General features: G+C 39.8%; 1 protein-coding gene, 1 non-coding gene and 1 pseudogene across 2 annotated transcripts; 2 read left to right on the plus strand and 1 right to left on the minus strand.

Annotated features, from left to right (window-relative positions):
- The first annotated feature begins 5,031 nt into the window (after nucleotides 1-5,031).
- On the plus strand, nucleotides 5,032-5,103 carry trnaa-ugc (transfer RNA alanine (anticodon UGC)). The gene has a single exon. It is a non-coding gene; the product is annotated as a tRNA-Ala (tRNA).
- Nucleotides 5,104-13,297: 8,194 nt separating this feature from the next.
- Nucleotides 13,298-37,846, plus strand: LOC148825722 (antigen WC1.1-like). The gene is made up of 16 exons (XM_088926336.1): nucleotides 13,298-13,355; nucleotides 19,054-19,368; nucleotides 22,928-23,040; nucleotides 25,654-25,705; nucleotides 25,938-26,186; nucleotides 27,088-27,315; nucleotides 27,760-27,874; nucleotides 29,830-30,128; nucleotides 31,557-31,859; nucleotides 32,304-32,615; nucleotides 33,383-33,526; nucleotides 33,885-33,983; nucleotides 35,017-35,103; nucleotides 35,465-35,551; nucleotides 35,730-35,801; nucleotides 37,671-37,846. Exons 1-16 carry the CDS (start codon nucleotides 13,298-13,300, stop codon nucleotides 37,844-37,846), a joined length of 2,709 nt encoding a protein of 902 aa, XP_088782462.1.
- A 13,047-nt stretch (nucleotides 37,847-50,893) lies between these two features.
- Nucleotides 50,894-56,487, minus strand: LOC148825723 (uncharacterized; annotated as a pseudogene).
- Nucleotides 56,488-60,948: the final 4,461 nt, after the last annotated feature.

Here is a 60,948-nt window from a genome sequence, read left to right on the forward strand (position 1 = left end):
AGAGGCACAATTCTTACAACCAGTTTTCACACCTGTCACACTGAAACTAGACAAAGCAAAATAAGTAATGATATTTCAATGAGTTGTGTTTAGGGAGATTCAAGTACTTGTAGCATACAGATGCAGCCATTCAAAATGCGTGGGCGATACCGCATTATTTTGCGGTGCGCTTTACGCAGTCTACCGCGAATTACCTTAAATTCTCCTATAATACCGCAAGTAAAATAATAGTATCCGGAATTTCCGCAAGGTGGAGCTAATAAAGCTCAACCTCTCATGTTTGAGCTGTCACCATCAAAGTCTGTAACGAAGATATTACTAATAGTATTAATAATGAATGACCTTGGACAAGCTGTAAACAAAGTATTGCCCTGGTCCACATTCTTTTTTTCATTGACCGTCTTTGTAAAAGTAACACCACAGCATTTCGCAATCACGCATTTGTTTCCAATCATGCAAAGTACAGTAATTTTTGAAAATCGATTCACCATGCCTTTCACATGCTCATAAAAGAGATTGATTTAGGAACATAAACATATTACCGTATGCAAACTGTACTGTATACAGTATGTATATGTATATTTAATGTCTTAACTGTGCCTGTTTAAGTATTGAATATTTATATGGAATTTTACCACTGAAGGGAAATCTTAGTGCCTGAGCATAAAAAGAATAGGAACATACTGTAACGCGTGTGAAGGCCATAAACGATATTAATTTTGGAACATAAACATACAGTATATGGCTGGTCTCGGTACTTTAAAGAAAAAATACACACCAGTATTCCATTTCTCCCTAAACATTTTAAGCATCGAAGTCTTTAACTAACGTGATACCGGAGTCAGCAAGCATATTTTTAGAATTTGATTAAAAGGGAATATAATATGGAATCGCGTATCTCAAGAAATTAATAACGATATGATTATATTCGTGTACTGCGACAGGGCTGTGTAGGGCTGTTTCGCCTCCCTCTTCATGTGACTTCCCTTGTAGCCCACCGATCTATGTGCCCGGTTACCGACTCACAGGTTGTGTGTTCAAATCCAGCTGGTGCTGGACTTTTCTTTTAACAAACATTTCTTCGAAAAAATAGAATAGCAATATTATGGACAATCAATTGACTTTTATATTTCAAAATATCACAACATGATCGATTCTAAGTCATTTTTGATAACAATGAATAGTCACCTTCTTCCCTTCTGACAACGGTCCCTGCTTCTGCTTCCTGCTTCTATTGTGTGTGTGTGTGTGTGTAATAGAGTAAATTTTTATAGAGAAATGGAGGCTGGACAGTATGCGTTACAATATAAACATTTATATTGATTTAAATTGTGTTTTGATTTAAATCGCAAGCGCATGTTTAATTATATGTGTTTTTTTAATCATAATCAGACTAATGCAACATAAATTGATACAGTATCTTTGTCTTCTAAGTATCTTAATAAACTTTCAGCGTTTAGATTTATTTTTCTTGTGATTTTGGGATCAAACGTGGAAGGATTAGATTGTAATCGTTTTTATTTTTCAAATACGTTTTAGAAAAGTGTAATCTATACCTGCCCAGACTGTACGCCTTCCTAAACCCCGCCCTGACCACTTTCACTCCTGTCCTGCTCTTCCCCGCGCACCCCAGCCGGGCGCTCTTCGGCCTCTGCCCGGTACGAATGTATATTTTGATATTTACACCCGGCGCGGCACTGAGGGAGCATCTGCATTTATAACTTAGTTTTTAAAATTAGTCAAGCAATATAAAGCATCTCCTTTTACTTTTAAGTCCCTTAAATACATTGAGCACAGCTTTCTCACCACTTAAGATTACTTTTTGATACCATCCTTACACAAAGCAGAAACTTTCCGATGACATACAGTACAAGTGGAAAGATTTCAGATTTTAATCGTCTTTAATTTTGTTACGTTATACGTTTTAGGAACGTTTCATCTAAACAAACACCACAAAACTATTCTCGATTGTATTTCTGAATGTTATGTTACACCTACAGTAGTTCACTGCTTTAAATACATCGAATTAAGAAAGTTAGGTGTAGCACTTTAGATCTTTTTTTCTGAACCAGGGAAAATCTGATCATGTTTCTCTATAACAATAATAAAAAACTTTATTTTACATATCACCTTTAAAAGTGGCATCTCAAAGCAATACAGTAGATGGAAAAACAGTTAAAAGGGACCAAAGTAAATACCAGACAAACGCAAACGCGTTTTTAATAAAATGCTTTTATTCATTCAGCAGAGAGTGAGAGGGACATCCAGCAGAGAGAGACACACACACCGGTTTCCATTGACAAAAGTAATTGTTTTTTTTTCAATTCCTCTTGTCTAACAGGAATGTTTTGTTTGTGGACAGACTGTTAGACTAGAGGAAAAGAGCGCCTCCTTCTACGAAGCATTTCGTTGATCTGATCACAAATTCTTTTCCAGTCGCACGAAGTAAGGGTTGAGAATCTCCGATTCACCATGCTACTAATGGTTTCCCGGAGATTGCAAGGCAAGGCACTTTTGCCTCTGGACCCTCTGGATTTATGCTATATTCACATGTACGGCTAGAATGTTCATTGTCTTCCAATGAAAGGCAGGTGCCTTTTGCCGAAGTCGGGAGACATTAGAGGCTTGCCACACCCGGACTGTTAAACCAACGCATTAGCACGTCAAAGCCCATTGAGGACCCGGGTGCAATAGTTGTTTTGTCCCTTGATTTACTGATCTGCATTAATTATGGAAATCGAGTTCCTGCTCTTTGCAGACGACCTGGTCCCACTGTCGCTCACAGAACAGAGGCTGCACCAGAACCTGGCACTGCTGGAGCAGCACTGTCAGACCTGGGCGCCGACAGTCAATCTGGACAAGACCAGAGTTATGGTTTTCCAGAAAAAAAGCCAGACCTCAGGGAAACAGGTACAAATTCACACTTAACAACACATTAACACTTAACAACAGGGACAAATTCAATCACAGACCATGTGACATGGGAGTCAAGAACCTAACCCACAGCGCCACCAGCACGGTCACATGCTGAGAGCTGAAAAAGCACTACAGAAACATTATCGACAGACAATGTACAGATTTGATAAAGCTATAAAATAATGTAATTAGGCACAGAACAAGTTTACAGCACAGTACAATAATAAATGCTGACCATGACTTTAGAAGCATAAATTACCTTACACTCAATTTAAACACAAGCTGTCTTTAGCCCTCTAAGCTGGTTCATACAGAAATGTAGAGAACCAGGCTCAGAACACACAGCTTCATTAGCGAATACATATGCAGGACAACTAGAGAAGACGTTTTACAGAGGATGGATTTTTAGAAACATCCCATCAGTGACATCACTGAAGTCAACTCCTAGGTACCTGTTGTGTGGATAGTTTCACAAGAATCAGACAAAGGTTTAAGCATCGCTTGTTCTAGATAAAACTGCAAAAAAAAACAACAACCCATAATGTACTTCTTTGCAGCTCTGTTTGCCCAAATCATATATTCACAACGTGAAATTAGAAAATAATATTACGTAACCAAAATCCGCAATATGGAAACAGAACCTGTGTAATTGTTGACAGATGATGTACTCGTAACATTTTTACAAGACGAACTACAACATTTAAAAAATGACTTGTATGTACTTGATATCTCTAATCAATCCACTGCACTGAATTAAAACAAAACGAAAACTAAAATGCCCTGGGCATACAGTTTCGCGCTTCTTATCAGTTGCTCAAAAGTAATTTGACTGTATGAAATGCATAATATAAACCTAGAAACATATACGTGAGCAGTATTTATGTAGTATCGGTGTCAAGACATACCTCTCAAATACTGTAGATCAAGTTAAAAATATCTCAAGACCGATTCTGGTCATAATGAAACCATGTTTCGTGTATGTTTTCTTTAAAGTACCGAGACCAGCCATATACTGTATGTTTATGTTCCAAAATTAATATCGTTTATGGCCTTCACACGCGTTGCAATATGCTCCTATTCTTTTTATGCTCAACTACTAAGATTTCCCTTCAGTGGTAAAATTCCATATGAATATTCAATACTACAACGGGCACAGTAAAGACGTTTACTGTAAATCTTTCTACGACAGACCAACGGACCACGAGTGCCCCTGTCGGTCAACCAATCACATACCGCGGTACCCCGCGTCATCTTGCGTCACGATGCGCGACGCCGTAGCCAATTACCTCCGGTTCGTGTCTGTACCGCGCACTTTGAATCGCTGCATCTGTACTTTATACACAGAGCAATTGTATATACAAAGCAATTGTTTTATAAAAACGCTACAGGCGTGCCAAAACCGTTTTCGAACTTCAAGCTAACTTTACCCCGGTCAAAGTGATGAAGACACAGACATTCAATGAAAACGAATTTGATTCACTCAAGGCTCCGCTCTTTTGTTGTGATGTCATTTTAATTAATGTTAGCTGTGATTAGGTGTCGTTTTTGTCTCTTTTAACTTAAGAGTTAAAGAGTTTAAGAGTCTGCTCCTTTCTTCCTAGTATAGAAATAACATGTTCCATGTTTACAACCACCACTATAAATTATTTGTTCAGCTCTAATGCCTGTCTGCGTTGACAAGGCATCTCAAAATGACATATTTAAATAAGACCACGATCCTTCCTGTTACCATTCCTGTGGTTGGAGCATTGTTTCGCCCTTTTTCGTTCTTCTACAATATTTACAGACAGGGCTTTATCACTGGAGTTGTACAGAAGAAGTGTGCATCGGTCCATGAAAATCATCAGTACTGCTGTTGTTCTATGCGTAGTTTAACCGAGAGCACTTAAAAGATGCAAAAAGCTTTCAAAGAAAACAGAATTGAAAGACAGTAGAGTAAGGAGGTAAAAAAGCACTCCCCCGTCGAGGAATTAACCACCGTCGCCCGTGTGACTGGATATAAAAATAACTGATTCGTTTTTGCCCAGTCTCTGGAAGCTTCAATGCGATTATTTTTCCTTCCTTATTTCTTCATTCCCATGAATTTACAGGCATTCTCCATGAGCACACACCATTGGGGATGTAGCTCAGTGGTAGAGTGCATGCTTTGCATGTATGAGGTCCCGGGTTCAATCCCTGGCATCTCCACGTGCTTTATATAATTGTGCTCACATCGCAATCTTCTGTTGAGTGAGAACTCTTTGTCGGTGTTCATAGAGAGCCAGGTTTACACAATTAAGTTCAGTCACACACGAAGTGCTACAGTGTTGCTCTGCTGTTTTAAATATACCTCCAAAGCATTTAGTTCTGTTAACTACAACAAATGATTTGAACTAATTTAACGTCATATTCAGGAAATCCAGAGAACGTCTCCACACTTGTCGTGGCTGTTGAAGAAATCACCTGTTAAATCTCACCCGGGATTTCTTGAGAGATCATTCAGCGAGTGAGTCCTCCCTCTGGGCTCCGCACTAAACTGAAAGCTGCGCGAATTCCTCACTCCGTGTCCTGTACTGTTACAGGTGCTCTCGTGTAGATGTGGAGCACAGCCATAAGGAGACTTTGATCTTTTTCCGTATGTGAATGAAAATGCAAAAGAGCATGAAAAGTATTAATCGTATAAAATTTCCATGGTACAACTCGAGAAAGTACTGAAGGACTAAACAACAACTTTTGATGATAACAAGAGATTCAAGAAACACAACCATCCGCACACGGGCTTGGATCCCGAATGCTTAAGTTAAAAGAAAAAGCGAAGGATATGACCTGTAAACTCTCTTCATGTTTTATAGTTTATGAAATAAAATAATGTTCTACTTTCTTAATAATTTCTTATTGTTGATAGGTGATTTATTGAATTTGAACAAAATCATAATTACAAACATTTTGGGTTAAACTGTTATTCACACACTCTAACGAAGATAAACGTTAGTGTCTTCCGGTGTGTGAGCCCATTTCTAATAAGAATAAAAAATAAGTTATATGAATTGAATTGTTCTACTTTTTATACTTACATAGTCTTATTAATATTTCAGTTAAATATTTTTTTCTGTAGTAATACTAGTCTCAATTTACAATTTTTGGACATGGTGCATCTTAAATAATTGTATTAGTTTTGGTTTTGGAAAATCGCGCCCAAAAGCTACCAAAACTGGTAATGTTCACAAGATATGTAATGCAATAGCAGCCTTCTGGGTGGAAAACAAAAAGTATTTCTTGGTATGAATCCTAACTCTTTTATAGGTGGCATTCTAGGACTTCTCGGTTCAGAAAAGCTGTCAATGCATCGTACGTTTCTACTCCATCAATATCAGCAGTGTTATCACTACCAAACGCTAAGAATAGATCCTGGCAATCCTTCGTGAGATCTTTGTTGGAAAATTGTTTATTTTCTTTTTCAAAAATATTTTTAATACCATCCAAAAAGTCGAAAGTTTCAATTGCATGCAACTGATGAGATCTCTCTTCGATGGAAGTTATAAGTACACCCAAAACACGTTTCTTGTGGATCCAGAATTATGAGGCTCAAAACATGCCTGTCTCTTCTTTTTTTGAGGACGAATTGATTATTGAGGTGTAATCATTGGTTCAAAACCCAAATCATCTGGTATTGCTGTTGTTTCTTTGATAGTTTCTTCAAATCCTTCAATTGATCTTCGATATCGAGGGATAATATCAATAAGTTGTGGTTTTCTTTTGATCACCAATTTTATTAAAATGTCACTTTCTTTTACAGATGTCTTGCATGTATCACAAGATATAACAGTCCCCTTGCATCCTCAGGTAAAATGTTTTAAAAAGTACAACAAAAGTACAATATACTTAACAGCATTTATGGTTACATGTATATTAAAATGAAGGTACATATACCAAGATATTAAAATACAATTGTACAGTCCAAACCTAATAATGCTTGCGAAGTTCTCCACCAAATCTGCACTGTAATTCTGAAGTATTATAGCTGAGAATGCAAGATGAGTATGAAATTCAAATTAATTTCTTGGAAGCTGCTGATGTTGGTCATTATTGAGCATTCCAGATCATATTCACTTAAGAACTAAATTGATTACTTCTTGTAGCTTTAAACGTGCACAATATTTGCATTTCTTGCAAATATCAAGATGTTTTAAGTGTCACTGAGAACAATAATCGAGTTTGAGCAGATATTATGCTTACATGGGAATCACAAGACGTGCTCCTCTAGGTGGGCTTGAACTACCAATCTTCCGCTTAAGAGAAAGAGTAACAAGAACCAATGTTTTGCCAAGTAATTTGAAGACTTAGATAAAGAAATGTGGTGTAGAATGAAGAAGCACAGACAGGGTTTGAACCCTCATAGCCCAAAAGTCCACCTACTATACAATGTTAATGGAGGCATACATGTTTCCATGGGATATTTACTCCTGCTCCCAAACCAATATGCTGCAGCGATATCTGATGATGATACTGTCACTGGTTGTGAGCCATGTGTTTCAGCTGTCAGCCTACTATACCATGTTCAACCAACGCTAGTAATATTACTGTTGTAGTAGAGGAGCAAGAGAGGTGCAGTCGGTAGAGCTGGTGACCCTTAAGTTCAGAATTGTGGATTCAAGGTTTGTTTGTGTCCTTTCTGATCCCTCTATTCTTTTAGTAGGACAGTGCAAGCAAGACGTGATAGCGTACAGTGACAACCCAATGTCTTATGTGCTTTGTGTAATTCAGCTTTCTTACCACTTTGGGGCTCGATTCAGATATCGTTGTTAAAGCAAGGGGCGAGCAAAGGCTTTCCTAAATCAAGGTTGGTCTGCTCACAAGTAAATAGAAACACTTGAGCGTTTACTGTTTGAAGACCGCACTTTGTCAAAATACTGCTGTTTCTTAATTTCACATAATGGTATTTAGACGGGGCAAAGTAGTGTAGCCCTTGTGCAACTTTGATTAGCGTTTGTTATTCGGTTTTGAGGTTTGAGGAGCGTGATGGAAATCGAGCTTGCGAATAGAAAATGAAACAGGAATCATTTCTTGGGCTAAGAAATCCAAGAAGCATGGAAACCCGTGGATTTTAACAGTACAGAACACTCACAAATCACAGTGTTGCTGCTTTTATATTTCGGTCTTTGACTTTTGAATGCATACCTTACCGGAAATCTTTCTTCACTTACAGACAGCTCAAAAAGTTCTTAAGGCAGAAATCGGAGCCCATCTAAAAGTTCCTTTCTGCTAATCACATTTAAGTATTGACGAAGCATTTTCCTGCCCATCATGTTCTTGAAAAGCGGTTTCTCTGTTTTCCTCCTATTGTCATTGTCATCACAATAAGACAGGAACAATGCACAAAAAATAAAAAAAGTAGCTGTCAGAGTGGGATTTAATCCCCTGTTTCCATTCAGAGACCAGAACACCCAACCAAGATGGAAGACATCAGTTCTCAAGTCTGACACCTTAGACCACTCAGCCAACCTGACAAGCAATGACAAAAGCTGTGCTGAATTCACCAGTAGTTCACTAAACTGAGTTTCTTCCTTGAACATATTTGCTTGTCTACAGCGTAAATTGCAAAGTCCAGGTGTGCAAAGCTCATGGAGACTTATTCACAAACACTTACTGCTGTAATAAATGCAAAAGGATCTTCCACAAAGTATTGGTTGGGGGGGTTCACCAGGGTGTTGTAGGTTTATTAGTTTCAATTATTTTTCCAAAATTTTTCTCTTGAATTTTGTTGGTTGCAAGGTCACATTAAGGATGGAAAGACATCTGACATGATTTATCTTGATTTCTGGGTTAACATCACAAAAACCTGCAATTTCAATAAAGGTGTGTAGACTTTTTATATCCACTGTACAGTCACTTCCTTTGTTAAGCGCCATGGGGCAACCTAGTTATTGTGAAAGGCTATATAAAAATTAATTTAATTTAATTTAATTAATCCAGAGCATCAAGGCACTTTACAAAACATGCATAGGAAAGTAGAGTATAAATATGTAAAACCGTAGTTTCTGAAGTAACTGCTTGGATAATCCAACTGCCACTGTTGTTACTGCTTCTGCTGCTAATACTACTACTGTTACTACTACTACCACCATGACTTCAGATTCTTATACTAATTCTGATACTAATACTCCTGCTACTACTACTGCTGTCATTACTAGTAATAGTGATAAAAACAGGGCACTCACAGATCTGTGGATGTGGGTCTGGACTCTAGAAAGTGGTTCCATTCGCAAACAGCTCTGGACCTCAACACCTGTTGATGGATCACTTCTGTCAGACACACCAGTGGAGCCCAAGTCCACCTACACACACACTCACACACACTGACAGACACACATCCAAACACTCACACACCGACACTACACAGACTCACAGACACACACATAGACACTACGAATACTTAAAGACACACATCCACACACTCACAAACACAAATTCACACACTGACAGACACCACACACTCCTCACAAACACCACACACTCACAAACACATACGCTCATAACTACAAATACACTATAAATAAAACTAATACAAATACCAATTATATCGCAACAGTAACACTATCACTAAGACTTACACTATCATCATCACCAACACTGACACAAAATACTACTACACTTATAATACTAATAATAACAGTAATGCTATCAATAAAACTAACATGACAACTAGTGTAAATAATCTAACCTTATCTATATAATTATCACTAATATTAACAGGAATACTAGCATTAAAACAATCAGTAGCACTATCATCATTAATACTCACATGAACACTAGCATTAATGTTAAAACTACTGATTGTACTCACACTAATATTAACATGAAGACAATATTAGTATTAGTTGCTATCCGTGACGTCACACCGCTCTTTGTGACGAAGGCGAGACACCTAGCAGTGCACAGTGACTTGGCGCCTGTCGCCGTGGTTACCATTCTTATGATTTGTAAACAGTGGAAAAATACATTTAAGCTTTACTTACACAAATTTATCAACTTGGAATATAGTTTTTAAGAATTTATCAACTTGGAATATAATTTTTAAGCTCTAGCATACAATTCCTAAACAATCATTTGAATAATAATTATTTAATTTCGGATTGAACATTATTAACACTAAAGGCGCTATTGTAATTGATCGATACAGGCTGTATTGACTGTTTTCTAGATATTTAAAACAGGGTCAAAACGGGAAAAGAATTAGTACTCACCAATCAGTGAAGTTAATCGATTATTCTACGGTTCTTCAGTTGAATTAAGTGGTTGTCGATAGATAAGTGATCAATAAGTCTCCTTCGTGCGCTCCGCGCGCCTCCCGCGGTCTCGCTCTCTGATCCCGGTGCTCTGGCTGGTGTCTGTGACGTCACAGCGCTCTTTCTGACAGAGCAGAGCGCGTCTCCGCTGGAGGAGACTCCTGTCCGGAGCCCGGGGGGCTTTTCATACACATATAACATCTCCAAAAATAAAGGCGATTCATAACAGCTGGAAATGGAAAGCGACAAACCGAGGAATAACATTTATGAAACAAAAAAAATAGTTTACTTCGCAGACTAATGCGTTGTATAGCATACTCCCGTAGAGCAGAAGAGAAAGGGCACAAGTCCCTGTAATAAGCGTTTTTAAGCGTTTTACACGAATCTCCACAGAACAGAAGCCAGGAGGATCAGACTCCTGATCCTGGAGGTTGAAGAGCATTTGGTTTTATTTCCACTCGAGCTCTCAGTTCCTCAGCCAGTTTGATGATTTAATTAACTGTATAACTGTTATCAGACTCTGTTTAACTGTATATTTATAGGACTCTCCGTGAGAGACCTGTGGGAGACGCTGTATCCCAGGGCTGGTTTGGAATAACACACATACAGGTCTTCTGTGTGATCTGAGTCCCACTGCTCAGAGCTACAGACTGGTCAACTGGTCACTATTGTAGACAAGACCATCAGTCTGCTGCTGCTGCTGCTGCTAATCATATTACATTTATAAGAGTAGCAATACTGCTGTTCATTAAATCAGTAAATAATAATAATAATAGATAAAGACATATTGCTCAATTTTCAGTAAAACACTTCTGACACTAAGAGGCTGTGAGGAAGGAGAAATGGGGGAGATGTGACCTGAGTCCAGGCTGTTCTGTCTGATATTATTCATGGAGCAGCACTGATTATCTGAATGTCCTCTGGTTCTGAATTGTCGGGATAAAGAGAAGGATGGAGATGAGCTTCTGTCTGTTCAGGAAGGAGGAGTTTGGGTCAAGTACTGAGGGACTCAGAGCTCTGTGTGTGAGTCTGAGCTGTGAATCTGACTGAGAGGAGAAAATATTTTTGTTTTATTCTGCCTCTGAGAAGTCTTTTCCTTTGCCAAGCAATGTAACATCCCCTTCAGATACTCTGCACAGACTGTCAGAGTGAGAGAAGAGGAGAGAGAGATGGACAGATAAGAGCACACACAGCGAGAGAGACAGGATGGGGGAGAGAGAGGAGAAAGAGCAGGAAGACAGTGCAGGTGTTCAACCACACTGTGACCACAGGAGACAGGAGGCTTTTCTCAGCTGCTGAGGAGCTCAGTGCTCATGGCCACTCAGGGTGAGAGGCTTTGGCAGCAGTCAGGTCTGGGAGCTTCTCCTCATACTGACTCTGGAGCTCTGAGAGTCAGCCTCCATTCTGACAGGAACAGCCCCTCCTGTTCAGCCCTGAGAGACACACTGAGAGAGCTGTGTGGGGAGAGGACCTGTCACCCTGTAGAGCTCTGAACACTGGACTCTCCTGTGTCTCCCTGTGCAGCACTGGTGCTCTGAACACTGGGCTTCCTGTGTGTCTCTCTGTACAGCTCAGCTCTCAGCTGCCTCATCACACTGACACCCACAGCCTCACAGTACAGCCTGGCTTCCTGTGCTGGAAGAGCTCGGAGGAGCACAAACCACAGTCTCACTGCAGGGTCTGACCTGAGGCTCCAGTACAGCTCTGCCTTAAATCACTGCTATATTAACAATTAACAAAAATTATGATTTTTTTTTATTTCATAATTTTGTTGCTTTTTCAAATTTGAAACTGACTCCTGCTCTGTGGCTCCTGCTGCTGCAGCTATTATGGTGAAGCTGTAACACAAGAACTCTGCTATATTGAACAGGAGAGTTTAAATACAGCCTAACTGCTAATACTACTACTGCTATCACAACTGCTGCTGCCACTGATACTACTGCTACTACTAATATTTTACTGCTGCTCCTACTGCTGCTCCTACTACCTATAATAATAAAGAAGAGGATGTGAGCTGTGCCTTCACACTGTTCATACTGGGGGTGTATCAGTGTATCAGTATCAGTTCAGCTCCACTGTGCTGTTAGAGAGTCTCAGTCATGCAGTCGGCTCCACACAGAGAGACACTGGGGCCACAGCTGGAGGGGTTGGAACATCTCTGTGGACTGGAGCTGCGCAGAGACAGACACAGGGTCTGAGGGACTCAACTGGAAGAGCTGCTGTCCACCAGGCTCAGTACAGAGGGGACAATCATTGCTGAGCTTTTCTTTCTTTTTCATTTAAATTATTGATCACAGTCACAGGACAGCCAGTTCTTTTTCAGTCCACCTTGTCTCTGTATTCCTGTGCTGACCTGAGTGACCTCACTGCCACCTTGAGCACAGGCTCTCCTCACACTGCCCTTGACCATGACCAGAAGACATTACTGTCTGGAGACACAACAACTCTGTGAGTCACTGCAGGACACCAGTCATTGGACACTGCCTGACACAGACAGCAAGACAGGACCATATTCAGGACACCAGTCACTGGACAATGCCTGACACAGACAGCAAGACAGGACCATATTCAGGACACCAGTCACTGGACACTGCCTTACACAGACAGAAAGACAGGACCACGTTCTAGACACTTCCTGCTACAGACAGCAAGAATTACAGGACCATATATACATAATTGATTATCTTGATACTGATTTTCAATTATAATACTTGTCTAGAACTGCAAAGATTTTTTTTTGTTTAATATCTGATCTCTTCCTGCCCCTGTAGCACCTGCGGCCCTGCTGTCTGTATCTGTATCTGTGTTTCCTCCAGTGAGACAGGAGAGCTGCTCCTGTCTCTCCTCTCCTCCGCGCTGCTGGGAGTGTCTTCAGGGAGAGGAAACAGTGATGTGTCTCTGATATATATGGAGAAGACTGAAAGGGCCCTGTGTGATTGGCGTCCTGCCTGTGTGAGAGGTTCCTGCTGTCAGTCTAAAAAGGCAGTGCTGTGTGTGATTGGCGGGGCAGGGGGCTGTGTTGTTACTGGGGGTCTGGGGTGCGGAGCAGCAGTTCAGTTGCCCTGTGGGCTCAGGGGTGAAGACAGGGGTCTCAGCTGCGCTCTGTCCTGATGACAATGGAGAGCTGCCTGTCCATCTTCTCTCTCGCTGTCCTGGTGCTGCACAGCTCAGCCAGTAAGTGACCAGTCTTCTCCTGTCCAGACAGACAGACAACAACTGGAATTAAATTAAGTAAAGTTTTGATGGAAATGGAGCAATAAGTGGGTTGAACAATTTTTAAATGTTTAATTTACATTCAGCTTTGTGGTTATTCATAAAAAATATTATAACTGTATTTTATCTTGGTCTGTAAGTAAGGAAATATAATTAGATGTGTCTAAATATAATTAGTTGCTTTTAATTTTTATTGGATTTTTTAAAAATATTCTTAAGATTTCTAAATATTATATAATAATAATGTTATAGATGGATACAGCAGAAGCTGGCCATTATCACCCTCTATTGATAATTTGTGAAAACATGGAGTGTATAAAATCTTTAAAAAGTTATTTAACTTACTCATTACTGTAATAATCAACTTTATATATAAGTGATAATTTGAGTGATATGCTGTGACATGTGAAAAAGTCTTCATTTACTCGAAAACAAAAAAAGTGTGAGCAATAAAAAATGTTTCTAGAATAATATCATATTGTACAGGATGATTCAGAAATACCCTGGGTTGTTTATTGTTTTATTGTGTTCAATTCTGACTCCTCAGTATTGTATTATTACAGACTGGTGCATTAATAGAGATACACACAATTTTAAATAGTGGATTATTACTGAGACTGATATTAAATTATTACAGACTGATGTATTAATAGATATACAGTAAATGTGTTATTACCACCTAAAGTGTTTATGCTAGAGAATTAAGACTGGAGTTTTAATGCTGCCATTATATCTTTGGTGTATTCAGACAGTCCAGGTTTCTATCAGTAAGCTGTGTGATATTCAGTTGCTGTGAAAACAAGTAGTACCTCTAGGTGTTATAAGAATATGTGTTCCAATATGATAGGAAGTTATGAATGTGAATTCTTCATTTTAAAGACATACAATTACATTTTGAAAATGTATTTTCAGTCATAGGACAATTACCTCTTGTATTTTTATAGTGTGAAAATAAAATGTGTAGACTGTATGTATTTGTATTTGTATACCTTGTTCATAAAGACCAGGCTTGCTTGTTTTCACATTGAAAAGCACAGGCTGATAAAAGTTACATTCATTATTGGTTTATAAGCTATAAAATGAAAAATATTAACAAAATTGTGGAAATTCTTAGTATTGTAGGTGTATTATTATTAACTGGGGTCTCATCAGAAACTGAGGTGTAACATTAATAACATGAACAACTACAAGACATTGTGGCATTACAGGAAGAATTAAAAAATGGTAGTTGTGTTTTGTGTTTATACAGGATTTGCTATTATTTAACAGCTAAATAATTTTATTTTTTGTTTTTAGGTTAGTTATCTAATGACAGGTTTTTTTTGTAAATTGTGAAGTTTTAATAAGAATGCTTTAATGTTTTTGACTACATTCGGAATCTGAAATTATTATCAAATGCAATTATATAAGTATAAGTAATACAAATTAAATATTTAATTACATGTTATCATACAAATTAAATATTTAAAAATTAATTCGTAATCACAGGACTCAAGTTTAGATTTTTGAGCAGTTGCTCAGGACAACATCACAATAAATGTATCTGTGCCTATATGTTAAACCTGTTGAATTCAATTAAATTCAACTGTATTGTCATTAAACTTACAGGTGCATAGTATAATGAAAAGTGTTTCTCATTAGTCACTCAGGTGCATTATATAAATAGGACAGAACATAAGACAATAGACAGTAACACAATAGCAAAAACAGTAACATGTAATAACATAACATAAATAACATGTAATCAAGTAATCAAAACTGTGCAAAATTCCGCAAACAGAGAAAATATAACAGGACAAAAACAGTGCAAGGTAATTCTTGGAAAAGTGCAAAAATAGTATGGTTAAAAATAGTATGGTTAATTAATAAATATTAAATATTATTACGACCGGTACAGTTTTACTGGGCTGTCTGGTATTTTTGAAAAATGTTGTTCTTTAATATAATTTAATCTGATGATCATGTGTTAAGTTTAGATGTTGGCAGGTAAAGCCTAGAAAATCATTGTCAACAATTCACATACAGACAATGGGAATATACACCTCACACACATTTCAGCACAACATGTGAAGTACCTGTCAGCCTCTGACCACTGTTGTGACTGCAGGTCCCAGTAACACAGAAACACTGGTCCCAGGACTTGGAAGCCACAGAGTTAGTACAGTGTCCAGTATAGTGACCACAGTCTCCTGGAACCCAGGACCAGCCATCTGAGGTTCTACAGTCATTACAGCCACTGCCCGCCGTAGTGACCACAGCATGCAGAAGCGCTTTTCTGTTTAATTTAAAACTCAGCTTTATGGATATTCCTTAAAATTATAATTGATTTTATTCTGGTGCTATAAATAAGGAAAAATAATAAACAATTTGCAGTATTAACAAGAATTTTACCTCTACAATTAATCATAATATTAATTCAGCTTATATCAGCTTATAGAACTATTTTCTATTAATGCTGTATTAATAGTTTTATATGCAGTTATACACTATTACACACAACACAGACTAAGGATAATGTTTTTTAAGTACTAACATATAATTATTATAACTATTAATATAGTAGATATTTATCAACTTTATCAAAAATGTTGTACAACTTGACAATCCCTTATCTATTACCATAATAATAAAAAACAAAATATTGGTTGTAATTTGGGTCATGTGCTAGGACTTGTGGAAATTTTCCCATTTGCAAAAAAAAAGGAATACAAATGTTTTAACAATAATACAACGTCTTCAAAATATTTACCAGGGGTTGTTTATTTCATTGTGCTCAATTCTGCCCTCTCTAACAGGTATAATAACAGACTAGTGTATTAACGGAGATCAGTTGTTTTTAAACACTGTTGTATTGATTGGACTGATATCTTATTTTACACACTGATGAATTAATATGTGTTATTAAAGACTGGAGTATTTTTAGACTAATATTTTAAATGAGATAAGTGTGTTATTTAATACGAGAGTATTATTGAGACTCCAGTATTATTACCATTGACACATTTTGTATTTACTGTATTATTAAAGTAACATTAATAATAATAACATTATAACATTATCGAAATGTTATTAAAAAATAGAGTATTTTGAAAGAAGGTGACAATTTTAGTGCAAAGAACTATTACAGACAGGTGATCAGAGATAAAAGTATATTTAAGGCACGTTTCCGATTAACAAATAATATTAGTAACTATTGCAGGTGAATGTGCTAATACAAATAAGAGTACTGAAGGTAAATGTATTAAAATATTTTTGATCCATGGTTATTTTTGAGAATGATTACAGTAGTTTTAGATACTATGGTAATTATATTACAGAAGGATCTAACATTGTAACATGATTGAGGACAAGACATATAGTTGTGTTTATTTGTTATAACAGTCACATTCAGGTGGTAGGTATTTGTATTGCAGTGTGTTGTAGTTTTCTGACCTGAATCCATACTGGGTGCTTTTAGACAACAATGTCCAGTTTCAGAGTCCTGAGGCAAATCTTGTAGTTTTTTCAACTTTAAACAAAAGTTTGGGATCTGTTCAGACTAGGGTTTTATTTGAGAAATGTGTCTATTTTGTTGGAAGAAATGTGTATTTGACCCGGAAGTCCTTCATTTTGAAGAGATAAAGGTTTAATTATTTTTTCCATGTTTATTCTGCATTTGACTGATACTTCACAGCTAAATGAATTGTTGTTTGTAAGTCTTAGATAACTAATGATAGGGATAATTTTTCTTACATTATGGAATTAAAAAAAAAGATTAATAAAAACAACCTGTGCACTGTGATTCTAGAATATATTATTAAGTGCAACTATAATTCAATCTGTGAATTATGTACTAAGAGGTAAAAGCTAAAACACATTGTTCACATATTTATCATGTAAGCATAGCAAAAAATATATGAATTAAAAATAGTGAATTGTAGCATATAGTGTGTAATGGAAAAAAATATTTCACACTCCAAACTGAAGGTGATTGAAAATGTAATCAAAAAGAACAAATCTACAGTAGTTACTGTAAATGTGCCCTGGACAGTAAGTATACACACTTCACGTACAGTCTGGGCTGGGACTGACTCGCGTCAACAGCAACATTCCCTCGAGCGCTCACCCTGTCATTCAGACTGGGTCAGGACGTCTTTCAATTAAACCTTCAGTCTTTCATTCAGGCTCCCAGTCACACTAATCACCTCTTTATTTGAAACTGTTCAGAATACCGAATCTCCATCATTAGAGCTAAACCTTGTGAACCTAGCGATCACATTCCTCTCATAGTCAAGTTTATCACTCGGTTATTTTAATTTCTCACTACTCCTGCTCTTCGATCCTGAAATATTTTCTGTGTTTTAATTCTTTCCTTTTCCTCGCTGACTCTCCAGCCTTTCTTTTCTTTATTTCAGCTGGGAGACAGGTGTCCCTCTTTATTTTTTCTTTCATTCAGCCCAGCAGCCTGCATTCGATCTGTTACTCCCTGATCATTCAAACTCTGAAAGAGCTCAAAGTCCTGTGCCTGGGTTTCAATTATATCTCCTGCTGCAGATTTTCCATCTTTCTGCAGCATTACACTTCACATATTTCAGCACAAGTTGTGAAGCATCCATCTATTAAGAAAATATTTTTATTGATTCTGTTTTGGATTTTATAACTTATTTTCAAAGTAGACCATTAAAAAGACTTATCAGTGTTTAAATCTCTTACTTGATACAGACATGCAGGGAGTGTGCACTGTTAAGTACATGTGGGGCCTGAGACCCAGATACACCAGATACACCAAACCTGGTTTCAGTCATTCAGCCTTCTGACACCACAGCCACTGTCCACTGTACTGACCACAGCTTCCAGAAACCCAGAACACCGTCAGTACAGTCAATGTCCACTATACTGACCACAGCTCCCAGAAACACAGGAACATTGTCATTACAGCTACTGACCACTATACTGACCACAGCTTCCAGAAACACAGGAACACACTCATTACACCCACTGTCCACTGTACTGACCACAGCTTCTAGAAACACAGCAACACAGTCATTGCAACCACTGACCACTTTACTGACCACAGCTTCTAGAAATTCAGGAAGACCGTTATTAAAGCCACTGACCACTGTACTGACCACAGCTCCCAGAAACCAAGGAACACAGTCATTACAGCCACTGTCCACTGTACTGACCACAGCTTCCAGAAACACAGGAAGACCATCATTACAGCCACTGACCACTATACAGACCACATTTTCTAGAAACACAGGAACACAGTCATTACAACCACTGTCCACTCTACTGACCACAGCTCCCAGAAACACAGGAACACCGTCATTACAGCCACTGTCCACTATACTGACCACAGCTTTTAGAAACACATGAGCACAGTCTTTACAGCCACTGTCCACTGTAGTAACCACAGCAGAACAGCCCTCTGCAGTCACACAGTGATATGGACAGAGAGATATATAACAGGATCTGGGCACAGGTGTGTGGAGGGAGAGGTAAGATGGCTGCTGGTGGACTTCCTGTCACTCCACTGTCTCTTGTTCCCCATGGGAGAGACTAGCAATCCAATCAAACAGGTAAAACAAAATACAAATTCCAGATGTGCTTCTAAAATGTCTTAGTATGAAAATATCCTGTAGACATGGTGATAGGGATTGTTTCTCTCTCTCTGCAGGCAGTGCTGATGTGAGGCTGGTGAATGGTGCCAGTCCCTGTGAGGGGACAGTGGAGGTGTATCATGGTGGAGAGTGGGGGACAGTTTATGACAATGGCTGGGATCTGGATGATGCTACAGTGGTGTGCAGACAGCTGGGCTGTGGATCTGCTGTATCAGCACCAGGAGGAGCTCACTTCGGACCAGGGTCTGGATCAGTCCTGCTGAGTTGGGTTTCCTGCAGGGGGTCAGAGGCTGCGCTGAGGGACTGTGGAAAAGATGGAGTGAAACAGTATAGCATTCCTCATGTCTATGATGCTGGAGTGAGGTGTTCAGGTAAGAGACAGAGACTCTCTCCAGTCTCCAGCTTGAGGACAATGAAAACTCTTCCACTGATCTAGAGTCCATCATCATGATCAATTAAATTAAATTAAATTAATTAAAATCTAGTATTGATAATATGATGATAATAATAATAATATAATAATAATAATTCAAAGCAATATACGTTATAAACATAATATATTTAATTTGATTGGTGTGTCTTGTTTCTGTGTTTCCTCTGTGTTTATGCAGTCTCACTGAGCCTGTAGCTCATCCTCTGTCTCCAGGCACTTCAGTGTTGTTCAGTTTAAACAGGCAGGCTGTGCTCAGTGAGTCTGTATCTACTTCACTGCGCCTTTACTGTTTTAGCACTAGTGAAGTGACAATCTGCTGTGGTTCCACTGTGCTGTTGGGTGAAATGCCTTTTCATTTTCAGGTGTTTTAAAGGTATTTTGGTGTCAGTGTCAGTGGATCTGGTCAGTCTCAAGTGTGTTTTAATGGTATTTTGGTGTCAGTGTCAGTGGATCTGGTCAGTCTCAGCTGTGTTTTAATAGTATTTTGGTGTCAGTGTCAGTGGATCTGGTCAGTTTCAGGTGTGTTTAAATGGTATGTTGGTGTCAGTGTCAGTGGATCTGGTCAGTTTCAGGTGTGTTTAAATGGTATGTTGGTGTCAGTGTCAGTGGATCTGGTCAGTTTCAGGTGTGTTTAAATGGTATGTTGGTGTCAGTGTCAGTGGATCTGGTCAGTTTCAGGTGTATTTAAATGGTATGTTGGTGTCAGTGTCAGTGGATCTGGTCAGTCTCAGGTGTGTTTAAATGGTATGTCGGTCTCAGTGTCAGTGGATCTGGTCAGTCTCAGGTGTGTTTAAATGGTATGTCGGTGTCAGTGTCAGTGGATCTGGTCAGTTTCAGGTGTGTTGTAATGGTATGTTGGTGTCAGTGTCAGTGGATCTGGTCAGTTTCAGGTGTGTTTTAATGGTACATTGGTGTCAGTGTCAGTGGATCTGGTCAGTCTCAGGTGTGTTTTAATGGTATGTTGGTGTCAGTGTCAGTGGATCTGGTCAGTCTCAGGTGTGTTTAAATGGTATGTTGGTGTCAGTGTCAGTGGATCTGGTCAGTCTCAGGTGTGTTTTAATGGTATGTTGGTGTCAGTGTCAGTGGATCTGGTCAGTCTCAGGTGTGTTTAAATGGTATGTTGGTGTCAGTGTCAGTGGATCTGGTCAGTCTCAGGTGTGTTTTAATGGTATGTTGGTGTCAGTGTCAGTGGATCTGGTCAGTCTCAAGTGTGTTTTAATGGTATTTTGGTGTCAGTGTCAGTGGATGTGGTCAGTTTCAGGTGTGTTTTAATGGTATGTTGGTGTCAGTGTCAGTGGATCTGGTCAGTCTCAGGTGTGTTTTAATGGTATGTTGGTGTCAGTGTCAGTGGATCTGGACAGTCTCAGGTGTGTTTTAATGGTATGTTGGTGTCAGTGTCAGTGGATCTGGTCAGTTTCAGGTGTGTTTTAATGGTCTTGTGGGGCTCAGTGCTGTAGTGGAGTTCAGCTGCACTACCAGCTGTCCAAAGGGCTGATCCTTGGTGGTGGAGTGACTGTCGGTCTGATTCTGATGAGCCCAGAATTTAAGAATCCAAGAAACCAATGCAGCTTTGGATATAAATAGAGAAGAAACAGTTCTGTTGGCTCATTTATGTAAATTAATGATTTCAGGTTTGATATTTCAGACTAGACCCCTAACATCTAAACTGCTCTGCCATATTTTGACTTCTTTAAGGCACTGGTGGTCATGTATTTTCTTGTGATGCACTGTAGCCTGTTATGATCCCTGCCTCCTGGCAACGGAGGAGGCAGAAGAAGGCGTAGCCTTACTTCATCAGTCTACCTATCAGTTTACTTATTCACCACCACACCCCCGTCTCATCCTGTACTTAAACACCTGTCTTTCCCTACCTCCTTGCTCAGTATTGGTTTTCCTTTCGAGCTTCCTGGTTGCGCTACTCCTTCTTCTGCTTTGTGTCTTTCTTGGTTTTCGGATTACGCTTTTTCCCCCTTTGACGGCGGTTTTTCGGATCATGGCTTGGGTTCGGTACTCACTCTCTGTTTTGAATCTTTGGCTTCCCCTGGACTCCCGGATTGCTCTATTGTCTACGGTTTCGGATCACGGTTTGGCTTCGCTAACTCGTTCCCTGTTTGGATCTCTGGCTTCCCCTGGACTATCGGCTCGTTCCTTCGACTACGGCTTTCTTCGGATCACGGCTAGGCTTTATCAGCTCCTGCAAGTGGGTTCATTCACTGGTTTCGGTTTCTCTTACCGAATCCCTAACATAGCCAGGAGCTGACTGCTAGACCCAGCTGTGTGTACGTGGAGCTGAACTCCATGAGAGTGTGTCATTCTCTGAGATCTGCTTTCATGTGGAGAAGCACAACCCTGGATCTGTCCAGAGCGTCTGTCAGTGCCCAGGTCAGACAGTCCTGCTCCAGCAGTGCCAGGCTGTGACAGTCCTGGTCTTCTCCAGACTGTCTGTCAGTGCCCAGGTCAGACAGTCCTGCTCCAGCAGTGCCAGGCTGTGACAGTCCTGGTCTTGTCCAGAGTGTGTGTCAGTGCCCAGGTCAGACAGTCCTGTTTCAGCAGTGCTAGGCAAGGGGGAATCTTTTCTTTGAGTATATGACATGCCATTCTGCTTCTGTGAGTTTGGTGATATGGATCAGTTGTTTTTTCTTCTGTATTTATTAAGTCTACATCACTAGCTACACTGGGAATCATGAATTGTAAGAAGCAGTTCGAAAATGGATGGATGGATTTGTGATCAGTTTCTATTTTTACTTATTCTACAGTCGAATGTGTTCCACAGGTGGCACTGTGGTTATTGCTATGAACATGTGCAACAGCTGGAATGATGGTGATAGTTTGATTTGTGGTATTACACAAACTGATTAATTTAGTGTCTCTGATTTTATCTTGTATTTGCCCCAGCGTACAGGTAATGATGCACTGAACACCTTCTTTAGAGGCACATGTTAGAGCACAGAGGTGGAGATTGATGATTTAGAGTCTTTGATCTTAACAGAGTTTAACATTCATCTACAATTATTAGATGTACATGTATCTACATTATTTCTGGAGGAAAACAATCAATTTTGCATTCAGTAAAAACATTCAGCCCTAAAAGATTTTTTGGTTTAACTTTCTGACGTTGACCTTCTGACTCTCCTCTCTTTCATTTCATTTTTATTTATATCCTATTATCTACTTTTTTGTCTATATCTATTCTATTATCTATATTCTTATTGAAAGCACTCTGCATTATTGTACAATTGATTGTAATAGTGTATGTATTTCTAAAATGTAATTTTCTACGCCAAATTGTAGGTGTAAATCTGTTTATGAATGGAACAATAAGAAGTCAAGATTTAAATTGAGAGTCTATGATATTTATTTTTTCACATGAAGTTGGTTTATTTTCATAGGGTAGTAAGTTTCATTCTCACAGGCACCAGGTTCAGTGACAGTGAGCAATGAGCTGCACTGTGAGAGATTACCTGCTCAGACTGACAGCCTGTAGTTCTCTATTACAGGTTTTGTGAGGCTGTTGAATGGACACAGTCTCTGCTCTGGGAGAGTGGAGGTGAATCTCAAGAACACCTGGACCTCAGTGTGCGACTCTGACTTTGACTGGCAGGATGCAGAGGTTGTCTGTCGGGAGCTGGACTAAGGGGCTCCTTCAGTGATACACAGAGGCGCTCATTTCGGACAGGGCCAGGATCCAGTTGGGTCAGAGCAGTTCCAGTGTACAGGACAAGAGTCCAAGCTACAGCACTGCCCCACTGTAGCCAGGCCAGAGCAGAGCTGTGGGTCTGACTTGCACAGGTAAGATAAAATCACTTGACTAAAGGAGAGGTCGTTGTCATTTGTGACACAACCCAGGGTATTGCAGAGGCGATGTATAAGAGTTGTGTAGGACTAGTGTAGCACTGATGTTGAACAGTCCTTACAGATGCAGCCATTCAAAGTGAGCGGTACAGACACGTACCGCAGGTAAGATGACACGGGGTACCGCGGTGCGTGATTGGTTGACCGACAGGGGCACTCGTGGTCCGTTGGTCTGTTGTAGAAAGACTTACTGTAAACATCTTTACTGTGCCCATTGTAGATATTGAATTTTACCACTGAAGGGAAATCTTAGTAGCTGAGCATAAAAAGAATAGGAGCATACTGTAATGCGTGTGAAGGCCATAAACGATATTAATTTTGGAACATAAACATACAGTATATAGCTGGTCTTGGTACTTTAAAGAAAAAAATACACACCAGTATTCCATTTCTCCCTAAACATTGTAAGCATCGAAGTCTTTAACTAACGTGATACCGGAGTCAACAAGCATACTTTTAGAATTTGATTAAAAGGGAAGATAATATGGAATCGCGTATCTAAAGAATTTAATAATGGTATGATTATATCCGTGTACTGCACAGGGCTGTGTAGGGCTGTTTCGCCTGCCTGTTCATGCGAGCTTTCTTGTAGCCTGCTGGTCTAGGTGCGTGACTACCAACTAGCAGGTTGTGTGTTTGAATCCAGCTGGTGCTGGACTTTTCTTTTAACAAACATTTCTTCGAAAAAATAGGTAAGCGATATTATGGACAATCAATTGACTTTTATATTTCAAAATATCGCAACATGATCGATATTTGCGATATTTTGAACATATCTTCCCTTCTGACAGCGGTTCCTGCTTCTAGTGTGTGTGTGTGTGCAACAGAGTACATTTTTATAGAGAAATGGAGGCTGGACAGTATGCGTTACAATATAAACATTTATATTGATTTAAATCGTGTTCTGATTTAAATCGCAAACGCGTGTTTAATTATGTGTTTTTTAATCATAATCAGGCTAATGCATTTCTACATTTTCTGTATGAACCAGCTTAGAGGTTCATACAGAAAGACAGCTTGTGTTTAAATTGAGTGTAAGGTAATTTATGCTTCTAAAGTCATGGTCAGCATTTATTGTACTGTGCTGTAAACTTTTTCTGTGCCTAGTCACATTATTTTATAGCGTTTTTATAGCGTTATTTAATCCGGTGGTGCTGTGTGTTAGTTTCCTAACTCCCATTATTTAAACTGCGACACTGATCATTCATCTCTAAATAAACTTTATTTTATATAGCGTTTTAAGCGAATAGGTAATTAGATTGCTCATAAACCTAATCGCTTTTTCTACATAAACACAGCGTGATTGCTCTCTGAAAATGCTTTTCCTTAAAGCGATTCTATTGAGGGAGTAGCCCAGCTACCACTTAACACTGTACTTCCTACTTTGAATACCTGTGAGACCGGTTTAATTCATCACAGCCAGCACTCCGGGAGTTCATATTGCTTGACTAATTTTAAAAACTAAGTTATAAATGCAAACGCTTCCTCGGTGCGCTGCTCTGGTACGCCGGGTCTTACACAGTGCCTGTCGGCAGTAAGCGTTACAATATACATACCCAACACTGCTTGTACCCATCTGTCATGTAAATAAAACACCTTGAATTGAATTGAATTGAGGGAGAGAGGGGGGTAGTGGGACAGATATACTGTAGACAGACTCAAGGCAAATAAGATACTTATGGGTACGCAGGCATTCACGACAGCAACATACGAAACGTTTGCACGTACTGTATAGTTAAGTTATTACTTGGTTTTCAAAATGCAACGAAATACAATATTGTTGTTGCTGCTGTTCTGGTTGTTTTTATCCCGTAAAGCGTTTTGAGAAGTCACCTTTAAAGGCGATATATACTGTAAAACCGCTGATTCTTATGGAATGTGTTCCGCAGGAGATTCAAATTTTTAGTTATTTATTTTTTAATCGCGTATCTTAGGAAATTATTTATTGTCTTCATATTTGGCCAGGGCTTTAAAGAGAAGGCACGCCAAAAAATGTCGGTGCAGTCGTCTCCGCTTTAAAGGTACCCCCGTGCTGGAAGAATTTGACCTCAGAACGTTTGTCCAGCGTAGTTATAGTGGACATAAAAACAAGAGTTCGCTGGCATTATATCCTAGAAGACACAGACCGGCACAAGTGCTGTTTGTTTTTGTTTTTTTTTGCGGCTCATTGTTAGCCACAACGGGCACACCTGCACACTCTCTAAGTTTTGGGAAGGCTAGGTGGGAGCATAACACAACGCTCTTCTTCAGGTCTAAGGCTGGGGTTGTAGTGATGAAAAATAAAAGTGAAAGCCTTCAGCCTGGAGGCTGATGATCGGGCAGTATTTGGTCTGTGTCTTCTTCTCCTGGTTGTCCTTCCTGGTTTCATCAGGCCTGGAGCAGGGAGCACATTGTCTCCTGTGAGCTTCACATCACTATCTTAGGTACTGGGAAAGCTTGGCAAAAATAAAGGAGTCCCTGGGAAAAGTAACACGTCTTGAAGAAGCCTTAACATGGCATCACAATATATGTTCTTAGTCAAAGCTTTCTGTTGGTCTCTCAGTCACTGAGAGCTGGATGTTACAGTTTTTTCATCTTATTGATTTTTTTTTTTATTGTTGTATTTCATGTGCCCTGTTATGGTGTCATGCTGATGAAGTTCTCTCCTATCTGCAGGATACACAGGGTTCAGGCTGGCGAACGGCTCGGACTCCTGCTCTGGACGAGTGGAGCTGCAGTACGACAGTAAATGGGGGACTGTGTGTGACCAATACTGGGACCTGAGAGATGCCAGTGTTCTCTGCCAGCAGCTGGGCTGTGGGGAGGCTGTAGCAGCTCCAGGACAGGCCTGGTTTGGACAGGGCAGTGGACCAGTAAGGGCTGATGTGTTTGAGTGCCGGGGCAATGAGAGCCGTCTCTCACACTGTGCTGTCTCTACATGGGGGAGAGCAGTGTGATTTTGACACATTGCTGGTGCTCCACTTCCATCAATCTGTTGGATCCTAGTGAAAAATTGTCTTTTAAATTGAAATTCCAACCGTTTTCTAACAGCTTCATCCAATTTAGGGTCATGGGGGAGTTGGAGCCTACCCAAGCAAACAACAGGAGAAAGTGATACCAGTCCGTCACAGTGCACACACAGACACAAACACACACCGATACCTGGGGCAGTTATCCCAAAATCTAAATAACCTGTCAGAATGTTTCTGGACTGTGGTAGGAAATCCACGTGAACATGGGAAGAACATGCAGGTCATTAGTGCTGTGAGGCAGCAATGTTAACTACTGCACCACAATGCCATCCAATAAATGAAACATGATGTCCAAACATTTTGTTGAAAAACTGTTAATAACTAACATTGGGTGGAGTGGTGGCTCTGTGCCTATGGCTGAAAGGTTGCTGGTTCAAATCCTGTGACTGGCAGAGGAATCCTACTCTGTTGGGCTCCTGAGCAAGGCCTGTAACCCCAACTGCTCCAGGGGTGCTGTACAATGGCAGACCCTGTGCTCTGACCCCATGCTCTCTCCCTGTCTGTGTGTGTTTCATGGAGAGCAAGCTGGGATATGTGAAAAGATAATTCCTAATGCAAGAAATTGTATAGGGTTAATAAAGTGATATTATTATTATTTAAAAACAATGCTTCTTGAGGTTGAACACATGGATGTGTCATGTTAATTTTACCAAAAGATAACGGTGAAATCAGTCAGGTATGAACAAATTTTCCATCCTTTCACCTGGACAAAACAAATTCTCCATCTCCGTGGGCTGCTTTTATGGTACTGATATCTGACTGACAATAAAACGTGATGTTCATTTATTTTTTAGATTCATCCTTGTCAGCTCTAGATGGTGGAGACCGGCTGTCAGGAGGAGAGAGTCACTGTGATGGCCGGGTGGAGGTTCACTACAACAGCACCTGGGGGACACTCCTCCAGCACTCCTGGGGCTACAGAGAGGCCTCTGTGGTCTGCAGACAGCTGGGCTGTGGCTCAGTGGTGCAAATATACAACTCCTCTCTGTATGAGACAGGCGACAGTGCTGTGTGTCTAACAGGTATTCAGTGCTCTGTTGGACAAGTCTATAACTCCTCTCTGTATGGGACAGTGACAGTGCTGTGTGTCTGACAGGTATTCAGTGCTCTGTAGTACAAGTCTATAACTCCTCTCTGTATGGGACAGTGACAGTACTGTGTGTCTGACAGGTATTCAGTGCTCTGTAGGACAAGTCTATAACTCCTCTCTGTATGGGACAGTAACAATGTTGTGTGTCTGACAGGTATTCAGTGCTCTGTAGTACAAGTCTATAACTCCTCTCTGTATGGGACAGTGACAGTACTGTGTGTCTGACAGGTATTCAGTGCTCTGTAGGACAAGTCTATAACTCCTCTCTGTATGGGACAGTAACAATGTTGTGTGCCTGACAGGTATTCAGTGCTCTGTAGTACAAGTCTATAACTCCTCTCTGTATGGGACAGTGACAGCACTGTGTGTCTGACAGGTATTAAGTGTTCCGGGGACGAGTCTCACCTGGTGAACTGCAGTTCTCCACATACAGTCAGCTGCAACACTGGACAGGATGTTGCCCAGCTCTGCTCAGTTAGGGGCCATTCAAAGTATTTTTGACTGTTATCATATGCAGATTGATATGTAGGACATAAAAGACAAACCCTAAAAGATTTGTCACAAAATATAACAGCTGGACCTGTTAAGAGTTAAAATATTGTATGACGTGATATTTGTTCCTATTTTAAGTCTTTGGTCCATTAATATAGACTGGTAATAAAGCTGGGATAAATGTTTCCTGAAACGTGAGCATGTCTGTAGAAGAGGCTCTGTATATTGTTCGATCCAATCATCCCTTTCTGTAGAGATGCAATGTTTTGTCATCAGGTTAATGCACTGCAGACCACAGATGTGCTTCTAATTCATTAAGATCTCCTTTCTTGCAGCAACAGAGATGAAAACTGAGAATATTTGCATGACAAGTCAATAGATTAATTAACAATGAAACAATGAACAATGAAACTCTACAGCCTAAGGAAACAAACATTTTATCTATTTCTTTTTTTAAAAGAATGTTTGGTGGGCATTACCGGAAAGTATGGATGTAGATGCACTTACTACATCATAAGCATTGAAAAGTACTGGTTTATTAAGTCCATAAAAACAATCTTTTAGTTGTATTAATGATATATAATGTTTTATCTTGAATGAGCTGGATTTCCATTGATATAACAAGAAAATAAATATTAAAACATTCAGAATCTTAACAAATCCATTGGAGATGGAGTCTCAGGTTGTCACAGAATCCAGGGGAAATTTCCGCCTGGAAGAAAGTGCCCTTAAACATCTTGGGGTGCAATATCTTGTGAAGTATAGACAGTAGAGGCCTGGACCAGGGCTTGAATTGAAGCTAAACCCTTGGATATTCAACCTGAATCATCACATTTCTCGTATGTCTTAGTGACATAGGCAGGGCTAGATAGGCTATATATAGGATTAAAGCAGTAAAAAAGAAGACTTCTTACAAACTGATTGCTAGCAAATAAGAATCTGATTGATCTGCACTTGACTGACATGCAGACAATGAAGATTAAACAAAAACTTGGTTTTTGCTCAGCATTGCCCCAAACAGCAATGATATCTCTCTAAGCCTCTGAATGGTCAGAATTCATTGACTAATAGTTATTTATATTCGGGTTTTCTACAGACACTTAGTTTGAAGATAGTTTACCCCTTGTTATATAAAATGTTTATCCCTTATAACTCTATAATCTGAAATCCTCTATGATGCATAAACAGGCTAACCAGAGAATTACCCTGCATCCTAAATGAACAGAATATGTTCTCACTAATATCATGCCGAAAAGTGAATGAAAATCTACTTTCTATTCTAAACCTCCAACTAGGAGAGAATGCCTTTAGCCTGAGGATTGCACAATAAAGGAAACCTAAAAATGTTTTAATGTTCTTAAATTACAAGACTGCAAGGTCTCTTAAACAAGGTTCACATTATTTAACTAGAATTTTATCTCCAGTTCTTCTTGTCTGGCATGCCTCCTCTCTCTTCCTTCCTTCAGTTACCTCTCTCTTCTTTCTCTTTGTTTATATTTTATCCTGTGAATTTAGTCTGATGACAACTCTAATAAGGAGGTAATTCGAGTAAACCAAAAGATTCACTTTGTTCCTCTGTGCTTACCAGTTCTGCAGATATGTAAACTAATATTTTTGAGACTCCTAACTTTTTTTAAGAGTCAACGTTAGCTTGAATGACACCACTCCAGCCATAATGATATATATGTCTCTTTCCTAGCCCAGCACTCCCTCAGGCTAGATGAGGTAGGAGGTAATTGTATCAGCAATGTTTATAGAAATTCACACCTGAAGAAGGCTCCACGGCCGAAATGTTGTGTTTTTTTTCTTCTTTTTTTCAGCATGGAATAAACCTATTACTTGTTCCTTTGCAGCCTACGCATGCTGACGCAGCTACCCACCTGAACTACTATGTTTATAGGAATGTGTCTTTATCATTTGGTCCTGCCTCTCTCCTAGCCCAGCGCTCCTTAAGGCTGGTTGGAGCAGGAGGCGATTGTGCTGGGAGGCTGGAGGTTTATCACAGTGGCTCCTGGGGGACAGTCTGCGATGACTCCTGGGACCTGGCAGACTCTCAGGTGGTGTGCAGGCAGCTCCAGTGTGGGACGGTCCTCAGTGCCCCAGTGCCGGCCTCCTTCAGCCAGAGAACTGGACCCATCTGGCTGGACGAGGTGGGCTGTCTGGGGAACGAGTCATCTCTGTGGGAGTGTCCTTCAGCAGGGTGGGGACAGCATGACTGTGGACACAAGGAGGATGTGAGAATCCTGTGTTCAGGTAAACGAACGAAAAAAAAAAATCATCCATATTCTCGAATTCCACAACGTGGATATGGTTTGCATTTGGAGTGCTTAAATATATCCTATTGAGGAAAATTCAATTCAATACAGTTTAGTTTTATTTGTATTTTTTCAATGGACATTGTCACAAAGCAGCTTTACAGATTTCCTGGCCTGAACCAAGGCTCGAAAGGGGGAGCCTATCCTCCTCTGTTAATTAAAATGAACAGACGTGGTGAAAAAGATAGTATTTTTATTTCAGTAATGTGTAGTGAGGTCCAGCAGTGTCTGGAATGTTCAGTAGTTTCCTTTGGTTGAAATTTCTCTGGGAAGTTGAGTTCGACAGGTAGAAGGAGCTGGATTCTGGGCCTGGCTTCCTAACACTCCACCTCAGAATAGACAAGAAATAAAGTATTAGTGAATGACAACGAAAACAGAAATTGGTAGGTTGCGTGGCTTGCTTTTCCTTAATATTTATCCAAGGCCTAGACTGAACAAATATGTTTTTAACCCAGATTTGAACACTGGGAGTGCGTCTTAATTCCACACATCTGCGGGGAGGCTATTCCAGAATTGGGGAGCTCTATGAGAAAATGCTCTGTTGCCAGCTGTGACTTTTTTAATTCCAGGAACAACTAGGTAACCTGCTCCTTGTGATTGAAGTGTACGAGAGGGATTATAAGGGACTAAAAGATCACTCAAATGTTTTGGGCCAAGATCCCGCAAAGCTTTGTAAAAAGAAACTAAGATATAGTTATGATACAGCTGGGAATGCACATATTCACATCCCAGCAAAAATAAAAATAAATAAAAGAAACTCTGGCACAGAACGTGAATTCCCCTCCACTAGTGAATGGGGATATATTCATCTCAGTGCTCCAGCAAGATCTAGAATCCAATCTTCACACTTCTCACATCAATTGTCTTTCATGATTTTCTGCCTCAAATGTTTCATTTTGATTTCTTTCAAGAATGGCTTCTGGCCAGATCCTGATGAACCACACGGTGTTAAATGTCACCCGAAGCAGCACGTTTTCCTTTCACAGCGCAGCACTACTCACCCTGAGCCACGCGTTCTACTTTCATACTCAGTTCCTTAGTTGTGCTGTTGCTGAATAGCCAAGCTGATCAGAATGACGTTTTGAATCAGAACCTGATCTTCTAATGGGATTTTAAAGCTCTGTGTGATGCACTGTCCAGATTCTGAATGAACAGAAACACACAGTCCTGTCACCTTCATATCAACTGTGTTATTGTACAGCTGTCCTTGTTTCATTATGTGAGTCAGTTATAACTGGATTAGTACAGGAAATGAGACTGGTTGCTGTTCACATTGTTTGCTTGTTGTTTCTTTCCAGTTCAGAACTAAACGTTGGGCTGTCTTGTCAGGGTTTGTTTCCTTTGACTTTCCCTGCTGTCTTGACAGATCACACTCTCCTGAGGCTGTCTGCAGGATGTTCAGGACAGGCAGAGGTTTACTACAACGGCACCTGGGGCAGCATCTGTGCCAACAGCATGACAGACACCACAGCTGCAGTGATCTGTAAACAGCTGGGCTGTGGAGACAAGGGCACCATCAGAGAGACAAACTCCAGGCTGAGCCCTGATCCCAAATGGCTGGACTTTGTCTCCTGTCGCAAACACGACTCCACCCTGTGGCAGTGTCCCTCCTCCCCCTGGGGTCAGAATGACTGCACAGACCGGGAAGTGGCTAACATCACCTGCTCAGGTACAGAGTGAAGAGTAATGCTCTGTGAATTAGTCTTTTGCCATATTTAGAACAGACAAAAGCTTTAAACTGAATTCTTATTAATTTATATCCAAGCATGTATAAAAATGAAAGCAATGTAATTGTTATTCATTTTATAATAATAATGTTTTTATATGATTATTAATCTTTGAAGGTCCTAGAAAAAAAGCTGACAGAAGCACTCCAGCCCCTCAGGAACAGCAGCTTCAGCAGCACTGCCCAGGTGAGTTCAGTGTGTAAAACAGTCAGAGACACTGCAGCCCTGAGCTGAGGAACAGTAACCATACAGCTCTCTTCCAGAGTCATTCAATACCTCACTAGTCTCTACTACAGTCATTGAGCTAAAGACACTCAGTAGCCTCTGTGCTTTTGTCTACAGTCACAGATCTAATGACACTCAGTAACCTCACTGTTGTCTTTCAGTCCCCCTGGCTCTGCGCCTGGTTGGAGGCACTAACTGCTCTGCCCGGGTGGAGCTGCGGTACGAGGGCTCCTGGGGGACAGTCTGTGACGACTCCTGGGACCTGCAGGATGCCCAGGTGGTCTGCAGACAGCTGGGCTGTGGGGACGCAGTGAGTGCAGCAATAGAGGCCTCATTCGGACCAGGAAATGGCGCCATCTGGCTTGACGAGGTGAACTGCACAGGCAGTGAACTTCACCTGTGGGACTGCTGTCACTCTGGACTGAATCAGAGCGACTGTCGACACAAGGAAGATGCAGGGGTTACCTGTACAGGTGAGGAGAGTCTTAGAACTGTAGATGAACAAAGTACCAGATCGATGGAGAAGTTAGACTGATGTTACCCATACTCTATCACTGCTTAATATCTAACTGAATCAACTAAGATCATCAGTCACAAGATTGGGATGTTTTGTAGCCCTGTGTGTGTGTGAACAGCACTAGGCTTTAATTCCGAACAAGACACCATTCATCCTGCAATCCTAGATTTGACCTCAAGGAACAAATATAAAGATTTTCTTTTTATTAAGAACACTCTGAATTCAACTTGTTATAAAACCAAAGTCAAAATAATGACAGTTCTCCTATCTCTTTTACAGGTTTGTCAAAGACAACAGCCAGTCCAGCAACAGCTACAGGTGAACAGAAATCCTCCTTGTCATTGATAACTCCTGTCATTCTGTCTCTTCAGATTCCCAGTGTAGCTGTAGTGTCTCCTCTCCTCCCTCAAGGTGAAGATCAGTCTTTTCAGATTCACAGTGTTGCTATAGTGTCTCCTCTCCTCTCTCAGGGTGAAGATCAGTGTTTTTAGATTCCCAGTGTAGATCTTGTGCTAGTGTCCTCTCCTTCCTCACTGATTTACTGACAGTCCTGATGGGTTAGATTGGGAATCCTTAACTTTTCTTCATTGATTTTAGGTTCAACCTGAAGCCATGAAAGCTCTATATGGGAACAGGAGGAGAACAGGACATGTGTCGAAGTGTATATGAGCCCAAGAGCACCTCTCCTGATCCCTGTTCATCCATTGTCTCCCCCTCTCTTAGGCAGAACCAGGACAACACCCCAGACACAGCCGCTGGGAGGCCTGTCTGTCTCGCCCCTGGTCCTCCTGCTGCTGGGGGCTCTGCTCTTCGTAGTACTGGCTCTGTTAGTGGGGCAGCTGATCCAGAACAGGAAGCTGAGGAAAGGTAGGGAGAGAACTCGCCATCCACATAGTGACCTCTAGTGGTCATTTCTGTCACTCACATGGAACTGATATTCCTATAATTAACTTGAGGAATAAAGCTACTTTAAAATCACAATTGCCGATGTGAACCTGTCTAATTTAAAGATTTGTTGGATGTGAACCACTTTAATAGGGTAGAGAAATCCCACTGAAGTTTAAGAAAGATTATCAACAATTAAAGATGGACATATGAGGAAATTTGCAGATCCAGAATCATAACATATATGTGCTCAAATGTCCAAAGTAGGTTTAGCAGTGAATTTTTTATCTTGTACTCCTCTCCCTGCATGTTAACCCTGAGTGTCTGTTTCCTCACACAGCCCTATCTAAGGGAGCACTCGCCCCCTATCATGATGCCGTCTATGAGGAAATAGAGTACAAACTGGCCAGAGAGGGAACCTACAGCGCCCCCAGGAGAGGTGAGTGGAGAGAGTCTTCAGGTGTGATTAGTCTCCACCCTCTAAGGAAAATCTGAGGACTTACACTTGACCAGCTAGTTAGTGTTGGCTTTAACTAGCAAAGTTTGTGCACAGGAGAAAAGATGACTGTGGGTCCCAGCAAGTCAGAAAGAGGACCGGTTCGTTCCTGATGAAGCGCTAGTTCTGAATAGTGATTCAGCTGTCCACAGTTCCGACCTGTTCACGAGGCTTGCTGCTGATGCTAACCTCGGGTGGATCCTCTGGTTACTCTCTGGCAACCTCCGCTCTCGACTCTTAGAACAAAGCAAAGTTCTGGCACTCGGACACACTGGCCGTTCCGTGGTTGTCCGGGCTGAGTCTCAGGATGGTCAGGAGGCGCGCTGCGAGAATGTCCTGCCCTTGGGAGCCTTTCTGCTCCTGGGCCGTCCCGCCCTGGAATTGTTCTTCCCCTTTGGAATAGTCTTTCGAAAAAGTCCTTTTTAAATCTTGGAGCTCTGTGTTGCCTGTTTTTACCTGGAGGAACTTTAGCTCGTTCATTAGCTGAAAGTTCCATGGACATCAGAGTCCCACGTGGGTTACTGGGCCCTACCAGTCCCTGATTGGTTGATCAAGGTGAGATATGAGTCACTTACTCCTGAGTCTGTGTTAACCTTCACCAGTCACATGAGTCTGACTCTCTCTCTCTGTGATCTCAGCCCTGCACACTCAGTCTGGGTCACTGTGCTGCCAGTGTCCAGCTCCTCTTCAGTTGCTCATAGTGTCCACATCACCACTCTCTCCAAATACAACCAACCTTTCTCTCCCCTGCTATCCTTCAACATCTTATTTTAAAATTTAGGAATTGTTTTAAATATATCACTGAAGTGAATAGGATTAGAAATCAGGTTTCCTGATCTCCTGTACTTGTCTGGAGTTTTAGTTCCAATGTGATGTTCAGTTAATCAGTGTGTTCTGAGGAGCTCCAGCAGTCCGGTGCTCTAGATGGCTCAGTGCTCTGATATGTGTCACTGAATCTGTGCTCTTTGTGGTTCAGGAGAGAAGATGTCCCCTGTGACAGAAGAGGCCCCAGAGTACTATGATGATGCTGTAACTGTACCTCAGAGCCCAGATGCCTTGTCAGGTGAGCTATTTCAGTCCAGTCCCATAGAGAAACCCTGTACCAATCCCAGTGAGTCTGACTCTCTCCTCTCACTGTGCACTGCACAGTACATCACACTGAGTCTGGATTTTGGGGCTCACATCACTGCTCTCTGTCCAAATATATTCATACGACAAAATCTAGGATTAATTTTAAATTTATGACAGAAATGAATAGGAGAGGAAATCAGGTTCCCTGATCACCTGTACTTAAGAGTCTGGTGTTTTAGTCGTAACATGATGTTTAGTTCATCAATGTGTTCTGATGAGCTCCAGCAGTCCTGCGCTTTAGATGAAACAGTGTTCTGATGACTGATAGTGACATTGTGCTCTGTGTGCTTTAGGAGAGCTGATGTCCTCTGTGAAAGAAGAGGCTCCAGAGTACTATGATGATGCTGTAACTGTGCTCCAGAGTACAGCCACTGTGTCAGGTGAGTTATTATAAATAAGATTCATGAGTACACCCTGTACCAGCCTTTGTCGTTAGAAATGAGTCTTGACCTAATTTCACATCTGCAAATAAACACTAACTGGAAGGGAAGAGGTATCTGACAGGCCAGTCTGTGTCAGCATGACAGAGACATTACTGACCTGCTCTTCTGTTCACAGGGAGACTCCACTCTGATGAGACACCCTCTGGGTACAGTGATGTGGGAGACAGTGAGGGAGACCCCACTTCAGGTAAAGGGCGCAACAGCCAGGGGGCTCAGTGTGGGCGAGGTGGTTCAGGGATGGGGAAGATGACCCCCAGTAATCCATGTCAGTGACACTCTCATTCAAGACAAGGGGGCATCAGGCATTTTGGGAACAATATTCGCCAGTACAGGCTGAGAGACTGTACTGGTACAAGGTTAGACCTCATAGATCAGAGTCTCATTGAAACCCAAATACTGACACACCCAGCCAATCAGATGTTTGAGGTTGATCAGCTGCTGATCTATTATGAGAGAATGAGGTCTGGGCAGAGCAAAGCTCTGGATTCCCCAAGACCAGGAATTCTGTTCTCTGACTGCAGGGAGAATTAGTCCAGAAAATACTGTCAAAGGATTTCCTCACTGTGGTTTTAGAGCACTGGAACTTCATAAGCATAAGTGAAATCTGCACTGAACCATCAACTCTTCCTAAAAAATACAATTTGATTTAAAAAATGTTCTACTCAAGGCTTTTGACTAAAATATTGTAACAACTATTCTGTATATTCCAACCGTTTCTCCACTAACAGCCATTTGTATCACAGCAGATCACTCCTCTGATATGTTCTATTGTTGCTTGTTGTTTGTTCTGCATGTTATGGTTATATCAATAAATTGTGTATTGTTTATTTAGATTAGTTAATAAAAAATAGTAAGTACTCTTGCAATTTACCGATACAATTTCCAATTGTTACAGCAAGTTAAGACATCCATTTATTATACTGTTGTGACTCTAGAAATGGCCAGGTGTATCTGACAATAGCCAGGTGTATCTAGATTTTTTAAAACACTTCCAGTTCTCAGGGGCTCCAAAGAAAGGAGATGTGTGCTGAGATATAGTGTGAGATTCAATGATCAAAGCAACCATAAGGTTTACCTTGTTTTACCTTAGTAAACTATGTTCCAGGTAAATTATTAAGTGTCATTCAGTCCAGGAAAGGCATAAGGTGAGAAATCCTCTGTAGATCAAGGACTACAGGACCAGGTTGGAGTTTAGTATTTGAACCTCATTAAGAGAGCTTGCCATTCTGTTCTATTTAGAAACTTTAATTTACTGTTTAGAGATTTCCTTGGCTAAAAACAGCCTCTCCTGACTAGTGGGATCATCTTTAGAACAGGGGTATAGGCTGCCCTTAATTTTGTAGCATCCAGGTTCACAGAGAAAGAGATTTAACTGTAGGTTGTATTCTGTTTGATTTTTTAAAAAGCAGCTATATCTCTTCTTTTGACCTCTGTAGGTGTCCTATAAAAGTTGAATACTTGGTGGCAGTTTGTGGTTTCTCTGGGTTAGGAAGTAGTTGTCTAAAACACCTTATTAATAAATTTGTACAATACATGTGTGCTGTACAGTATGTTTATTCTGTGTTAACAAATATTTAACTCATTGTGTCTGAAATATTATTTGTTTTCCCAAAGCTGTACCAAAGAAGAAAGACCTCATCTCACTTTAACTATACCAAAAGCTTGGGTATATTCTTAGAAAAAGTTTTACAAGCTGGGGGCTATGATTATTTCAATTATTAATTTATCTACTCAGTCATTTCTGATATTCACCATTTTCATAACCCCTATTTGTAACAGTATTATTTCAATACCTGACTCATTTGACAGACCGTATTTCAAGTCCTGATTTAACTAAAGCATTAATTTTATGGTACTATCTTTTTCTAGCATTGTTTTTAAGCAATTAATTCTTATAGAATTTAAAATAACACATTTACAATTTAAAAATGTATACTGCTTAAACATTCACGGGTCCAATTTTAATGACTTGCTAAACCAAAAATATCAGCTAAGAGAGTCGTCCCTGTTCATCAGCTGTCAGCTACATGTCCCTGAGTCTCTGTCTCTCTGTCAGGTGCCCTGCACACAGGCTCTGGAGTGGACAGGGTCCTGCCCACACTGTCCTCTGAAGAAGGAGCCCCTGCCCCAGACAGGACTGACTACGATGATGTTGGAGATGAATCTCAGGGAGAGGATGGGTGCTGTGAGACTGACAGGGCTGTTTGGGAGAAGCTCCTCCTGCAGGTCTAGACACGGAAGAGCTTCACCATCAGAGTCACACAGTCTTAGAGCAGCTCTGAGCACTGAGACTGTCTGACACTGTCTGTGACCTGAGTCCACTTCACTCCACTGTCTCCACACTGGCACTGTCTGTGTCCTGAGTCCACTTCACTCCACTGTTTCCACACCAACACTGTCTGTGTCCTGAGTCCACTTCACTCCACTGTTTCCACACTGACACTGTGACCTGAGTCCACTTCACTCCTCTGTTTCCATACTGACACTGTCTGTGACCTGAGTGCTCTGACCAATGAGTCACTGTCCTCATTGACTTTGTCTACAGGACCTGCAGTTTGTGTTTTATAACAGGGAGACCTTAAAGTTCCCTATTCAACTCAGTCTTTTTTTTGTACAATATGATATGTTTCAGAAATAAAAATATTAATTGATATAGAATTCTGAATGTAACATTTCTGATGTGCAGGATTTTATATACATTTTCTTAATGTTTTGTTTTTAAAAATAAACTTTTTAAAACCATTGTGTCATTCATTTATAATTTCTTAATTTTGTACAATTAAAAGACTATTAATAAGATATATAAGGAGCCTTTGGCCACTCACAATGATAAAACCAACCCCAGAAGGAGAGAATGCCTGAATGTTTGTGATCAATTCATAAGTATGACTTAATCCACACAAGGAGCAAAAGGCACTGTCGACAGAGCCAGATACAACACCACCAAAGAGACAACCTGGCTGTTATTTACATTTCCCTTCAAATCAAAAGGTTAAGACTCCTTGTCTTGCCATCAGGAGCGGCTCAATGTAAAACACAGCATCCCACAGCACTAGAGACACCCCAATATTCACTTTATACTGCACCTCAAACCATAGGTATTTTATAGCACCCAGATTGACCAGTACAGAGCACTTGATAGTTACAAAGGGCATCTGGATACAAATAAAAAGAACTCAGGAAAGATAAAAGTTTGCTAAAACACAACACACCTTGAGAATTGTGACAAGATTATTTTACAAAACTTATTATCCTGAAAGATCATATATTTTTAAATTCCTCCCAAAATGATGTCAGTATGGTATGGGACTGTGGGAAGAATCAGGGGAACCTGGAGAGATAATACAAACACAGACAGAAACCGAGGTGGGGATTTAAACCCACAGCCACAGCACTATGGAGCAACAATGCTAACCTCTGTGTCGCCCCCTTTAAAGTTAATATAGCGTTTCCAAAATAGTAAAAGATTGTGAAATGCAAAGCTCTATATACTTTCACTCCAGACATTTAAGAATCTGTTTAAACTTTTCTTTTGCTGCAAATGCAAGATTTCCTGTTTTTCATTTTAATTTTTGAGGAATTACAAATTAAGAACAGTTGCTACATCAGACTTTGATGTTCAGGAGGGTTATCTGTCCTGGAATGGCACATGTTAAATGCTGTCTACGTTATTGGATGCCAACATTATTACTTGTTTGCTCAGGTGGACTGATTCTTTGCAGTAGTTTATCCTATACTTACAATCGTTATATAAATAGGACTGTAGTTAACAGAAGTTTGTGTTTCTGTTAGTTTTACAATTATTTTTTCTTAACAATTCAGAACCTCCTTACTGTTGATGTAGCTGCAGAAATGAACGCGTATGATATTTTTTCGCTCCAGGCGATAATAATCGCTAGAGTGTTGATGAATGTGAAACTGTACTTCATCGCTAAATACCAGATTGCGCGTCATTATCTTCTGTCATGAAACACTAATCAGTGGCATGCTTGCGAGAATTCGGTGGTTGTAACGGCTCCGTTTCAACCGAAATATCTCCGCCCCTTCAGAATTTCAGACACCCCCCTACAGATTTTTCCCATGGTGCCACCCTGGGTATAATGGTGAACATAGCTGCCTTCCAAGCATTGAATCTGTGAGCAATTCCCACCTGACCTATCGACAAACCTTTTCCAATGATTCTTTGATCGATTTAAAAAACACTTGAAGCTGGTAGCCTAAGGAAGAAGTGCTGTTTGAATGCACTGAGAAAACACGCTTGAGTGTTGAGTAGCACACTCAGTACATGGTAGTTATACAGCAGTGCACAGAGAAGTCATACCACAGTTGTACTTTCGAGTCTCTCACCTGGAGTAATATTAACTGTGTTTTCGCCTTCGGAAAGTTGCTGTTGAGTTTAGGTCATTTCTTGAGTTACTTTTTCCGCTCGATGGAGCTGTATTAATTCAGGCACACCTGCTTCCACGGCAAGTTATTTTATCGCTGCTCACAAGCCAACATACTGCAGACACCTCTGATACTGTCACTGCTTGTGGGTCACGTGTCCCTGCTGTCAGCCTACTATACCACGTTATATGTCACTGGAAAGTGAGTCTTTTCTTATATAACCACTGAAACCGGACACACAGCGTCTTCAGCCTGTGTTGGAGATTTACAGTTCAGAAAACGGCTGTCTCGAGCAGAAACTGATCTTCCTGCTTTAGTTAAGGTTATCGGAATCGGCGGCTGCTGTGGGGGTATAGCGCTTGTATCTCTCTTCTCTGGCTAAACACTATCTACTGTAAAGTATAGAAATAGACAGAAGATGAAATACAGCTACAAATACTTCACTAAGGCCGAGCAGATAGGAAAGTTTAAATCAAATATTCTATAAATCGATCTGCCTATATTTTCGAACTCCCTGTTCGAGCTCTGATATAATCCTCTCTGCTCCTGCCGCTGTCACTCTGCATTCCGTAGGGCTACAGGTTGATTTCACAATGCCACATTTAATTAAATACAGGAGAAACCGCAAGGACAACGATATGTTTTAATAAATCTTCTTCTGGATTTATATTTCGGTCTTTCACCTTTGAATGCATACATTGGCCATAAATCTTTACTCGATTACAGGCACCCCAAACAGTTCTTAAGGCAGAAATTGAAGCCTATTTGACTTTCTGCTAATAACGTGTAAGTGTTCACGAAGCACTTCACTGCCCATCATGTTCCCGCAAACCAGTTTCTCCATTTTCCTCTTCCTGTCGTTGTCAGCAAGCAAAAGAAGACGGAAAAAATGCAGGAGAGGGAGAAGGGAGCAGCTGTTAGGAGGGGGATTTGAACCCACACCTCTATTCAGAGACCAGAACACCCAAGCAATTGAAAGACAAAAGCCCTTGAATCAGGCGCCTTAGACCACTTGGCCATCCTAACGAGTTACATAAGTTGCTGTGTTAAAAACACCAGTAGTTCACAAAACTGAGAAATGCTTTGCTGGAGAAGCGCCACGTTGCCTAATGTTGCCTAAACAGATTGCGGAAATCAAATATTCGGATCGATTCAGAGTGTGCTTTACAGCCTTTGTGTAATATTTTAAATTGTTTAAAAAAAGTGTGTACTGTGTACTACATTTAGGACTAGTTAGTGTGGTAGAATATGGAGATCATCTCCAGCTCTGAGCTCAACTGCATCAAGAAGTTGTGCTGAACAAGTCAGAGCCAGGTGATCATGTGCTCAGTGTGGTGCTCAGGACTCGGGAGTATTGTTGTGGTTCTAATTAGCACGAACTGCAGGGGCTCTGAATCAGAACATTTCAGTTTATCTGTTCAGTAAGTTAAAATGCAGGACACGTTAAAATCGGATTATTACTTTGTCTCTGTCCCGTTTGTTTATAACTGAACGTCCCTTACATTTTTAAGGACACAAACCTACTAATGCGATACTTATTGCAAATAGATAGATAGATAGATACTTTATTGATCCCGTGAGGGAAATTGCAGTGCAACAGCAGCTTAACACACACAACACAGCCACAGTGTAACGAATTATATACTAATAGTACAATACCGTACTATTACGGTATTACGGTATTACGGTATGTCCTTGCGGTTTCTCCTGTATTTAATTAAATTAATTAAATAGTCCCGAAACAAGCCCGTCCGGCAGCTGCGGGGTTGAAGGTGAACATGTATCGTATTCTAATGGCTTCTGTTTCCATTGATGAATGAAACAGATTCACAAGGAGATCCTTCACACGATTAAGCGAGCACATTGCCTTTTCTGTCTGATGTAGAGGCTACATTTGTGTCAGCAGTACTATACAGGTAAGTCGAATACACTTTCTGGGGCTGCATCTGTAGCGTTTCATCTAAGAGGATTGTTAGAGCACAGTTACATTCACCCACCCAACTAATTCTTTGATCATCCAAGAGAATTTTTTTACTTTCGCAGACGGTTACATTCTCCCACAACATATAATCTCTGAATGTCCAATGGCTCAATAACCCTGTTTTCCCCTTGGAACCACCAGTGTACAGTCCCATCCCATTCAAAAATATAACAGATATACTCAATTAATATATTCAATTAACAAATATAAAAAGATATTATGAACAAGAGAACTCTTGTTCATATAGATCCAGGTTTACACAATTAATTTAATGCATACTCGAAGTGCTTGAAGTCTTGCTCTGCCGTTTTAAATATACCTCCAAAGCATTTAGTTGTGTTAACTACCAAATTATTTGAACTAATTTAACGTCATATTCAGGAAATTCAGAGAAAGTCTTCAGACTTGTCGTGGCTGTTGAAGAAGCCACCTGTTGAATCTCACCAGGGATTTCTTGAGAGATCGTTCAGCGAGTGAGTCCTCCTTCTGCACTCCGCACTGAGCTGAAACCTGCACGAACTCCTCACTGCGTGTCCTGTACTGTTACAAGTGCTCTCGTCTAGATGTGGAGCACAGCGACAAGAACACCTTGAACTTTTTCCATAAGTGAAGGAAAATTCAAAAGAACATGAAAAGTATGGATTGAATAAAATATCCATTGGACAACTCGAGAAAAAACTGAAGGACTAAACAACGACTTTTGATGATTACAAGAGATTCAAGAAACACAACCGTTCGCACACGGGCTTGGATCCTGAACGCTTAAGTTAAAGGACAAAGCAAAGGCTGCGAACTGTGAACTCTCTTCAAGTCTTACAGTTTATGAAATAAAACAATTTCTTACTTTCTTAATAATTTCTTATTATTACATACACTTACAAATATACAACTACACACTAACAAACACCACACACTTACAGACACAAATGCACAGACCCCACATACACAGGTATCTACAGATACACGATAACTAACATTAACACAAATAACTCCTCATATTACAACAGTAACACTATCACTAAGACATACATATAACAATATCAATAACATTGACACAAACTACTTATGATAACAGTTAAGCTATCATTAAAACAAACACTACTACTACTGTTAATACTCTAACAGTAACACCATAATTATAATTAATATTAACATGAATATGAACATTAAAACTAAAACTATCAGTATCGCTATCATCATTAATACTCACATGAACACTAGTATGAAAACTACCAGTTGTACTCTCTAATATTAACATGAATACACTTGTATTAGTATTAGTTGCTACCCATGACGTCACATCGCTCTTTGTGACGAACGCGAGACACCTAGACGCGCACAGTGACGTGGCGCCTGTTGCCGTGGTTACCATACTTATGATTTATAAACACTGGAATTTTTTTTTCCATTTAAACTGTTACTTACATACATTTATCAACTTGGAATATAATTTTCTAAGCTCTAGGATACAGTTACCTAAATAATAATATGAATAATCATTGTTTAATTTCAGATTGAACATTATTAACATTGAACGCACTATGGTAATTGATCGATACAGTCATTATTGACTGTTTTCTAGATATTTAAAACAGGGTCAAGAAAGGGAAAAGAATCAGTACTCACCAATCGGTGAAGTTAATCATTTATTCTACGGTTCTTCAGTTGAATTAATTGGTTTTCGATAGATAAGTAGATAATAACTCTCCTCTGTGCGCTCAGCGCGCCTCCCGCGGTCTCGCTCTCTGATCCCGGCACTCTGGCTGGTGTCTGTGACGTCACAGCGCTCTTTCTGACAGAGCAGAGCGCGTCTCCGCTGGAGGAGACTCCTGTCCGGGGCCCGGGGTGGCTTTTCTTACAGATATAACATCTCTAAATGAAAACACACCAGGCTGTGAAGAGAAGCGAATCATAACAGTTGGAGAAGGAGGAGAGCGACAAAACAAGGAATTAAATTAATTAAACAGGAAAAAAAATAGTTTACTTCGCAGATTAATGTGTTGCAAAGCGTTCCCGTGTGGAGCAGCAGAGAACGAGCACGAGTCCCTGAAATGAGCGCTTTTACACGAATCTTTAGAGTATAAGAGCCAGAAAGATCAGACTCCTGATCCTGGAGGTTAAAATGTGTATACTGGTTTTATTTCCACCCAGCTCTCACTTCTATAGGTGGTCTGATGATTTAAATTAACTGTATAACTGTTACAAGCCTTAATCTAATTGTAAATTTATAAGACTGTCTGTGAGACACTTCTGAGAGCAGCTGAATCCCAGGGCTGGTGTGGAATCACACACAGTCAGGTCTTCTGTGTGATCTGAGTCCCACTGCTCAGAGCTACAGACTGGTCAACTGGTCACTATTGAACACACAACCATCGGACCAATTGGCTACTAATAATCAATATACTGATCAGAGTGCCACTGCTGGTGTTTATTACATAAATACTAAGATAATTCCACACTCACTTGTGTTATAAAATATTTATAAAACATGTTTGGAGGCTGACATACAGTAAAGACAGTAATACTGTAGCAATGGAGGTCCTGGAAAGGGTTAATAGAAACTTCTTGATTCTGTCCTGGAACAGAGCCCACAGCTGCCAGATCAGTGAGCCCTGAGCCCAGTTCACAGAGGAGAACCAGGAGAATATTGATTTTTTATTCTGCCTCTGAGAATTTTTCTTCTTTGCCAAGTGGTGTTACATCCCCTTCAGATACTCCACACAGACTGCCAGAGAGAAGATGAGAGAAGATGAGAGAGATGGACAGATAAGAGCAGACAGAGCGAGAGAGACATACAGTACGTCTTGATTTACTTTGAAGCAAGTGTTCATTTAATTTCTGGAACAAGCTATTTCTGAACTTATTTCGGAACAAGAAATTCATACAACTTCTGAAAGATAAAATACAAATCTTGCTTATCCACTTTCTCCACTTAAAAGTGGAGAAAAACAATGGCAGTGCACCTCCGTCGGCTTGATTTAGCTTAATACAAGTATTCACTTCCTTTTCTGGAAATTACAGCCTGCGAAAGATGAAATAAAGTTCTTGATTAATCTTCGTCAGTGCAGAAGAAATACTGCCGGCTGGCAGGAAAATGCCAGTATTTTATTTTCTTTAACTACAAACGTATGAATGGTGAAAATGTGTCCCTGTGCAGCTATTAAACAGAGAGCTGGTGGTTCAACCCCACTCAGGGTTGGAGATTTAAAACGGTATTTGGGTTTAGCGAAGGTGAAAGTTTACCCACCCAGATGTTTGTACTTTCCAGCTCTTCCAACCAAAATTGACAAAAAACTGTTTTTCACACTGTGTCGTACGTGTGCTGAAACAAAACAGACCACCCCCTACGAGCACAGTGATGAAGATCGCACCTTGACTGGTGTCTGGTGCACCCCGGAATTACAGATGGCCTTAAATCTGGGGTATAGAGTGACTTGAAATGTATATTAAAAAGCGTGAGCAATGTAGTTAAAAATGTTTGTAATAAAATGGCTTGAATGTTACGTATTAAAAAAAGCTTGAGCAATATAACCGCAAATGTATAATAAAAATATTGTATTGATTTTAATTCATATTTTGCATTCTTTTTTAAATAATAACCACAGAGACAATGAAATGTTTTGATTTCATTTTTATTTTAGACGGTCGATTAACATTTATGATATGTTTTAAATTGGCATAAACATCCGCATAATTGAACATTCCCAGTGGGCAGTGATTCGTCGAATATACGTTTATTCTCGTCGAAAATACGGCTATACGCATATATACGTCGCTGCGATTTGCAACCGTAAAATCTATGACATTAATAAACGCATATATATAGTCGAAAACATAGTGCCTGAGGCTTTTTACTGTATATATTGTGTGTGCCGCAACTAGGAGTATACGGCACTCTGCACAGTGTACGAAGTAAATTATTTTCCCAGTAATTAAATAATGTATTATATTTATTACTATATTTATTATACACGTGTAAATAAATTAATTACTGCGAAAATAATTTACTAATCGTCTGGTGATATGGGTGCTTGTGTCAGTGATGATATTACACATCAGGATTCAAATGACTATGGGTACACTGAAGAAGTTATTACTTCTGAAGAAGAAATCTTGAACAAGGTTGAAATTTCTTACTCTGATGAATCTGATGTAACTGACCCCAGTCCTGAATCTACTGACCTTGTAGATGAGGCACAGACTGACCCAGCAAGGCCAAATCTACCGAACTTGTAGCTTGGTCTGCAAAGCATGGTTGTAAAAGACAGTGTTTCAATGATTTATTGGAGATATTGAGACATCAGGGGCACAAGCTTCCAAAGGATTGCAGGACTCTCCTACAAACACCTAATAAAGTGCAAATCAGTGATAAATGCGGTGGTCAGTACATTTACTTTGGATTAAAGAAAGGAATCCTGAAAAACATATCTTCTTCTAAAACATTCCAAGAAGGCATGCATTCTGTAGACCTGTGTATCAATGTTGATGGAGTTCCTCTCTTCAAATCTACATCTGTGTAATTTTGGCCTGTTTTCTGCTCTTTTCACCAATTCCAGCCTTTCATTGTAGCATTATTTTGTGGGGGGTCCAAGCCTGAATCAGTTGATGATTATGTGAGTGACTTTTTAGAGGAGTTAAAGTTACTCACCAATAATGGCATTCACTTTGAAGATAGAGTATTTAATGTTACTGTGAAGGCTTTTATATGTGATGCCCCTGCACGCTCATATCTGAAATGCTGCAAAGGACACAATTCCTACTTTGGCTGCGAAAGATGCAAAATTACAGGGAGCTGGGAAGGAAGAGTTGCTTTCACAGGGGAAGAGGCATATAATGATCGTACAGATGAACAATTCAAGAACTTTGAGTACAAGGAACACCAACAAAGACTTTCTCCCTTAGCTGCTGCTGGAATTGGGTGCATAAGCCAATTCTCCCTTGACTACCTGCATCTAGCTTGTCTTGGTGTTGGCAAAATAATTCTTATTTTCTTAAAGCAAGGACCAGCTAAATGTCGACTGTCTGTCAGGCAGAGGAAAGAAATTTCTGATAACTTGGAAATTCTTAGCGGAAAGATGCCTGGGGAATTTGCTAGACAGCCAAGATCCCTCTCAGAGCTTGACAGATGGAAGGCTACAGAGTTCTGCAAGTTCCTTTTGTATACAGGACCCATTGTGCTTCGTAATGTTGTATCAAAGTAACTATACACCCATTTTCTGATGCTAACAGTTGCTCTTTCAATTATGTTAGACTCGGACGAAAGAAAGAGAAATGCCTATCTCAACTATGCCCAAAAACTGCTTGATACCTTTGTTGACAATGCTCAGCATTTGTATGGACCAACATTTGTTGTATACAATGTGCACAGTTTGAGACATCTACATCAGGATGTGGTACAATTTAATTATCTGCATTCCCATTTGAAAATTTTTTACAGTCCTTGAAGAAACTAGTGCGGAACAGTCATAACCCTATAGCTCAAGTAGTAAAGAGAATGAAGGAGAAGGAAAGAGTTCAGAGCAACTGTGAATCATCTGGTTCACGGATGTAGATTTCGTCAAGACAAAAAGACTGTTGTTTCCTATTGGATAATGAGGACTTTGCATTTGTGAAGGAGAAAAGAGCAGACAGAAGTCTTCTATGTGATGTTGTACGACAGACTCAGACTTGTAACTTCTTCACTGAACCATGTGAGTCAAAACTGCTTAATATTGTATATGTTAATAGTCTGGAGATGCATGCAAGGGAGAAATTCCTCTCTGTAAAAGAATTGCACAGAAAAGTAGTGTGTCTCCCATCTGGCTTCAACATTCCTGAAGTTATTACTACATTTTTTGCCTACATCTAATTACTCTATGAAATTGAGATGAAATTCACAAGTTAATTTTTTTTTATTACGTCTGAGGTTATGTCACTGTACTTTCCTAAGTCTGGAGAACTGTCTACCATAAGCAAATTATATTCAAAGATTATTGGACTGGTGAACATTTTACCTCTATACTTAAATATTAAATTAATCTGCAATATTATATTAACAGCCCAGGTAGTCCAAACTGGGACCTCACCACGCAAAGTTGAAAGCCCTAAGCAAGTTATAAGACCAAAGTCTTCAACCAAACCCCAGAGTCACCTCAGCTTCCCACTCACCCTCGCCTTCTCCCTCATATCGATCAGGTGAGGAAATAAGGCTTTATAAATGTTTTAACACAAGGCTTTGTAGACATGAACAATAGTACATTACTTGTATCATATTAGTTAAATTAGTAAATTTAAGAATAGTTTGTGATCCCTCTGCAATTGATACATTTGATAGGTATGAGATTATTGGTAATCTTTTTAATTTCTAGTTTCAAACCAGGATTGGCCAGATGGCAGAAATGATCCTGGAAGACTGTCAAAAAGTACGCCAATGGAGTTTAATTGACATTGTTTATAGAATCCTAGTTCAATAACAAACTAAATGACTAAATTGAAATATTAAGTTGTGTGATAAAGTAAATGTTTTCCATAACTGAATTCTTTTCAGAGTCTCCCAGCCAGAAGACCACGTCCAGACCAGAAGAGAAGAGAGATATCCTCCTTCAGAAGGAAGTACAGTTAAAATGAACTACAGATGTGGGAATTTTTACTTTTTAAGATTATAAATTGCATGTAGCAAATTAGTAACACTACAGTTATGCTAATGTGACAATAGTGTAAGAAATTCCTAACCTAATTCCTTTTAAATGCTGATATAAAATGTAAATAATTTCAGGAGTTTCAGAAGTGGGTATTGGGCCTCCTGATAGAGATGAGGGATGAATTGAGGCGTTTGGGTAGGTCCACAGAACCGGTAGACTCCCAATTCCACATCAGGAGGCTGACCACAATGGAAGAGTTCTGTGCATATGAGCAAGCACTTGACAGCATGGACAATCAAAACCTGCTGGTATGATATTATATTCTCACTGTGGTGTAGAAAATATTCACTACTAATGTTCTAGGTTTCAGATAGGTCATAATTTTATAGCCTATATCTGATTAATGATCCATCTCTGGCATACATTCATATTTTTAGTTTATAATGTATAATCTTGCTTATCCTTTAATGGCAAAATAAAGTGTTTTCATGTTCTAAAAAGTTACTACAATTTTTTTTTACTTTGAAAAATGGTCACTTTGTATTTATAGACTGAGAAAATACTGCATAAAAGTGCAGTTAATATGTGAAAATGTGTTTGTTCCATTGAATGTGTAAATGGGTATGTCTGATTAGGTGATTAATGAAGATCTAGTAGCTTCTAATATTATTTCAAATATATTATTTCCAAATAAACCAGCTTTGGAGAGTAGGTGGCAGTGATGTCAGAGAGAGTGTGTTCACAGTCTTGTCAAGGTATTGCTTATTGATTTTTAAAAAATGTTTTTACATTACATTTTTACTTTGATCAAGTTAAAATATCCACAGAATTGGCTTATAGATACCTATGTGTTAACCACTGAATGTGCAAGGTGTAAAACTGCAAAATTGTCTTTTAAAATATAAGGGTTACATTACTACATTTGGTCCTAAATATTTGAGTAAATAAATGTTGAATGGAAACTCACTTGAAATAATGTCTAAATACAGTGAGAATTTGGTTTTCAGACTAATGACATGTGAACTGATGACAGAATTCAACTTCGCTGTCACAAACCGAAAAGATAAACAACAAAAGAGTGGCCTGGGAGACACAAATCTTTATAGAGTAATTAAAGGTACTCTTATTCTATGTTGTACTTTGGGTACTCTTTAATTGGGACAGACTTTATTACTCAACTGCTATGATGCAAGCCAAATTTTATCCGTTTATTTCAGCTTTGAGCTTTGAGCAGTAAACTTTAATGGTTCATTTTTTAGATTATACTCAAGAAGATATTAATCATCATTTATTTGAGTAGTAATATTAAATAATTTTCTCCTAGCTGCGGTGCTGAAGTCCCACCCTACATCAACAGAAAAATAAATAAAGGAGCACGCAATGCGTTACTTGAAGAATGCATATGAAAGGCAGGGAGTCAGGAGATCTGGACACTGAAAATAATAGGTTTCTGGTTCTAACTGTTAGGACAATTAGACAGGGTTTGCAAATGGTGGACAAAAATCGTCTTAACTTCCATTGTAATATTTTTTTTTCTTGGAAATATAGAAGTTTTACATTTTAAAATTTATATTTGAATCAAAAAAGTGGTTTTGAGTTAGTGTGTTAATGTAATTAGTTTGTGTTTGTCATTACTATACTGTATATTGATGTTACCAGAATTTGTAGCTGAAGTTTAAGACTAGTTGTGTTTTTTTTTGATTATTGCTTATATGTTGATTGTTGATTGACTGTATACAATGTATAATTTGAAATACATATTTTTCAGGTGTGAATGTGTATTTTCAGAATAAATTTCTAAACCAAATCATTGGCTTGGTTTACTAGTTTCTACACCTATAAAACCTATCTTTGATGTATAATAGACCTCTACCCATATACGTATAATAGACCTCTAAACTTATCCGTATAATAGACCTCTAACCTTATACGTATAATAGACCTCTAAAGTTATCCGTATAATAGACCTCTAAAGTTATCCGTATAATAGACCTCTAACCATATACGTATAATAGTCTTCTAACCATATATGTATAACAGTCCTCTAAAGTTATCCGGAACTCCAACTATATATGTATAATAGTCCTCTAAATTTATCCGTATACTAGAACTCCAATCATTTATGTATAATGAACATATAATCATAGATGTATAATTGACGTATAACGATAGACGTATATTTAATTCTAGACGAATTGCAGACCACATTTATACGTCTAAGGTATGCGTTTAATAGACGTATATTATACATCTTTTGCCCACTGGGTCAATCGTATTTAATACAGTCTCATTTTAATAAATTCCCCCGTTTCTCTGGTAAGTCGTGACACATAAGGATCCTCCAATTCTAACTATAGGTTCCCTGACACAGAATGGCCTCTCTCTTGTGCGAATGCGCTGGTATGATTGTAAGTGGCTTTTCACACTAAAACTCTTCCCACACTGACTGCAGCTGAATGGTCTCTCTCCTGTGTGAATGCGCTGGTGCCTTTTTAAGTGACTTGACTTACTAAAACTCTTCTCACACTGACTGCAGCTGAACGGTCTCTCTCCTGTGTGAATGCGCTGGTGCCTTTTTAAGTGACTTGACTTACTAAAACTCTTCCCACACTGACTGCAGTTGAAAGGTCTCTCTCCTGTGTGAATGTGCTGGTGGGTTTTTAAGCCACCTGACCAACTAAAACTCTTCCCACACTGACTGCAGCTAAACGGTCTCTCTCCTGTGTGAATGCGCTGGTGGGCTATTAAGCTACTTGACTGACTAAAACTCTTCTCACACTGACTGCAGCTGAATGGTCTCTCTCCTGTGTGAATGCGCTGGTGTGATTGTAAGTTGCTTTTCAAATTAAAACTCTTCCCACACTGACTACAGCTGAATGGTCTCTCTCCTGTGTGAATGCCCTGGTGAACTATTAAGCTACTTGACTGACTAAAACTCTTCCCACACTGACTGCAGCTGAATGGTCTCTCTCCTGTGTGAATGCGCTGGTGGACTATTAAGCTACTTGACTGACTAAAACTCTTCCCACACTGACTGCAGCTGAATGGTCTCTCTCCTGTGTGAATGTGCTGGTGGGCTATTAAGCTACTTGACCGACTAAAACTCTTCCCACACTAGCTGCAACTGAAAGGTCTCTCTCCTGTGTGAATGCGCTGGTGGATAATTAAGTTACTTGACTGACTAAAACTCTTCCCACACTGACTACAGCTGAACAGTCTCTCTCCTGTGTGAAAGTGCTGGTAGGGTTTTGAAATGCTAGACTGACAGAAACGCTGCTTCTCCCCGTGCCATAATGGCAGTTTGTCCACTCCATCTGAGCAAAGGCCTTGAGTGATTCTTCCTCATCCTCTGATCGTGCTGGGGTCTCTTATTCTGCAAATGCTCCATGGAATGGTCTTGCTCTGTGTGCGGAAACTGAGATTTGTTTTCTCCAGCGTGTCCTTCAGTGTGCTGCTCAGAAGTGTGAATCATCTGGGACTCCATCCCCAGCTCTCTGAGACTAAAACACCCCAGTTCATTCAGCTGTTCCTCTCTTTGCCCAAGAACAGACATACTCTCCAGTTCATTAAAACTTTCAACAATTTTCTCAGTAATCAGATTATTAAACCTGTGTGTAAAGTCATCAGAATATAAGGGATCATATGATTGTTTTAGACTCTGCAGTGACAGTCTCTCCACTTGAACAGAACAAGGCCTAATTCTTATCAAGCCCTGTAGGAGCTGCTGTTGCTCCTCCCTGTACTGACTCTTCTCTGTGTGCTTTGACTCAGTACTGTTCTCTTTACCAGGCACATCAGTCTGCTGCTCTGCAGGGTCAATCAACTTGGGATCCATATCCTGCTCTGTAAGATTTAAAACATCCAGTTCTTCACTGTGCTCTTGTACAGAGACACAGACCAGTTCATTACAACTTTGTGTAATATTGATTGTGTCCAGATTATTCATCTTCTCTGTAAAATCATCACATATTAAGAGCCCAGGTGTCTCACTCTCAGGCTCCGTCTTCATCATGGGCACAGAGTCCAGATCCTTGACACTCTGTCTGCTGTCTGTGTGCTGCTCACTAAGTGCCTCTTTCCCTGCTGCGGCAGTGAGCTCTGTCTCCTGCTTCAGACTGGAGCCCCACTCCTCCTTACTGTGTTGCTGTTCAAGAAGAGCCCTTTCCCCAGCGTCGGAGAGAACACTGGCCTCTGAGCCTGTAAACACAGGACAAGAAGACACGACCTTTATAAGAATAAACTTTATTTATAGTTTTATACCTTTAGAGGTGGCTTCTCAAAGCATTTTACAGAATGCCAACAACAAAAAATACACAAAATTAGCATGATGAGAATACACAGTTAGAGGAGACAGTAGACAGTGGTACTGAGTACAGTAGGAACAGAGCGGTACAGAACAGTTCAATAAAGGCTCTTCTGAAGAAAAAGTTTTTAAGTCTGGATTTAGAGTTTAGAGAAGGTGACTCTCTGATATCCTTGTGGAGAGAGTTCCAGAGCATGGGGCAAAACAGGAGAAGGCCATGTCACCCATAGAGTGTAGACAGACTGGGGAACAAATAGTTGAACACAATTAGAAGAGCAAAGATTGCAAGGTAGGGAGTAGGGTGATAATATCAGACAAGTATGGAGGTGCCAAGCCAAGCCAAGACATGGAGAGTCTTATAGGTGAGCAGGAGGATTTTTAAGTCGATATGAAACTTACAGGAAGCCAGTGCAAGGACTCCAGGATAGGAGTCATGTGATCATTTGTACTAGACCTGGTCAGGATTCTGGCTGCTGAATTTTGGACATACTGGAGTTTGTTCAATGGGGATTTAGAATCCCCAGAGAGTAGAGCGTTACAGTAGTCAATTTGGGAGAAGACAAAATTTTTCAGTCACAGTTAGTGATAACACAGGGCGTTGTCGAGCAATATTTATGAGGTGAATGAAAGATGTTCTGACAACATGCTTCACATGTGTGTCGAACGTCAAATATGTTTTTCAATTTAGACTGAAGCTCAAGTACAAGATCATCTACAGATAGGGTTACACATTGGTTGTACAAAGTTGATGGGTGGTGCCAATAAGCATGACTTCTGTCTTGTCACAGTTAAATGAAGGAAATTTTGAGTAACCCAAGTTTTTATATCGGGGATGCAAATAAATAGAATAGAGACAGCCACTTCAGCGTCAGGTTTGGTAAGGATGTATATTTGAGTAACATCAGCATAGTAGTGATAGCTGAGGCCATTTGATCTTAAAAGCTTTAAACTACACACACACATACTAGTACACTCACAATCAATTTGGGTTGTTTAAACATAGTGGAATAAGTGGGTATAAGGGTGTGTTCTGATTTAGCTTCGTCAGAAACCTAACTACCATGTAAAAAGTAAGTCTACAGTAATAATATCACAATTACATTAGATTTACATTAACAGTGCACTGAGAGAGAGAGAGAGAGAGAGAGAGAGAGAGAGGTTAATACAGACACATTGACTGGACACTACAGCACATTAACACTGCACTGAGAGAGAGGGGTTAATACAGACACACTGACTGGACACTCCAGTACATGAACACTGCACTGAGAGAGAGAGGGGTTCATACAGACACACTGACTGAACACTACAGGACATTAAAACTGCACTGAAAGAGAGGTTAATACAGACATGCTGACTGGACAATACAGTACATTAACACTGCATTGAGAAAGAGAGGGGTTAGTGCAGACACACTGACTGACTGGACACTCCAGTACATTAACACTGCAATCAGAGAAAGGGGTTTAATACAAACACACACTGACTGACTGGACACTCCAGTGCATTAACACAGCACTGAGAGAGAGAGGTGAATACAGACACATTGATTGACTGGACACTACAGTACATTAACACTAGACTGAGACAGGGGGCTTATACAGACATGGACAAACTGGAATTTAGAGCATACTACCACTTCACCGAGAGATGAGTTAATACAGACACTGATTAGACACTACAGGGCATAAAGTTTGCACTGAGAGAGAAGGGTGAATACAGACACATTGACTGCACAATACAGTACATTAACACTGCATGGAGAGAGGCGGGATAATACAGACACCGACTTGACACTACAGGACATTAACACTTCACTGAGAGAGAGGGGTTATAGATACATACTGACTGGACACTACAGTTTATTAACACTGCACTGAGAGAGGGGTTAAACACAGACTGACTGGACACTATAGGACATTAACACTGCAATCAAAGAAAGGGGTTAATACAGACACACTGACTGCACACAACAGGATAATAACACTGCACTGAGAAGAGGGGGATTAATACAAACACACTGACTGCAAACTACAGGTAATTAACACTGCACTGAGTGAGAGGTTAATACAGACACTTTCTGGACACTACAGTACATTAACACTGCATTGAGAAAGAGAGAGATTAATAGAGACACACTGCACATTACAGTACTTTACTCTGCACAGAGAGAGGTGTGTTAATACATACACACTGACTGGACACTACAGTACATTAACACTGCACTGAGAGAGAGGGGTTCATACAGACACACTGACTGGACACTACAGTACATTGACACTGCAATAAGAGAAAGGGGTTAATACAGACACACTGACTGACTGGACACTACAGTGCATTAACACTGTACTGAGAGAGAGGGATTCATACAGACACACTTACTGCACAGTACTGTATATAAACAATGCACTTAGAGAGAGAGGGGTTAATACAGACACACTGGATTAATATTCCAGAGGAGTCAATACAGACACAGACCCTGGACGACAGTAATACTTAAACCAATTAAATAATGTTTATATACACAATCATTAGTATACTGTAACGCAACGGGGGCTCAGGCGGGCGCCCTTGCCGCATCAGGTCGGCCCCACACTGTCCGGGGCTCGAACCCGGGACCTTCCGCGTCTCTCTGCAGCGACCTAGCCCCGTGAGCTAAAGAGAGATCTCTCCGCAGCCCAGTAGCTGTAGTCCTGCTATCACAGGGAAGGGCGGTGACGTCACCTGCTCTGGTACGCCGGCTCTTACACAGTACCTGTCGGCCGTAAGCGTTACAATACTTATAAAAATTTAGACCAATACAACGTAAATACAATATTTATAAATGTTGTTTCCTAATGACGTTGGAGTACAAATTGATTCAGTGAAACAATTGTTGAATGTGAACGAGGTGTTTTCAGCACCGTAACCGGACAAAGTTCAGTTTCCAGTAAAGAATCCCGTTGCTACATCACACAAGTCTTTCCCACGTCACTATGCATCTCTCCACTATATTCTCACCTCTTTCGGAAAGTATTTATTTGATGACAGTTTGATACTTTATCAGAACGCGTACTGATAATGACAATGTTTACTATTGTGAGATGTTTTCTTTAAAATAAAGTTTGTTGTTTAAAAAAATCTCACTATTGAGTTAGTTATAGACACTGGTTTTTAACACACACACTCTGACTTCATACAAGTCACCACACTGACCTGAGAGCTGCAGTTCCGTGTCCATTTCTTCTTTTATTTCTGCAGTGACTTCACAGAGAAGCGTATGTCCAACATGATCTGTCTGTCCCTGATCTCCTCCTGCTCCCGACGCCTTCTCCCACAGCTGCAGTCTCCACTTCAGGCTCTCGTTTTCCTTCTTCAGATGCGCCATTTCACTCCCGACACTGTCCTCCACACACTGTGTGATTTTAAACACGGCACGTCTCACCAGGACCTGGGAGACGCTGCGGAGTTTGTATTGAAACTCGTCCTCAGAGTCAGAAATCCTGTTTCCAAAAACTTCTGACATTTCATACACGATCGATTTGAGCAAAACCTGCATGAACGAGTCAAGCTGGGTTTGCAGATTTAACAAGCACTCCGCCATCCTTCTTCAGAGTCGATCAGAAACAAAGGCTGACTTGCGATGTTTAAACAGAACTGCTTCTTTATTTTTATTCTTCACAGATTCTATTGTCAGGGCTGTGCTCTGTTCAAGCATAAACACAGTTGACAAGATGCTACGTTTTCAGAAACTGAAGTTATTAAAAAAAAACTTTCTTCTTTATAGAAAAAATCTTTCAAGCACCCACGGGTATGCTGTGTAGCGCCGTGTGATGACGTCATTCGTTAGCGCGGCCGCGGCTTCAAAACAACCGAGAAGCGGAGCTGAGAAAGAGGAGTTTCTGCAGACGGATATAAACTTAACTGCACCTCCAAGCGCCACCTAGTCAAGAGGAGTGAATCACCTGCGACTTGCACCGTTCGTACAGATGCAGCCATTCAAAGTGCGCGGTACAGACACCGCAGTACAGATACCGCAGGTAAGATGACACGCGATACCGCGGTGCGTGATTGGTTGACCGACAGGGGCACTCGTGGTCCGTTGGTCTGTCGTAGAAAGACTTACTGTAAACGTCTTTACTGTGCCCGTTGTAGATATTGAATTTTACCACTGAAGGGAAATCTTAGTAGCTGAGCATAAAAAGAATAGGAGCATACTGTAACGCGTGTGAAGGCCATAAACGATATTAATTTTGGAACGTAAACATACAGTATATGGCTGGTCTTGGTACTTTAAAGAAAAAAATACACACCAGTATTCCATTTCTCCCTAAACATTGTAAGCTTCGAAGTCTTTAACTAACGTGATACCGGAGTCAACAAGCATACTTTTAGAATTTGATTAAAAGGGAATATAATATGGAATCGCGTATCTAAAGAATTTAATAACGGTATGATTATATCCGTGTACTGCGGCAGGACTGTGTAAGGCTGTTTCGCCTACTTGATCATGCGAGCTGTCTTGTAGCCTACTGGTCTAGGTGCGTGACTACCAACCGGCAGGTTGTGTGTTCGAGTCCAGCTGGTGTTGGACTTTTCATTTTTATTTATTTATTTTTTAATCGCGTAACATAAACATATTACCGTATGCAAACTGTACTGTATACAGTATGTATATGTATATTTGATGTTTTAACTGTGCCCGTTTAATTGAATTAAAAAAAAAATATTTAACACGAACATTAAGCTGTTTACATCTTCCGCCTGAGAACAGTCACCCGTTGCTACCCAACGCAGAATGGTGATTGGCTGACACTATCTGACACCCCTCTGATTGGAGAAAAAAGACGTGCTGGCGTGCTATACACACTACCAGGAAGAGGATTTCTTTCTATTCAAAACGTGTATTTTAAAAGTTTAAGAAGTAAAAACCTTACAGCGTACACAGATTTCTAAACTGATCAGGATCGTTATCTTTGTCTTATGCATAATAATGTTCACCGCTCTGTCCAGCAAATTAATAATAAACTTTATTTTATATAGCGTTTTAAACGAATAAGTAATTAGATTGCTCATAAACCTAATCACTTGCTTTTTCTTTTTATTTAGGCTCAGATTTCAACTATAGATCGTATTATTAATAACCATAATAACAACCAACCAACAAAAACAACCATATAAACATAATGGTGGTGCTGGACCTTCCAGTTTTATTTATTTTTTTTTAATCGTGTAACATAAACATATTACCGTATGCAAACTGTACTGTATACAATATGTATATGTATATTTAATGTCTTAACTGTGCCCGTTTAAGTATTGAATATTCATATCTAATTTTACCACTGAAGGGAAATCTTAACATAAACATACAGTATATGGCTGGTCTCGGTACTTTAAAGAAAAAAATACACACCGGTATTCCATTTCTCCCTAAACATTGTAAGCTTCGAAGTCTTTAACTAACGTGATACCGGAGTCAACAAGCATACTTTTAGAATTTGATTAAAAGGGAATATAATATGGAATCGCGTATCTCAAGAAATTAATAACGATATAATTATATTCATGTTGCAAAAGAACTGCAACGGACATAAAAACTCCCTTGCATGGTTTCATTACGACCAGAATCGGTCTTGAGATATTTTTAACTTGATTTACAGTATTTGAGAGGTATGTCTTAACACCGATACTACAGTGCTTAAGTACTGCTCACGTATATGTTTCTAGGTTTATATTATGCATTTCATACGGTCAAATTACTTTTGAGCAATAAGAAGCGAGAAACGGTATGCATTTTACTTTCGTTTTGTGCTGGGACCCGTGGATTGATTAGAGATATCAAGTACATACAAGTCATTTTTTAAATGTTGTAGTTCGTCTTGAAAAAATGTTACGAGTACATCATCTATCAACAATTACACAGGTTCTGTTTCCATATTGCGGATTTTGGTTACGTAATATTATTTTCTAGATTTCACGTTGTGAATATGATGGGATGTCTGATGGGATGTTTCTAAAAATCCATCCTCTGTAAAACGTCTTCTCTAGTTGTCCTGCATATGTATTCGCTAATGAAGCTGTGTGTTCTGAGCCTAGATCTCTACATTTCTGTATGAACCAGCTTAGAGGGCTAAAGACAGCTTGTGTTTAAATTGAGTGTAAGGCAATTTATGCTTCTAAAGTCATGGTCAGCATTTATCTTTGTACTGTGTTGTAAACTTGTTCTGTGCCAAGTCACATTATTTTATAGCGTTTTTAAAGCGTTATCAAATGCGGTGTTACTGTAGTTTACTGAGTCCCATGTCACATGGTCTGTGATTGAAACCTGTGAAACCGGTTTAATTCGTCACAGCCAGCACTCTTCAGGTGTGAGGGTCTTCTGCTCAGAATGAAACGCTAAAATGTTTGTGTATATTCTAATGGTAGTGGGGGCGGGGTGTGTGGGAACAGGTTTGGTTGAAACATTTTCTCTGAAAGCATTTTCTTCTTGTAACCGATCTTGTTACAGCATGTTACAGTTTACTATTATTAACCATATTAATTTTAAGTGCTTAATGTAAAATCTTGTAAAAATATATTTTCATTGTTCAAATATACATTAAGTCTGACTATCATATAATAAGTTAAATACAAAACTAAAGAAAAATAGGGTTAAATATAATTCAAAATATTTTGCTAACAATGTTAACTGTTTATGAATAATAAAATGTATTAACTAAGGAGTAGGATGGCACAGTTGTTAGTATGTTTTTTGTTTTTTTTTAACCCAATCTCCGGGAAACCATTAGTACGATGGTGAATCGGAGATTCTCAACCCTTGCTGCGTACGACTGGAAAAGAATTCGTGATCGGATCGACGAAATGCTTCGTAGGAGGAGGCGGTCTTTTCCTCTTGTCTAACAGTCTGTCCACAAACAAAACATTCCTGTTAGACAAGAGGAATTGAAAAAAAAACAATGTTGTCAATGAAAACCGGTGTGTGTGTCTCTCCCTGCTGGATGTCCCTCTCACAAACTGCTGAATGAATAAAATAATTTTATTGAAAACGAGTTTGCGATTGTCTGGTCTTTAAATTCTGGAGATACGCGATTCCATATTATATTCCCTTTTAATCAAATTCTAAAAGTATGCTTGTTGACTCCGGTATCGCGTTAGTTAAAGACTTCGATGCTTAAAATGTTTAGGGAGAAATGGAATACTGGTGTGTATGTTTTCTTTAAAGTACCGAGACCAGCCATATACTGTATGTTTAAGTTCCAAAATTAATATCGTTTATGGGCTTCACACGCGTTGCAGTATGCTCAGGCACTAAGTAAAAGGAGATGCTTCGTATTGCTTGACTAATTTTAAAAACTAAGTTATAAATATAAAAATTGCAGGCGCTGCTCTGGTGCGTCGGCTCCTACACAGTGCCTGTCTACCGTAAGCGTTACAATATACATACAGTACCCAACACTGCTTGTACCCATCTGTCATGCAAATAAAACACCTTGAATTGAATTGAATTGAGGGGAGAAGGGGGGGATACTAAAGCCAATACTGGCTCAATGGGCTTTGACGTGCTAATGCGTTGGTTTAACGGTCCGGGTGTGGCAGGCTTCCAATGTCAACTCGACTCGATTAGAAGACAATGAACGTATTTTAGCCCTAAATGAATTAATAGCAAACATGGTTTACATAAAATACATTTTTCCAAGAAAGTTTATAATAATACGATCTATAGTTGAAATCTGAGCCTACTTTAAAAATAAAGGAAAAGCATTTTCAGAGAGCAATCACGCTGTGTTTATGTAGAAAAAGTGATTAGGTTTATGAGCAATCTAATTACCTATTCGCTTAAAACGCTATATAAAATAAAGTTTATTTAGAGATGAATGATCAGTGTCGCAGTTTAAATAATGTGAGTCAGGAAACTAACACAGCGCCACCGGATTTAATAACGCAAAAAAAACGCTATAAAATAATGTGACACAGTACAGCACAGTACAACAATACTGACCATGACTTTAGAAGCATAAATTACCTTACACTCAATTTAAACACAAGCTGTCTTTCTGTATGA

Source organism: Atractosteus spatula, chromosome 10, assembly GCF_055471065.1.
Source record: "Atractosteus spatula isolate fAtrSpa1 chromosome 10, fAtrSpa1.hap1, whole genome shotgun sequence".
Lineage (NCBI taxonomy): Eukaryota > Metazoa > Chordata > Actinopteri > Semionotiformes > Lepisosteidae > Atractosteus > Atractosteus spatula.

Coding starts and splice junctions, on each gene's coding strand:
- LOC148825722 (XM_088926336.1), top strand. CDS start 13,298: ATGGAGAGCTGCCTGTCCATCTTCTCTCTCGCTGTCCTGGTGCTGCAC. Junction 33,527..33,884: donor GAACAGGAAGCTGAGGAAAG/GTAGGGAGAGAA, acceptor TTCCTCACACAG/CCCTATCTAAGGGAGCACTC. Junction 35,104..35,464: donor GAGCCCAGATGCCTTGTCAG/GTGAGCTATTTC, acceptor TGTGTGCTTTAG/GAGAGCTGATGTCCTCTGTG.